General features: G+C 45.1%; 2 protein-coding genes and 2 pseudogenes across 3 annotated transcripts; 2 read left to right on the top strand and 2 right to left on the bottom strand.

Moving 5' to 3' along the window:
- Positions 1-34,612: 34,612 nt before the first annotated feature.
- On the bottom strand, positions 34,613-40,110 carry LOC123139585 (uncharacterized; annotated as a pseudogene).
- A 1,929-nt stretch (positions 40,111-42,039) lies between these two features.
- LOC123134804 (uncharacterized) lies at positions 42,040-43,601 on the top strand. Its single transcript, XM_044553974.1, has 2 exons — positions 42,040-42,957; positions 43,054-43,601. The coding sequence occupies exons 1-2, from the start codon at positions 42,040-42,042 to the stop codon at positions 43,579-43,581; spliced, it is 1,446 nt and encodes a 481-aa protein (XP_044409909.1). The 3' UTR covers positions 43,582-43,601.
- Positions 43,602-48,604: 5,003 nt separating this feature from the next.
- On the top strand, positions 48,605-51,294 carry LOC123139117 (uncharacterized). Of its 2 annotated transcripts, XM_044558918.1 has the most exons (4): positions 48,609-49,322; positions 49,425-49,481; positions 49,551-50,486; positions 50,581-51,294. In XM_044558918.1, the coding sequence occupies exons 1-4, from the start codon at positions 49,296-49,298 to the stop codon at positions 51,082-51,084; spliced, it is 1,524 nt and encodes a 507-aa protein (XP_044414853.1). In that variant the 5' UTR covers positions 48,609-49,295; the 3' UTR covers positions 51,085-51,294. The 2 variants fall into 2 exon arrangements, with proteins under 2 accessions (XP_044414852.1, XP_044414853.1); XM_044558917.1 differs by having other exon boundaries at positions 48,605-49,322; positions 49,425-50,486.
- Positions 51,295-51,648: 354 nt separating this feature from the next.
- On the bottom strand, positions 51,649-55,979 carry LOC123139118 (elongation factor 1-alpha-like; annotated as a pseudogene).
- Positions 55,980-72,089: the final 16,110 nt, after the last annotated feature.

Below are 72,089 nucleotides of genomic sequence, written 5' to 3'. Positions count from 1 at the left end.
TGTTCTATTATGGGCTAGATTTTCATGATCTGGCTCCCGATGTCATCCTCCATATCTTGTCGTTCATTATCGTGTGCGATGCTTTTCTCCATGTCACGCCACACTTCGACTTATGGCTCAAGACCTTCAATGTGAAGCCGAAGATGATCGAGGGGCGACACGTGGAGTGTGGAGGTGCCGTAATAAGTAGAAACGTCGATGCCCCATGGCCGGAGGGTTCTTTCCTGGAAGTATCTGACGTATGGCAGCGGAGGTGGTTTTATGCCAAGGCCCCAAGGGGCACAAACTGGGTAGCCGCCCCTGAGTTCCGCTCAGGCCCTCCGTTGCAGTTGGCATCCTGGACAGACGTAGGATGTCATTGGGGGCCCGCAGGATTTGTGCCAATACTGCAGAACCGCATCCGGGAGCTTCTCGAGAGGGATATCAACCTTGTTAGCGTAAGGCAAGTGATGTTAATCCGGTGGACATTGCCATGCCAACGCCGGCCTCTTCGGATGTGGGAGTTCAATCCGGAGGGTCCGCGGACTGTGAAGCACTTCTTCGGCTTAAAGCTCGAAGAGATGTGCAAATTATTCTTTTAACGTGTCCGGACACTACCGAGGATGCGGGCCTAAGCTGCAACCGCCTAGATACTCAAGTAAGTGGCCTTGATGCTGGATACCCTGTTTTGTATTGTCATACTTGTTTATTCTGAACATATCTGCGTCCAGGAATGGCTCAGCAAGGCGGAGAGAATCAGGTGTCCGGCACCACTTCCCGAAGGCTCGCCCGCCCCTACTGTGGCCAAGATGCTCGACCGGGTACTCAGACGAATGCCCTCGGGGAATGACAAGGGGAAGGATGAGAAATCCGAACCCCACACACTATGCATCCGAACCGGGGATAGTCGGAGAGGAGAGGTTGAGGCCGCCTCCCCACGCGAGAAGAAGAGGGCCGCCTCTGAAGATTTGGAGGCAGAGATGCCCAAATTGGGGAAAAAGGGATCCCCAGGGGTCCTTGCCCCAACAGGCACCCTCACCGCATCATGCCATCGTGCGGGCCAACCCTCCAACGAGTCGTAAGTCAATCATTAACTTAAAGGTACCGTATTTCTCCTGGATCAATGACCAGGAATCAACCTTTTGCAGTCCGGCTGGTAGCTCTTCTCAACAGGGATCGTCTTCGGGTGACCTTCCTCCAAAGATGATGGAGAGCGAGACCCCACCTGCCTCTCCGATTCTTGATGCGGGCGACACCGAGGTGTCGTCACGGAGGAGCCCGGATCCGCCAAGGCCGGAAGCCAATGCGTCATCTGCCCTAAGTCCGGACGTACTGACGGGCTTACTGGAGTGAGCTGCGCTCTCGGAGGAGCACCGCTCATTAATGAGCGCGGTGTTCAAGAAGATTTCATCCGCTACAAGTAGTTTGAATGAAGCATTCACAAGCCTGCTCAGAGGCTTTGAGGTATGTAATGGAAAACTCATTATTTCTTTGGTTGTAAGGCACGCGCTAGGTGTGCTCCATATAGATAGCAGCCCCTGAGACTCTGGTTGCCCGCCCTAGGCGGCAAACGGGGGATCATAAACCAATGATAGTTCTGTAAACGTGTGCAGGTACCTGTGGGTCCGGCTGCCGACCCGTCCGTTGAAGTTGCCGAACTATATATCGAGGCAAATTGGGTCGATTGATGCCGATATTACTCTGATGAATGAGCGGCTGGATACATCACAAGGTATGTGCCCTGTCTCCCATTGCATAGGAAAACATTAAGGTGGCATGTATTAATATAATTTGTTCAGACTGTAGATGGTGTTGTAGCCATGGAGGCCCTGAGGGCTGAACTTGCTCTAGCCAAGGAACAAGCTCGGGTGAGCCATGCGGCTGCCCTAAAGGCGGCCGAGGAATTGAGAGCCGAACAGGCTGCTCATCGCCGAAGTGAGGAAAAGATAGCCGAAATGGCTATCGAGTTAAAACATGCCACTGACCGGTATGAGCTCCTGAAGAAGGAGCATGAAGATAAATCGGCTGACCTGAGCAAGGCGCTGAATGCCACCAAGGAAATGCGGACCGGGCTCAGGGGTGCGTGGGAGGAGCTTCAACAGGCCGGAAAAATCACGGCTGGAGGCTCCTATTTGCTGCGGATGAAGTTCTTTGATCTGAAGTATGCTCCCCTTGATGGACATTGGAGCTCGTCGGACGCATATGCGGACCTGGCAAAGAGTACGGCTCATGCTATGGAGTTCTTCAAAGATCAGGGTGAAAAGGAGGTGGAGAAGCTTTTTTTGTCGTAGTTCCATGCTCCCACTCGCCCGCTGCCGTTAAGTGATAAGATGGCTGCTGTGGCGGAGCTTCACCGGCTATCCGGGCTTGCGATGCAGTATGTAATAGATCATCTTTGGCCGAAGGAGCCTAAGCCGGACATCTACTTTGGTTTAGTGCAACAGTTCCTTGGGGCTGTGCCCCGGATCGATGCCATGAGGAGGTCAGCATGCATAGAGGGTGCGTGGATGGCCCTTGCACGCGTTAAAGCATATTGGACGGATATGGATGCCAGTATGATAGCGTCTCAGGATCCGGTAGGGGGTCAATATCCGGCCGGGCACTACTTGGCGCAGGTCACGGAGGGTGCCCGCTTGATAGAGGCGCAGTGCCCGAAGGATCTCCTCTTCGAGTGATGATTCAAATTATTGTAAAAACATTTTTAATAGAAGGTTATATTTATAATTTGTGTTTGAAAATATGATTGTGTCCCCTGTGCTACCGTTTATATATATATATATATATATATATATATATATATATATGTGTGTGTGTGTGTGTGTGTGTGTGTGTGTGTGTGTGCGTGTGTGTAATCCGAAAGATAGCAGTCGTTGGCTTCAGCCCCCACGCATACAATGCGGGGGTCTTCGCGAAAAAATGTGCCTGATCACCCTTTATCCAACGTCTTGGTCCGGCAAGGAGGTGATCGCACGTCGAACTAGGCAACCGGACTATATAGTTGTAACACTTTCGCTTGGCTGCGGGATTCTAATATTGGGGCTACTATGTAGCCCCTGGTACCATCGCGTGCATCCGAATACGGGCGCGTATGTACCTGGCCGGGAAATGGCCCTTCGTTAAGGCGAAGGAATCCTAGAGTTTCCGGTGAGTCGTCGAGTGGTTGATCAGTCTCTCGCTGTATCATGATGGTCAGTTTTCGGCTTTCTCTATGGAGGTGCTCATCCGGAATAACCAGGGCACAATCGCAGTAGTTCTCCTTTGGCCATCTTAGCCGATTATAACGAAACGTAAGGCGGCAAACCCAGGAGCTGGGCAATCCCAACATTTGACCAAAGACATGATTCGAAGCTGATGCATATAAGGCCAAACTCGTGATGCCGAACACTCCCGAAGGTATTCGGACTTTCTAACAGATGATGGGCTAATGAATGCACATTCATTATAAACCATGTATGTCCAGGTGCGTGCATTAATCTGTCGTGGCGTAATGCCAAAAACGGCAGTATCCTCTGTGGGTATGGAACCCGTGGGATGATGAAACAACAAGAGGCAATAGAAAAGGTTTACACAGCGGCTTAATCTAAAAAGAAACATGTTTGGACGGGGCCCTGTTGCACGTCTGCGCCTTTATCTCCGTTGTGCCGCATCCTGGAAGGGTATCGCGCGAACGTTGTCTGCGGAAAAGGGGATCTCATAGAAGAGTGCAACATAAGTGTGCGATGGATAGTAGAAAATGTAAAATACTGGCCTGCCAATAAGGTTGAGCCGAGAGTGTGGGGCTTTATTATTGGCCCATGGTGTCCGCTATAGGATTGCATACACAATTGCCCTGGTTTAATGTGGGCTGCCGGACTCGTCTAACCGTGTCCGTGGTCTTAACGACCTGGTATAATTTTGTTTTAGAGGCCGCTTATAGTCCGGCCGCTAGGGCCATCGTGTATTCCTCTGCGCGCGGAAGGCATTCCGTTGTTCCACTAACGGTGATGATGCCGCATAGACCGGGCATCTTGAGTGTAAGGTAGCTATAATGCGGCAATGCGTTGAAGCGGGCAAAGGCTATTCTTCCAAGCAATGCTTGATAGATGCTTTGGAAGGGTGCAATGATGAAGACTAGGTCTTCGCTTCTGGAGTTGCCTAGAGAGCCGAATGTTACCTCCAGTGTGACGGAGCCCTTGCTATAGGCTTCAACGCCTGGTATCACCCCTTCAAAGGTGGTGTGAATCTTGCTGATTCTGGATGAGTCTATCCCCATCCTGTGGACAGTGTTCTCATATATAAAATTGAGACTGCTGCCACCGTCCATGAGGACATGAGTGAGATGGTATCCGTCGATTATTGGGTCAAGCACCAAGGCATTTGATCCTACGCGTCGAATGCTAGTTCGGCCGTCTGGGTGATCGAAGGTGATCGAACAAGACATCCAACAGTTAGGTGTGGGTACGATGGGCTCTATATCGCGTGCGTCTTTATGGGCACGTTCGTGCCTTCCCAAGGATGTACGAGTCGCGTGGATCATGTTCACTGTTTTAACCTCTAGCGGGAATGTTTTTTGTCCCCCAGTGTTCGGTTGGCGAGGTTCATCCTCGTCTTCACTTGGTGTTTCCCTTCCCTTGTGTTTGGCGTTTAGTTTGCCGGCCTGATTGAAGACCCAGCACTCTCTGTTCATGTGGTTCGCAGGTTTGTCGGGGGTGCCATGAATTTGGCATAGTCTGTCTAGAACTCTGTTCAGACCGGACGGTCCCTCTTTACTGCCTTTAGGTTTCTTATTTTGCTGATTAGGCCGACAACCCCTGAATCCGGCATTAACCATTATGTTATCCGAGCTCTCTTCCTTGTTTTGGCGTTTATTTTTATTACGCCGTGGCTTCCCGTTGCCGTCCCTTATTTCAGATGTGCTGGGGCCGCTGGTGCCTTTGCGGGCGAGCCAACTATCTTCTCCCGCGCAAAAGCGGGTCATAAGGCTTGTTAGGGCTGCCATTGTCCTTGGCTTTTCTTGGCCGAGGTGTCTGGCGAGCCACTCGTCATGGATGCTGTGTTTGAATGCCGCTAAGGCTTCGGCATCCGGACAGTCAATGATTTGATTCTTCTTAGTGAGGAATCTGTTCCAAAGCTTGCGGGCAGACTCTCCGGGTTGTTGGATTATGTGACTTAAATCGTCAGCATCCGGAGGCCGGACATAAGTCCCTTGAAATTAGCCCTGAAAGCGTCCTCTAGTTCTTCCCAGCTCCCGATTGAATTTTCGGGGAGGCTTTTCAACTAGTGTCGAGCTGGTCCCTTTAATTTGAGGGGAAGGTATTTGATGGCATGGAGGTCATCCCCATGAGCCATGTGTATGTGCAGGATAAAGTCCTCGATCCAGACCCCTGGGTCTGTCGTCCCGTCGTATGCCTCTATGTTCATAGGTTTAAAGCCCTCTGGGAATTCATGGTCCAGTACTTCATCCGTAAAGCACAGGGGGTGAGCAGCCCCTCTGTATCTGGACGCGCTGTGGCATGCCGTCGGCTGCTGTTGTGTTCGGTGTTTACTCCGAACTGGTGTTTGGTGGTCATAATTGTTTTGACAACCACAGTCCCTCGTTGGGGTCTCTCCTTTAGATCCGTAGATGGACCTAGCTGCGCCAGCTTTCTTCTCCAGGTGCTCAAGTAGATCGTGGGCATCTTCGGCAGCTGATTTATTGCGGCTATGAGGTGGTACTCCTGGTCTCCTGTTCGTGTTGTTCTTCGGTGGAACGGCCTCGTCGTCGAATTCTGGCTGTAGCTTGCGTTTTGGGTAGCTCTTTGTATGGCGATCGTCGCCATATCTTTCTTTAGTGTCTAGCACTTTATTCCATCTGCGATTGAGCATTTCCTGTGCGGCTTTAAGCCGTTGCTTCTGCTTCTTCAGACTTCCCGCTGTGGCCATAAGCTTTCTATGGAGGTTCTCTCGTTCCACGCGTTCTTCCGGGACGATGAATGCATTGTCGTCCGGACTGTCTTCTTGTCCTGAGCCAGATTGGTGAACTCGTCCCTCTGGATCATTTTCTTCGGGCATATGACCCGGACTATGTTCGGCGTGACCTGGTTCGTCCTGCTCCATCGCTGGTTCTGTTTGGTTGTTATTGCCATCAGGGTTGACCGGAGTATCCATGCTTCTGGCGCTCTTGCTGATATTGTTACTGTTGCCGGATTTTGAACTGCGTCTGCGCCGTCTCTTTGGTTTTTGCCCAGGGGTGTTATCTTCTGGATTGCCACCATTGCCTTCCTTGGTATCCACCATGAATATGTCGTGTGGCGAGGCGCGAATCCGGCACCTCGTAGATTCTGAGTCTCCTCCTGCATCGTCATCCATACCGTCGATGCCTTCGGAGTCGAAGTCCAGCACGCCGGTTAAATCATCAATCGTGGCTATGAAGTGGGTGGTGGGTGGGCAACGAATGTCTTTGTCGCTTGCTTCCCACTCGAGTCGGACATAGTTCGGCCCGAGATTCTATGTCAAAGAGAGAGTTTTGAATGAGTTTAGTATGTCGCCGAAGGGTGAGTGCTGAAAGATGTTCGCCGTGGTGAACTCCGTCACCGGAGCCCAACCGGGATCGGCGGGCCCGGGGACGTACGAACTGGAGCCTACAACCGGACACGGGTCTAGGGGCCCGGTGTCACTGGTTTCCTCAAAAGTGAGGCCTGTGTTCGGCTCCATCGCCGATGGGGGTACGGCCTGCGGGAAGGGGTCCAGCCCTCCGTCTTTAGGCAACGCAACCTGTCCCGGGTTTAGGTCCGGGGCTTCTGTTGGGATGATATCCCAAGCAACGTCTGACAGCAGGTCTAAGCCGTGCTCATCGTGACTGTTCGGCGCTTCTGGCGCTGGCTCGAATCTGTGATTCAGGTTTCTGAACCCGATTTGAGGGCCAGGGGCATAGCTATCGATCTTCTCCAAGTGGCCAAGTGAATTGGCCCGCAGCGCAAAGCCGCCGAACACGAATATCTGTCCGGGGAGGAAAGTCTCACCCTGGGTGGCGTCGTTAATGACGATTGAAGGAGCCATCGAGCCTGACGGCGATGTCATAGAGGAACTCTCAATGAAAGCACCAATGTCGGTGTCAAAACCGACAGATCTCGGGTAGGGGGTCCCGATCTGTGCGTCAAGGCTGATGGTAACAAGAAGTAAGGGACACAGATGTTTACCCAGGTTCGGTCCCTCTCGATGGAGGTAAAACCCTACTTCCTGCTTGATTAATATTGATGATATGGGTAGTACAAGAGTAGATCTACCACGAGATCGTAGAGGCTAAACCCTAGGAGCTAGCCTATGATGGTATGAATATAATTGTGATCGGCCTTCTAAGGACCAACCTCTCCAGTTTATATAGACACCGGAGAGGGCTAGGGTTTACATGGAGACGGTTAAAAGGAAGGAAACATAATATCCGGATCGCCAAGCTTGCCTTCCACACCAAGGAAAGTCCCATCCGGACACGGTCCGAAGTCTTGAGTCTTGTATCTTCGCGCTTCAATAGTCCGGACGTTGTGCACAGTCCGGCAGTCCGGATACCCCCTAATCCAGGGCTTCCTCACCCAATGAGGAGCAGAAGGAAATGATAAGCGGTTTTCAGTAAGGTTTTCTCTGCAAGCACTGAAATAGTAGGTGATAGATAGTTTTGTGATAAGATAAATAGTAACGAGCAAAAGTAAATAAAATAAATAAAGTGCAGCAAGGTGGCCCAATCCTTTATGTAGCAAAGGATAAGCCTGGACAAAATCTAATAATGAAGAAGGAGCTCCCGAGGACACATTGGGAATTATTGTCAAGCTAGTTTTCATCACGTTCGGTACTTTGATAATTTGATATGTGGGTGAACCGGCACTTGGGTACTACCCTAACATGGACAAGCATCCCACTTATGATTAACCCCTATTGCAAGCATCCGCGACTACAAAAAGGAGAAGGTAAACCTAACCACAACATTAAACATATGGGTCCATATCAACCCCTAACGAAGCAACGCATAAACTAGGGTTTAAGCTTCTGTCACTCTAGCAACCCATCATCTGCTTATTACTTCCCTATGCCTTCCTCTAGGCCCAAATAATGGTGAAGTGTCATGTAGTCGACGTTCACATAACACCACTAGAGGAGAGACAACATACATCTCATCAAAATATCGAACGAATACCAAATTCACATGACTACTAATAGCAAGACTTCACCCATGTCCTCAGGAACAAACGTAACTACTCACAAAGCATATTCATGTTCATAATCAGAGGAGTAATAATATGCATAAAGGATCTGAACATATGATCTTCCACCAAGTAAACCAAATAGCATCAACTACAAGGAGTAATCAACACTACTAGCAACCCACAGGTACCAATTTGTGGTTTTGATACAAGATTGGATACAAGAGATGAACTAGGGTTTTGAGAGGAGATGGTGCTGGTGAAGATGTTGATGGAGATTGACCCCCTCCCGATGAGAGGATCGCTGGTGATGACGTTGGTGATGATTTCCCCCTCCCGGAGGGAAGTGTCCCCGGCAGAACAGCTCTGCCAGAGCCCTAGATTGATTCCGCCAAGGTTCCGCCTCGTGGCGGCGGAGTTTCGTCCCGTAAGCTTGCCCACGATTTTTTTCAGGGGAAAAGTGATTATATAGTAGAAGATGGACGCTGGAGGCCCTGGACAGGGTGTGGGCCCCCTGGCCTATTTCTTTTGCCCATAAATTCTTATTAATTCCAAAAGGTTGTTTCATGGAGTCTCAGGTCTTTTGGAGTTGTGTAGAATAGGTTTCCAATGTTTGCTCCTTTTCCAGCTAGAATTCCAGCTGCCGGCATTCCCCCTCTTCATGGTAAACCTTGTAAAATAAGAGAGAATAGCCATAAGTATTGAGATATAATGTGTAATAACAGCCCATAATGCAATAAATATTGATATAAAAGCATGATGCAAAATGGACGTATCAAAGCCTACGATGGAATTACTCACGCACGGCAGTGAGCATCATGAAATTGGTGATGGAGGATGGTTGATGATGACGAAGGCAACGAATCCCCCTCTTCGGAGCCTCAAACAAACTCCAGATCAGCCCTCTCGAGAGAGATTAGGGCTTGGCGGCGGCTCCGTATCGTAAAACACGATGAAACTTTCTCTCTGATTTTTTTCTCCGTGAAACGGAATATATGGAGTTGGAGTTGAGGTCGGTGGAGCGTCAGGGTTCCCACGAGACAGGGGGCGTGCCCAGGGGGGAGGGCGCGCCCCCACCCTCGTGGACAGGGTGTGGCCCCCCTGGTCTTGATTATTTTGCCAGTATTTTTATATTTTCCAAAACTTATCTCCGTGAATTTTCAGGTCATTCCGAGAACTTTTGTTTTCTACACATAAAACAACATCATGGCAGTTCTACTTAAAACAGCGTCAGTCCGGGTTAGTTTCATTCAAATCATGCAAGTTAGAGTCCAAAACAAGGGCAAAAGTTTTTGGAAAAGTAGATACGTTGGAGACGTATCAATACTACTTGTGCTTCCAAATATCCTTAAACCCAGTTTTGCCATGAGAGTCCACCATATCTACCTATGGATTGAGTAAGATCCTTCAAGTAAGTAGTCATGTTGCATGCAATAAAAATTGCTCTCTAAATATGTATGACTTATTAGTGTGGAGAAAATAAGATTTATACGATCTTGTGATATGGAAGCAATAAAAGCGACGGACTGCATAATAAAGGTCCGTATCACAAGTGGCAATATAAAGTGACATTCATTTGCATTAAGATTTCGTGCATCCAATCAAAAAGCACACGACGACCTCTGCTTCCCTCTTCGAAGGTCCTATCTTTTACTTCTTGTCTTACATTAAGTATCATGGTGACCTTCACCTTTCCTTTTTACATTTTATCCTTTGGCAAGCACCTCGTGTTGGAAATATCCTGATATATATATCCAATTGGATGTAAGTTAGCATGAACTATTATTGTTGACAGTACCCTTGAGGTAAAAGGTTGGGAGGCAACACTATAAGCCCCTATCTTTCTCTGTGTCCGATTAAAACTCCATACCCACAAGTATTGAGTGAGTGTTAGAAATTGTGAAAGATTAAATCATAGTTGAGTATGTGGACTTGCTGAAAAGCTCTTATATTGACTCTTTCCGATGTTATGATAAATTGCAATTGCCTCAATGACTGAGATTATAGTTTGTTGGTTTTCAATGAAGTTTCTGATTCATACTTGATATTGTGAATAGATTGTTACTTTAGCATAAGAGATCATACGACAAAATTTATGTATGTTGCTGTTATAAGAATGATCATGATGCCCTCATGTCCATATTTTATTTTATCGACACCTCTATCTCTAAACATGTGGACATATTTTTTGATATCGGCTTCCACTCTGAGGACAAGCGAGGTCTAAGTTTGGGGGAGTTGATACCTCCATTTTGCATCATGCTTTTATATCGATATTTATTGCATTATGGGCTGTTATATCACAATACTTATGCCTATTCTCTCTTATTTTACAAGGTTTACATAAAGAGGGAGAATGCCGGGAGCTGGAATTCTGGGCTGGAAAAGAAGCAAATATTAGAGACCTATTCTGCACAACTCCAAAAGTCCTGAAACTCCACGAAAGTCATTTTTGGAATTAATAAAAATACTGAGCGGAAGAAATACAAGAGAGGGGCCACCCACCGTCGAGGGTGGGGGGGCGCCCTACCCCCCTGGGCGTGCCCCTGCCTCGTGGGCCACCTGGCAGCCTTCCGGTGACCATCTTGTGCTACATGAAGTCTTTTACCCTGGAAAAAAAATCATAAGCAAGCTTTCGGGACGCAACTCCGCCGCCACGAGGCGGAACCTTGGCGGAACCAATCTAGGGCTCCAGAGGAGCTGTTCTGCCGGGGAAACTTCCCTCCAGGAGGGGGAAATCATCACCATCGATCCTCTCATTGGGAGGGGGTCAATCTCCATCAACATCTTCACCAGCACCATCTCCTCTCAAACCCTAGTTCATCTCTTGTATTCAATCTTTGTCCCAAAACCTCAGATTGGTACCTGTGGGTTGCTAGTAGTGTTGATTACTCCTTGTAGTTGATGCTAGTTGGTTTATTCGGTGGAAGATCATTTGTTCAGATCTTAATGCATATTAATACCCCTCTGATCATGAACATGAATATGCTTTGTGAGTAGTTACATTTATTCCTGAGGACATGGGTGAAGTCTTGCTATAAGTAGTCATGTGAATTTGGTATTCGTTCGATATTTGATGAGATGTATGTTGTCTCTCCTCTAGTGGTGTTATGTGAATGTCGACTACATGACACTTCACCATTATTTGGGACTAGAGGAAGGCATTAGGAAGTAATAAGTAGATGATGGGTTCCTAGAGTGACAGAAGCTTAAACCCTAGTTTATGCATTGCTTCGTAAGGGGCTGATTTGGATCCACATGTTTCATGCTATGGTTAGGTTTACCTTAATACTTCTTTTATAGTTGTGAATGCTTGCAATAGGGGTTAATCATAAGTGGGATGCTTGTCCAAGAAAGGGCAGTACGTGATAACCCACAAGTATAGGGGATCGCAACAGCTTTCGAGGGTAGAGTATTCAACCCAAATTTATTGATTCGACACAAGGGGAGCCAAAGAATATTCTCAAGTATTAGCAGCTGAGTTGTCAATTCAACCACACCTGGAAACTTAGTATCTGCAACAAAGTGTTTAGTAGCAAAGTAATATGATAGTGGTGGTAACGGTAACAAAAGTAAAGACAGCAAATAAAAGTAATGTTTTTTGGTATTTTGTAGTGATTGTAACAGTAGCAACGGAAAAGTAAATAAGCGAGAACCAGTATATGGAAAACTCGTAGGCACCGGATTAGTGATGGATAATTATGCCTGATGCGGTTCGTCATGTAACGGTCATAACATAGGGTGACACAGAACTAGCTCCAATTCATCAATGTAATGTAGGCATGTATTCTGTATATAGTCATACGTGCTTATGGAAAAGAACTTGTATGGCATCTTTTGTCCTACCCTCCCGTGGCGGCGGGGTCCTATTGGAAACTAAGGGATATTAAGGCCTCCTTTTAATAGAGAACCGGAACAAAGCATTAGCACATAGTGAATACATGAACTCCTCAAACTATGGTCATCACCGGGAGTGGTCCCGATTATTGTCACTTCGGGGTTGCCGGATCATAACACATATTAGGTGACTATAGACTTGCAAGATAGGATCAAGAACACACATATATTCATGAAAACATAATAGGTTCAGATCTGAAATCATGGCACTCGGGACCTAGTGACAAGCATTAAGCATAGCAAAGTCATAGCAACATCAATCTCAGAACATAGTGGATACTAGGGATCAAACCCTAACAAAACTAACTCGATTACATGATAAATCTCATCCAACCCATCATCATCCAGCAAGCGTATGATGAAATTACTCACGCACGGCGGTGAGCATCATGAAATTAGTGATGGAGGATGGTTGATGATGACGACGCCGACGAATCCCCCTCTCCGGAGCCCCGAACGGACTCCAGATCAGCCCTCCCGAGAGAGATTAGGGCTTGGCGGCGGCTCCGTATCATAAAACGCGATGATTTCTTCTCTCTGATTTTTTTCTCCCCGAAAGCCAATATATGGAGTTGGAGTTGGCGTCGGAGGGTCTCTAGGGGGCCCACGAGGTAGGGGGGCGCGCCCAGGAGGGGGGCACACCCCCCACCCTCGTGGATAGGGTGTGGGCCCCCTGGTCTTCATCTTTGGCGAGGATTTTTTTTATTTTTTATAAGACGTCCCGTGGAGTTTTAGGTCATTCCGAGAACTTTTGTTTTCTGCACATAAAACAACATCATGGCAATTCTGCTGAAAACAGCGTCAATCCGGGTTAGTTCCATTCAAATCATACAAGTTAGAGTCCAAAACAAGGGCAAAAGTGTTTGGAAAAGTAGATACGACGGAGACGTATCAACTCCCCCAAGCTTAAACCCTTGCTTGTCCTCAAGCAATTCAGTTGACAAACTGAAAGAGAAAAAGAAAAACTTTTACAAACTCGGCTTGCTCTTGTTGTTGTAACATGAAAAGCCAGCATTCAAGTTTCAGCAAATATTATGAACTAACCATACTAAGAATAACACATAGGTCTCACAATTACTCATATCAATAGCATAATCAGCTAGCGAGCTATAATAACAAAACTTGAATGACAACACTTTCTCAAAATAATCATAACATGATATAACAAAATGATATCTCGCTAGCCCTTTCTGAGACCGCAAAACATAAATGCAGAGCACCTTTAAAGATCAAGGACTGACTAAACATTGTAATTCATGGTAAAAGAGATCCAGTCAAGTCATACCCAATATAAACCAATTATAATGAATGCAAACAACAGTGTGCTCTCCAGCGGGTGCTTTTTAATAAGAAGGGTGATGACTCAACATGAAAGTAAATAGATAGGACCTTCGCAGAGGGAAGCAGGGATTTGTAGAGGTGCCAGAGCTCGGTTTTGAAATAGAGATAAATTATATTTTGAGCGGCACACTTTCATTGTCAACATAACAACTAAGAGATGACGATATCTTCCACGCTAAACAAATTATAGGCGGTTCCCAACCAGAATGGTAAAGTTTATACTCCCCCTCCTCCACAAGCATCAATCCATGGCTTGCTCGAAATAACGAGTGCCTCCAACATTCAACGGGTCCCAGGGGGAGTTTTGTTTGCAATTATTTTGATTTAGTTTGCATAAAGCATGGGACTGGGCATCCCGGTGACCAGCCATTTTCTTGTGAATGAGGAGAGGAGTCCACTCCTCTTGAGAATAACCCGCCTAACACGGAAGATAAGGGCAGCTCTAGTTGACATATGAGCTATTCAAGCATGCAAAACAGAATGTTTATTTGAAGGTTTAGAGTTTGGCACATACAAATTTACTTGGAACGGCAGGTAAATACCGCATATAGGTAGGTATAGTGGACTCATATGGAACAACTTTGGGGTTTAAGGAGTTTGGATGCACAAGCAGTATTCCCGCTTAGTATAGGTGAAGGCTAGCAAAAGACTGGGAAGCGACCAACTGAGAGAGCGACAACAGTCGTAAACATGCATTAAAATTAATTTACACCGAATACAAGCATGAGTCGGATATAATCAACCATGAACATAAATATCATGAAGGCTATGTTGATTTGATTCAACTACATGCGTGAACATGTGCCAAGTATAGTCACTCAATTCATTTAAAGGAGGATACCATCCCATCATACCACATCATAATCATTCCAATAGCATGTTGGCACGCAAGGTGAACCATTATAACTCATAGCTAATCAAGCATGGCACAAGCAACTATAATCTCTAAATGTCATTGCAAATATGTTTACTTCATAATAGCTGACTCAGGAACGATGAATCATCATATTTACAAAAACAAGAGAGGTCGAGTTCATACCAGCTTTTCTCATCCCAATAAGTCCATCATATATCATCATTATTGCCTTTCACTTGCACGACCGAACGATGTGTATAATAATAAGAGTGCACGTGCATTGGACTAAGTTGGAATCTACAAGCATTCAACTCAAGAGAGAAGACAAGTAAATATGGGCTCTTGGTTAAATAAACAATCATGAATATAAGAGCCACTTCAACAATTTAAACATGGTCTTCTCCTACTGATCCCCAAAGAAAAGAAAAGAAAAGAAAAACTATTTACACGGGAAAGCTCCCAACAAGCAAAAGAAGAACGGGAAATATTTTTGGGTTTTCCTTTCAATTACTACAGCAAAGAAATAAACTACTACTATTTTTTTCTTAAGGTTTATTAAACACATAAGAAGAAAGCAGGAAAAAGAAAATAAACTAGCATGGATATTACAGTGAAAGAGTATGAGCACCGACATCCAGCAATGAGTGTGTGTGAACATGAATGTAATGTCGGTGGGAAATACGTACTCCCCCAAGCTTAGGCTTTTGGCCTAAGTTGGTCCATTGCCAGGGATAGCTTGGCGGATACCCGTAGGTGAAGCTGGGATCATACTGTGATGAAGAAGACTCTGACTGCCACTGGCTGGCAACCACCTCTGGATCCCAAGAATAAACAGATTGTCGTGGAGGTTCATCTTGTGGTTCCGGTTCCGGGGCTGGTATAGGATTCCGATAGGCTTGAATGGCCGCCCAGGGAACAATGTGAGGACCTACAGACAAGTTAAACAAAGAGGGAGCAGGCAAAGTAATAGTCTCGGGTGATGTTTATCAAAGTATAATTTATATTTGAGCTCCCCTTCATGACTCTTAACAAGAAAGTCATGCGCTAGCATACTCTTATAATCTAAATAAGCACGGGGCAACGATGTTTCTTCTTTCTCCTCATGCCTAATAGGTATTTCAAAATTTCAGCTAGGCGTGAAGCATAAATGCCTCCAAAGATAGGGCCCTTAGTACGGTTCAGACTTAACCGTCTAGCAACAATTCCACCCATACTAACAGAGTTACTGCAGTGTAAACCATGGAGCAAAATCATAATATCCAGAACACTAAGGTTTCCACAGTTCCTGCGTCCAATCAAGCAACGACTAGCAAATAAGGCAAAGTAGCGTAAAACAGGAAAATGTATGCTAGTAATCCTTGTGTCAGAAACCTTCCTGGTTTCTCCCACAGTGATAGTGTTAATAAAAGCTTCTACTTCGTTACGGTGTGGTTCATCCGAGGTGCCCTCAAAGGGTATTTTGCAAACCTCGCAAAATTCAACTAATGGCATCTCCTTAACAACGTCATATAAATGAAACTCTACTGATGGAGGTAATTTCTTAGGGAAAAAATAGAAGTTTTGCACAAAAGTATTTGTGAGTAAGAGATACTGATGACGTTGGTCGCGGAGGAAGTCGGTGAGGCCAGCATTCTCAATCAATAAATAGAAATCCTCATAAATCCCGGCTCTCCTCAAGAAGTCATCAGAAGGCCATTCACACAGCCGGACCTCCGCAGTGCGAGGCAAATTAAATTTGGGCTTCTGCTCTTCTTCCTTTTGCTTTTCCTTAGAGCTTCGGCTTGACGAGCCACTCAAAAGTCTCTTCATTATTTCTGAAATAATCTGAAATTTTTAGTAACTTCAAATAAAAGTGAACCAACTTCAATAAAATTGATAGCAACAACTCCCATAAGTGCCTAGAGCCTATATCAAGCATTAGAACTACTTGGAACCATATAAATTTGACATGCAAGCTCAAGAACATGGTCACCTATGCAGCATAAATTTGCAATGAATAAAGCACTAGAACAAAAACTAATTGGACCAATGGAGGAGTTACATACCAAGGAACAATCTCCCCACGCAGTTTTGCGAGAGGTGCTTTGAGCAAGGAGATCAAAAATCACAGCAACAGGGGTTGGAACTCGTGCTTGAGTTGGTTTCTCGTGTTTGTGTGAGGCAGAGGAAGAAGATGGGTGCAGGGATAAATGGAGGAGGGCCATCATGGGCCCACGAGGCAGGGGGGCGCGTCCAGGGGGTAGGGTGCACCCTCCACCCTCGTGGCCAGGTGGCAGCTCCCCCCGCGGTAATTTTTGCACAGTAAATCCTCAAATATTCCCAAAAAAATCGTATTAAAATGGCATGGCATTCTGAGGACTTTTATTTTCGGGATATTTTTGTATTGCACGGATAAGTCAGGAGACAGACAGAAAAATACTATTTTACTTTATTTCTACTAAATAACAGAAAAAATATAAAGAGCGTACAGAAGGTTGTGCTTCTAGTTTCATCCATCTCGTGATCATCAAAATGAACCCACTAACAAGGTTGATCAAGCCTTGTTAACAAACTCATTCCGAATAACACGGAACCGGAGAAATTTCGAATGACACTAGGTTACCTCAACGGGGATATGAAAATCACCAACAATAAGAATATCATACTTTTTCTTGACAGTAGGGAGTGGAAATTCAAAACCTCCAAATATAATCGATGGAATTTTTCCAATAGAGTTGATACTATAAACTTGAGGTTGTTTCCTCGGAAAGTGTACCGTGTGCTCATTGCCATTAACATTAAAAGTAACATTGCCTTTGTTGCAATCAATAACAGCCCCTGCAGTATTAAGGAAAGGTCTTCCAAGAATAATAGACATACTATCGTCCTCGGGAATATCAAGAATAACAAAGTCCGTTAAAATAGTAACGTTCGCAACTACGACAGGCACATCCTCACAAATATCGACAGGTATAGCAGTTGATTTATCAGCCATTTGCAAAGATATTTCAGTGGGTGTCAACTTATTCAAGTCAAGTCTACGATATAAAGAGAGAGGCATAACACTAACACCGGCTCCAAGATCACATAAAGCAGTTTTAACATAATTTCTCTTAATGGAGCATGGTATAGTAGGCACTCCTGGATCTCCAAGTTTCTTTGGTATTCCACCCTTAAAAGTATAATTGGCAAGCATGGTGGAAATTTCAGCTTCCGGTATCTTTCTTTTATTAGTAATGATATCCTTCATATACTAGCATGGTGGAAATATCACGTATTTCAGGTTTCTTAAGAGGATGATCAGGCAAAGCATTAAGTAACTTGAGAAGCCTCCCCCAAGCTTGTGGGAGACTCTCTTCTTCAATTTGCACGAAGTTGTATATTTCCCTCAAAGAAGCTTGTTTCTTATGAGCAGGGAAATATTTAGCAGAGAAGTAATAAATCATATCCTAGGGACTACGCACACAACCAGGATCAAGAGAATTAAACCATATCTTAGCATCACCCTTTAATGAGAACGGAAATATTTTGAGTAAATAAAGGTAGCGCGATCTCTCATCTTTAGTAAACAGGGCGGCTATATCATTTAACTTAGTAAGATGTGCCATAACAGTTTCAGATTCATAGCCATAGAAAGGATCAGATTCAACCAAAGTAATTATATTTGGATCAACAGAAAATTCATAATAATCCTTATCGGGAACACAGATAGGTGAAGTAGAAAAAGCAGGATCGGGTCTCATTCTATCTCTAAGAGATTCTTTAATCCATTTAACTAGCAACCTCTTAAGTTCGTATCTATCCTGGCAAGCAAAAATAGCTGCAGAAGATTCCGCATCAAAAAGATAACCCTCAGGAATAGCAGGCATATTTTCATCATCACTCTCATCATCGTATTCAGAGTCAACAATTTCTCTTTCTCTAGACCTAGAAATATGTTCATCAAGAAATTTACCAAGGGGCACAGTATTATCAACCATAGAAGTAGTTTCATCATAAGTGTCATGCATAGCAGAAGTGGCATCATCAATAACATGCGACATATCAGAATTCATAGCAGTAGCAGGTTTAGGTGTCGCAAACTTACTTATAACGGAAGGAGAATCTAGTGCAGAGCTAGATTGAAGTTCCTTACCTCCCCTCATAGTCGAGGGCAAAATAGTAGTTCGATCGTATTTCAAGTTCTTCATAGTGTCCAGCAGATATAAATCCCAAATGACTCAAAGAATAGAGCTATGCTCCCCGGCAACGGCGCCAGAAAAAGGTCTTGATAACCCACAAGTATATGGGATCGCAACAGCTTTCGAGGGTAGAGTATTCAACCCAAATTTATTGATTCGACACTAGGGGAGCCAAAGAATATTCTCAAGTATTAGCAGCTGAGTTGTCAATTCAACCACACCTGGAAACTTAGTATCTGCAGCAAAGCGTTTAGTAGCAAAGTAATATGATAGTGGTGGTAACGGTAACAAAAGTAAAGACAACAAAAGTAATGTTTTTTGGTATTTTGTAGTGATTGTAACAGTAGCAACGGAAAAGTAAATAAGCGAGAACCAGTATATGGAAAACTCGTAGGCACCGGATTAGTGATGGATAATTATGCCGGATGCGGTTCGTCATGTAACGATCATAACATAGGGTGACACAGAACTAGCTCCAATTCATTAATGTAATGTAGGCATGTATTCCGTATATAGTCATACGTGCTTATGGAAAAGAACTTGCATGACATCTTTTGTCCTACCCTCCCGTGGCGGCGGGGTCCTATTGGAAACTAAGGGATATTAAGGCCTTCTTTTAATAGAGAACCGAAACAAAGCATTAGCACATAGTGAATACATGAACTCCTCAAACTATGGTCATCACCTGGAGTGGTCCCGATTATTGTCACTTCGGGGTTGCCGGATCATAACACATAGTAGGTGACTATAGGCTTGCAAGATAGGATCAAGAACACACATATATTCATGAAAACATAATAGGTTCAGATCTGAAATCATGGCACTCGGGCCCTAGTGACAAGCATTAAGCATAGCAAAGTCATAGCAACATCAATCTCAGAACATAGTGGATACTAGGGATCAAACCCTAACAAAACTAACTCGATTACATGATAAATCTCATCCAACCCATCACCGTCCAGCAAGCCTACGATGAAATTACTCACGCACGATGGTGAGCATCATGAAATTGGTGATGGAGGATGGTTGATGATGATGATGGCGACGAATCCCCCTCTCCGGAGCCCCGAACGGACTCCAGATCAGCCCCCCTGAGAGAGATTAGAGCTTGGCGGCGGCTTCGTATCGTAAAACGCGATGATTTCTTCTCTCTCATTTTTTTCTCCCCGAAAGCCAATATAGTGAGTTGGAGTTGGCGTCGGAGGGTCTCCAGGGGGCCCACGAGGTAGGGGGCTCGCCCAGGAGGGGGGGCGCGCCCCCCACCCTCGTGGATAGGGTGTGGGCCCCCTGGTCTTCATCTTTGGCGAGGATTTTTTATTATTTTTTATAAGACGTCCCGTGGAGTTTCAGGTCATTCCGAGAACTTTTGCTTTCTGCACAAAAAAACAACATCATGGCAATTCTGCTGAAAATAGCGTCAGTCCGGGTTAGTTCCATTCAAATCATACAAGTTAGAGTCCAAAACAAGGGCAAAAGTGTTTGGATAGGTAGATACGACAGAGACGTATCAGTACACAAGCACCGGTCCACCCACATATCAAATTATCAAAGTAACGAACGTGAATCATATGAGCGTGATGAAAACTAGCTTGACGACAATTCCCATGTGTCCCTGGGAGCACTTTTATCATTATAAGAATTTGTCCAGGCTTGTTCTTTGCTACAAAAAGGATTGGGCCACCTTGCTGCACCTTATTTACTTTCATTGCTTGTTACCCGTTACAAATTACCTTATCACAAAACTATCTGTTACCGATAATTTCAGTGCTTGCAGAGAACACCTTACTGAAAACCACTTGTCATTTCCTTCTGCTCCTTGTTGGGTTCAACACTCTAAGGACTACGATAGACCCCCTACACTTGTGTGTCATCAATTACTCCTGTGTAAAGTTTCGCGACACAATGACTTTTGTAGTATTCGGAATGAATAAAATAAAACCGGTACTATATTAAGCATTTTGAATATTTGAGGAATTTTCCATTAAGTTTAATTTAGAAAAATGGTGAATAAAACAAGAATAACATAATAACAATGATAACTGAAACAAGAAACCGGTTATTGGAGCTAGTCATGCAATCGAGATCATAAGAAACAAGCATCATATTCATAAACTAGCAGTGAACCAAATGCTAACCCTACCAGAGAGGATAGGTACAAAGCAACGGAAGAGGATGCTGATGCATCGTTCATCATGTCACCGAGGAGGTGGTCAGCTTCGGGGAATTATTCATTGTTGTGGAACTCATCATCGGGGATGTTCCCGTTCACAGCCACGATGAACAAGGATCCAACAGTCGCACAAGCGTGCTCCCCAAAAATCTGATCGCCCCTCTCCCGTGTCGGATCACAAGAGGCAAAGTTTCAGAGGCATGTTGTCTCACCCCTCGGTGCACATCGAGAAGTGAGATGGAAAAGTGGTATGAGATGCAATGCTCTAGAACAAAGGAATGGAAGTGCATCTCGTCCAGGAAGAGGAGCGAGCTCTTTATAGGCCCCTCGGTAGTGGGGAATAGAAACAGGCGCCAACTAGGGAGATGAAGAGAAACAATCCGCGCGATTGTTCGGTTCGTTTCCCACTTAAGAGGCAAAACATTTCAACTTTATTTTATTGTGTGACAAAAATTAAGGCAACGCTCACACGTTGCATAAGTCCTAACGCGACTCGTCTCCATCACGAAACATGACACGCGTGCGAGGCGAGGCGGGCGACAGAGGAGGAGCGCACGTGTATGTGATCTCTTATCAAGCTCTTAGTGGTATGTGGAACAACTCTCCTTAGAGGGGGCACATCACCTGAGCTTGTGGCCCCCTCAATCATCATCTGGTGCCTCCCCAAAGTTTTGTCCAGAAAAAATCACCATAAATTTTCATTGTGTTTGGAATTTGTTTGATATGGTTTTTCTATGAAACAAAGAAATAGGTAAAAAAAAATAGAAACTGACACTAGGCACTGAGTTAACATGTTAGTTCATAAAAATAATATAAAATAGCATATAAAACATACAAAAGTGATAACATAATAGCATGAAACAATAAAAAATTATAGATACGTTTATCAGGCTACAGGCTTGCTTAGCATAGAGGTCCGCGGAGTTATTAGCAGCCCGGGAGACATGCATACTTAACCGAGAAAGAAATAAAACTTAACGATTTCTCCTTTGTCTAAGATAGGCACCACACCATAGAACCTCTAATCAATCCCCTTCCATCACCACATATGAGAATCTTGAGAGCTGCGAAAAAATTACGCCTTCTCAATGGGTCATGGCTCCGGCAATGAGCGGATCAGTCACCCCAATAAAGGGTTTACTCCATGCTCCGGGTACACCACCACCTCCTCCATTCTGAGCATATGTGTTAATTGCGCCAGCGGTGTTCATCTTCACCCATTCTATATTTGGCGGTCGTCAACAATTGATCTTGAAAATTTAAGCATGTTTACGTAGTTGACTAAGCTGACAAACCGGAAAATCACATACTAATCACCGAAGAGGTTGGATGCAGAATAGAAACTCCAGCTATTGCCACGACGCAATTGCAGCGACCCATTTACAAACATTCTTCGCACTAGTAGCCTGTAGTAGGAGTATGAGATTGTAGCTATATTGTTTCAGATGTTATTTTTTTCTGTAGCTGGGCCGAAGATGAATGGCTGTAACGCGTGGCAACTGGGCCAAATGTTTAGGGCATCTACAATGGGGATGCTTATCCAGACGCTTAAACAGAACAAAAAACAAATATGAGAATAAAAAGCGCTAAGCGCATCCATTTCAATGCAAGGCGCTAACTAGCGATGCTATATGTGCGGTTGAAAACAGCGTCTCGTCCCAGCTCGTGAAGGAAAAGGGCCTAGCACCTGGCTCCTTAATTGGCATCTCCAACACAGGCGCTAGTAGCCCGGCGCCAGGATTTATTCCCCTAGCAATGAGTGGTTACGTCGATCAATCCTGGCATTGGCCGCTCCCTTGGCGCAAAATAAGGAGCCGGGGGCTAGGCCCTTTTCCTTCACGAGCTGGGACAAGACGCTGTTTTGAATCTGGATATATAGTGTCGCTAGTTAGTGCCTTGCATTGGAATGGACGCGCTTAGTGCTTTTTGCTTTTTTCTCGTAGATGCCTTACTTTGCGTCAAGGAAGCGGCTGATGCCAGGATTGATCAACGTAACTGCTTATTGCTTGGGGAATAAATCGTGGCGCCTGGCTGCTAGTGCCCGTGTTGGAGATGCCCTTAGGATATGCGCTAGCATAACACGAACTCTCTCTCCTTCTTCGGCCATCATACATGAAATATTATAATGTAAAGCTAGTTTTCAATTATGTATTTTATTCATGAGCGTATAAAACACATCCTTGAGGTTCATAATCTCGCTAAGTTTGCTTTAATCTAAGGATAGGTAGACATGTTTGGTTGGACAATACTCATAACCCAAGTCTTGTATCTATGATGACGCAGCTGCATCCTTTCCAAAAAAGTGTTAGGGTTTCTCCGCCTACGCCGTCGGTCTGCCTCGTCTCTGGTGGCCTTAGGTCCATGGGGGCGGGTGGTGTTGGAAATATGCCCTAGAGGCAATAATAAAAGGATTATTATTATATTTCCTTGTTCATGATAATTGTCTTTTATTCATGCTATAATTGTATTATCCGGAAATCGTAATACACGTGTGAATACATAGACCACAATACGTTCCTAGTAAGCCTCTAGTTGACTAGCTCGTTGGTCAACAGATAGTCATGGTTTCCTGACTATGGACATTAGATGTCATTGACAACGGGATCACGTCATTAGGAGAATGACGTGATGGACAAGACCCAATCCTAAGCATAGCACAAGATCGTGTAGTTCGTTTTGCTAGAGCTTTTCCAATGTCAAGAATCTTTTCCTTAGACCATGAGATCGTGTAACTCCCGGATACCGTAGGAGTGCTTTGGGTGTACCAAACGTCACAACGTAACTGGGTGACTGTAAAGGTGCACTACAGGTATCTCCGAAAGTGTCTGTTAGGTTGACACGGATCGAGACTGGGATTTGTCACTCCGTATGACGGAGAGGTATCACTGGGCCCACTCGATAGTGCATCATCATTATGAGCTCAAAGTGACCAAGTGTCTGGTCACGGGATCATGCATTATGGTACGAGTAAAGTGACTTGCCGGTAACGAGACTGAACGAGGTATTGGGATACCGACGATCGAGTCTCGGGCAAGTAACGTACCGATTGACAAAGGGAATAGTATACGGGGTTGATTGAATCCTCGACATCGTGGTTCATCCGATGACATCATCGATGAGCATGTGGGGCCAACATGGGTATCCAGATCCCGCTGTTGGTTATTGACCGGAGAGCCGTCTCGGTCATGTCTCATGTCTCCCGAACCCGTAGGGTCTACACACTTAAGGTTCGGTGACGCTAGGGTTATTAGGAAGACTTGTATGTGATTACCGAATGTTGTTCGGAGTCCCGGATGAGATCCCGGACATCACGAGGAGTCCCGGAATGGTCCGGAGGTGAAGATTTATATATGGGAAGTTGTCATATGGACACCGGAAAGTTTTGGGGGCATATCGGTATTGTACCGGGGCCACCGGAGGGGTTCCGGGGGTCCATCGGGAGGGGCCACCCCTCTCGGAGGGCCACATGAGCCGCAAGGGGCAGGGAACCAGCCCCTGGTGGGCTGGGCGCCCCCCCCCCCTTGGTCCCATGCGCCTAGGGTTGGGGGGAACCCTAGTGGGGGCACCCCCCCTTGCTTGGGGGGCAAGCCCCCCTCCCTGGCCGCCCCCCCCTCTAGATCTCATCTAGAGGGGGCCGGCCCCCTTTCCCCTTCCCCTATAAATAGAGGGGCGAGGGGAGGGCTGAACACCTGATCCAAGGCGCAGCCCCTCCCCTCCCCAACATCTCTCCTCCTCCGTTGAGTGCTTGGCGAAGCCCTGTCGGAGTACTGCCTCTCCACCATCATCACGCCGTCGTGCTGCTGCTGGAGCCTTCTTCCTCAACCTCTCCTTTCCCCTTGATGGATCAAGAAGGAGGAGACGTCGTCCGTTCCGTACGTGTGTTGAACGCGGAGGTGTTGTCCGTTCAGCACTTGGTCATCGGTGATTTGGATCACGGCGAGTACGACTCCATCATCCCCGTTCCCTTGAACGCTTCCGCACGCGATCTACAAGTGATATGTAGATGCAATCTATCTCCCATGACTCGTTGCTTAGATGAACTCATAGATGGATCTTGGTGAAACCGTAGGAAAATTTTTAATTTTCTGCAACGTTCCCCAACAGGTGGATCCCGACACATGCCGGTGGAAGGGCTCCCTTTTTAGACATTTCTTCATGTTTTTATTAGGTTTTGTGTCCTGCTCGGGAAGATGAAACGGTATTCTCCCCGCCTAGCTCTTGCCCTATGGTGCATTTAGGATCGTCGGTGGAGGTGTGGGAGTGTGTCTCCAGCAGATCTGTCTTTGCTAGATTTGCTTTGATTTGTTCGTCGTTCGTCTATCTGAGTGTGCCTTTAGATTGGATCGATCTACTAATCTTCATCGGCGGCGGTTATTGTTCCGGTGCGCTGGTTCTATGGGGCCTTAAAACGACATCTCTCCGTTTACTATAACAAGTTTTGTCCGACTTTAACGAGGGAGGGACAATGACGGTGTCACGCCTTCGACTCAGTTTAGTGCTTATAGTAGTTGTCAGCTGGTCTATGGATCTGGATGTATTTTTTATTATTTATGGTGTTCTTGGAACTCAAAGAAGAAGAAAAATCTTGTAACTATAAACATTGAAGATTGCTATTGCTGTTAATCAATAAATAAAATGGGCGAGATTTCTAAAAAACGAACTCTCTCTCTCTCTCTCTCTCTCTCTCTCTCTCTCTCTCTCTCAATTCTCAAAGAAAAAAATGCTACTCCTGCATAATCCTTTAAAAAATCTTCCTAAAACCTAAAAAGTGCATGCGCACTATCTAGAGAGAACGAGCGGCCGAACAAGAGCCGCTCGATCGACTGCGTGCGATGTCCAGGTGTTCCCTGGTCGGGTGGTGGAGCCGCGCCGCTCGGACCGCGCGTGGACCGGTTGCCTGGTCCGATCGAGCCACGCGAGATTAACTTCCCGACGGACCCACACGTCATAGAGAGGATTGGGAGTTCCCAGCGTGATAGACGTCGTGGGGAGTGGGCGGCGGTTTCGAATTTCATGCCATTACCCCGTCCACCCCGCACCTGTCGCCACCCATTCCTCCTCTTTCCCCCTGCTCTCGCCGCTGGTTGGTGCTCGGAGGCGGCTCCAAATCCGCCGCTGGTTGTGGTCGACGGCGGGGCGCGCCGTGAGGGTCGTCGTCTGTGGTGGCACAGGTACTGCTCCTACCACGCTTTCCCCGGTACTCGTCCCCGCCCCCTCCTTTTTTCTGGTGAGGTTGCACGTTTTCCGGTGAGGTCGAAGTAGAGGTCGAACTCGATGTCGCGGTCGAGGGTAGGGAGGTCGAACTCGTTTTCCGGCGAGGTTGAGGTCACCCCCGCGGACCACTTCGTTTGGGAAACCGCTGGATTGGCAGGGACGGACTAGGGTCGTGCTCATCCCGTCGTTTTTGCGTTGCAATAAGGGCAGAGTTCGTGTATATACGTACGGGATGAGTGGTTCAGGGAGGATGATTGGTTAGTGGCCATAGAGGTTCGTCTGTGGATTGTAGCCTCGCGGTGGATCTGGTGTTTTTGATGAGTGTTTTTCCCCCGCGGTGTGCAACTGTGTTGCCCCTTGCGTGCAAATTAGGAGCAGTAGTAGACAATTTTTGAGACAATATAGCCATATCAGCCTTGTGGTGGTTCTTCTGGGTCATGTGTTTTTCCCTACTGTGTGCAATTAGGGACCATTTTTTGTGCAAATCAGCACCTATGCTTGCCAATTTCCCAACATTAACTAGCCAAACTGCCATCCTTTGTGATTGATCTGGTGGTTCGTGTGTTTTCCCGCTGCTGTGTGCAACTAGGAACCCTTGTTTGCAATTTAGCACCAAGGCTTGCCATTTTTTGCAATATAGTGGACCCAATCTGCCAGCCTTGTGGTCCATGTGGTGGTCCACGTGGTTTTTTATTCTGCTGTGTGCAAATATATATCATCACTTGTGCAAATTAGTACTCCCTTGACGGCACGGGGTGGCTGGCCAGGGTCAACGTGTAGTTGGCCAGGGTACTCGGTAGTCGTTAGGTAGAAGGGATGCATGTCCACGGTGCCCGTTGCGATTTTAGGTCGATTTGGCTGTTTAGTTCATGTTCCGTTCAATTTTGCAGAGGTTTGAGATCTGTTCATGATTCTTAGTCATTCTGCAAGTTGTATTAGATGCGCGCAATGTAGTGTGCAATGCATTGGCTGATTTTCCCTGATCCTGCAAGTTCATGATTCAGTAATTTAAGTGGTTAGTTGCACAAAATTCTGCTCAGTTGGCTGCGTCCATATAGTACCTGGTTGTCCATATGCTCTGCAGTTGCAGCAGTTGTTTTGGTCAGTTGGCTCACTGTTTGTACTAGTTGGTTGTCTATACGGTGTTCAGTTGCTCAAGTTGCCTGTTCAGTTGGCTGCATCATTTTTACTAGTTGGCTGTTCATATGTTATACACTTTGTGATAGTTGCTCTACTTAGTTGGCTTTACTGTTTTCCCCTCTGCTGTGTGCAACTAGGGACTCTTGTTTGTGCAATTTAGCACCAATGCTTGCCAGTTTTCCAATATAGTCTACCCTATCCACCAGCATTGTGGTGGCTGTGGTGGTTCATGTGCTTTCTCCTACTAGGGGCCCCTTGATTGTCCAAATTAGTACCAATGCTTGCCAATTTTCCAATTTATTTTTTCTCAATGTGCAAGTCTTTTTTTGTGGATGTGGTTGTTTTCATGTGTTCCCCCTCATGTGCAACTAGGGACGCTTATTTTTCACAAATTAGCACTGAATGGTTGCTAATTTTTCAATATAGTATGCCCAATTGTTTTGCTGGATTTTTTGCTTTGCTTTTTTTTGCTTGTTCCAGTTTGCACAAGTTATCTTTACTGAGCTTGTTGCCTTTAGTTAACTATTTTCTGCCTAGTTATTACTTGTCATAGTTGGCAAGTAATACCTAGGCAGAAAATAGTTAGTTGGCTTATATGCTGTCCAGTTTGCATAAGGTTTACTGCCCAGTTGGCTGCATCATTGTAGTAGTTGGTTGTCCACATGTTTTTTTGGTTTTTTGCATTTTGTGTGACCTGCTTATGTGTAGATGTCTGCAGATCAAAGCAACCTTCTATGATTTCCCTAGTTTGTTTCAGCATCTTCTAACTATGTTTTCTTTTGTTGTATTTCCTCCCGCAGGGCAAAAATGGTTATGATAGGAGGAGATGCGGATGGCAATGAAGAAGATGTATTTTTTTCACTTTTTCTGTGTTTTTGAGTTGTTTTAAACTTATGCGCGTATGCTAATGTCCTTTTTTCATGTTTTCTTTTTGGGTTGCTTAATCAGCATTCTGGAAGTCAGTCGCTTCGCCGGAGGTCGAAGCGTCCTGCTAATCGCCAACCACGACCTGCGCGTAGTGTTGAGCAGGGAGAGGATGTTGAGTTAAGTGGCATGCTGATGACACAAGCCCATTTTTCGGTTTTGTTTGGGTCATATAACATTTTTTTAGTTTTTCCCATGCTCATGTTTTTTATTTTTCTTAGGATGCTGAGCAGTTCCGTGTTGTAAAGCGGCCTAGACGTGGAGCAGTTGGAAAGGGAGTTGAGTCATCTTCTAGGGTAAGTAAATTATGTAGCAGTTCTCACCAACATTTTTGTTTTTAGTTTGTCAATAACAACCTTGTAGTTGACATCTCTAGTCATCTTGATCTAAATACAGTTGACATTAGTTGGCATCTTGTAGTTGACAAGTTGGCTTGTTTATAGTTGACATCACTGGCCATTTTTTTGCGCAGGTAGCAGTTGCTGGAGGAGTTGTCGCATCTTCCGCAACAGTTGCTGAGGTATGTGTTTTTGTGTGTGTTTATGAGCTATTTAACAGTTCCTTGCAAACCTTTTTTTAGTTGCTGTTATGTTGTTGCAATATCATTTCTTATTGTTGCACATCCGTTAGAACTTTTTGTAGTTGCCAGGTATCGTATATTTTCTTAGTTTTTTTTGAAGGTTGCACACTGGCAGTTTTTCAGTTGTCCTTATGATCTTTATTAGTTGCACAAATATATCATATTAGTTGGCATGATCCATTTTAGTAATATATAGCTTTTTCCAATATTGATCAAAATGATGATTGTAAGATTTTTTTTCATTCTTATTTTTCTCTTGTTTTTAATGTTTCCTTAATGTTTTTATATTCTCATCAATAGGCTAGCGGTGAAGGAGTTGAGGTGGCTGCAGGGGAAGATGTGGAGCGACCATCACAAGCGTGCAGGATAAGGGCATCACCAGCGCGGTTTGCAAATTTCAACGCCTCTCTAAGCCCACCACAGAAGTCAGAGCTAGTTTCGAGGTTGTTCGGGGGGCTATTGAATTTGTCAGACACACTTCCAGCGGACCTCTCTAAGTTCCTGGTGTAGTCCTACCAGCCACAGACGTCTGAAATGGTTTTCCCAGGAAGGGGAAGGATCCGTGTCGATGCTGACAGTGTTCAAAGGGTATTTGATCTTCCTAACAGGGGTCTAAAAGTCTGTTACAAAGTTGACAAGGATACAACTAGGAGATTCAGAGAGACGTTCAACATAACTGGAACTTCTCATCCCCAGATCAGTACATGGACCATGATGATTACGGATATGGGGGGAAGAACAGATGACACATTCTTTATGGCCTGGCTTGCGGTTGCCTTCAGCACTTTCTTAGCACCAACCACGGCCTTGAAGCTCAGCCCAAAGTGCTACGGACTCATGCTAGATCATGAAAACCTCAAGAACACAAACATCTGCCTTTTTGTAGCAGAACACATTAACGAAGCTTTCCGGAACATGGACCAGGGTAAGCAAACTGTCGGCTGCAGTTCCATCTGTTCTTGTTCTTTTTGTGCAGTTATAGTTTGCTGAAATACTCATAATAATAACTGAACTTGTCTTTTCTTTTTGTTGGGTCTGGTGAAGATACTATACCTTGATGCGTTTGTCCATGACATCCCAGTAAGCAACTGCGTGATACGATCGAATGCATGGGATAGTACTCTAATTGCCAAGGTGATCAAGAAGGATACCATCTCTCCTGGTGTGTTCGGCAAATTACAAGTGAGTTCTCTTTGTTTTTTTCCAACAGTTTCTTCTTTTTATGTTCTTTTGATGTCTGGTCACTTTTTTTGGAAATTGCACAAAAACTGCCATCAGTTGGCACAACAATGCATGTAGTTGCACAACTTGTAGCTTTAAGTTTGGCATCTGCACACATGTTCATTTTAAATTGGCACACCATCTTTTTTAAGTTGCACAGTCTTACTAATCTTGTTGCACAGATGTGTGGCATCAGTTGGTAGAAATTTTTCTAGGTGCCATGTGGGTTGCACAATTTTTGTGTCTATGTTCAGTTGCATATATGTATAGTCGAATTGTCTACCCCAGTATCTTGTTGTAGTTGCACAGTTTATAATGTTTGGTTTCGTTCGACACACAAATCTATTATGATAACCTTGTTCTTTTCTTTTTCTCTTTTTTTACACCAGCTTAAAGAGGAGTATAGAGGCACGGAGCAGACACCACTGTTTGGTGGAATTTTGCAAGCTGAAGCATTCATGGCATCCAAGTTACCAATAACCTACAATCCGCAGGTTAGTGTTTTGCATACAGAAATTTGTACCACTTACCAACATTTTCTTTTGGCTGGGATGTATGTTCAGTTGGACATGTATAACTTTTGTAGTTGCGAGAATACAGGATTCAGTTGGCTGTGATGTATGTTCAGTTGCACATATAAGCATCTGTAGTTGCACATGTTCTTTTGGACAGTCAAAGTGTTCGTTTACAACCATTGATATTAACTTGGCAGAATGCATGTTTTTAGTTTGTGCCACAGTGCATCTGTAGTTGGCTAGAATCATGTTTTTAGTTGGCCAAAAAGTGTGTATTAGTCGGTTTTTGCTTATCACATCATGGTCAGTTACAGACATTTTACTTTTTAATTTTTTTCTAACTGAATCAGTACTGAATCTTTTTTTTGTTGATGCAGAAAAAGGCAAAGATTGCGAAAGTGGTCAATGACCTGTGCAAGGCTGTAACTGAACATGTTGGCACCTTCATTGAAGCAGTTGCCAAGATCGATGACGAGGAACCAGATATTGATCCTTACGTATAGCAGCCATCAATGCAAACCGGGGCGTCATGCCGTGCTCCAAAAAGAAAGAGATGGGGGTCAACTATACAAGAAGAAGACGAGTTTGTTGAGGATGAGTCAGAAGAAGATGAGGAAATGGAAGCAGCGATAGATGTTGATGATGATAGGGACATAGACGCGGATGAATCAGAGGAGGACAAGGATGAGGATGACAATGAAGAAGATGCAGAGGAGGAGGAGGAGGAAGAGGAGGAGGAGGAGGAGGAGGAGGACAAACAAGAAGAGGACAAAGGAGAGGAGGAGGAGGAGGAAGAAGATAGTGAGGCAGAGGAGGGGGAAGAAGAAGGTGAGGCCGAAGAGGGGGACGGGGACAAAGGTGCAACAGTTGATGGCAGTGAGAGGGGAGAAGACAAAGGCGCAACAGTTGATGGCAGTGAGAGGGAAAAAGACGACGATGAAGAAGACGAGGACGGTTATGGTGATGATGTTGGGGGATCCAATGGAGACAGTGACAACAGCGATGATGATGATGATGGCAATGCCCCTGGTTCTGGTGGTACAGGCGGCAACACATCCAGGGGGACTAGCACTTCTGCCACTCCTGCCAGTAGCAGCAATTCATTAAGTAGCAGAACTTGCTGGAAAGACAAGGATTTTTCGAAGTCAAAGAAAAATGATGAAGCAGAGTCTCAGGGCAGCATTGATATGTTCAAGCTCTGCAACTTGAAGCCAGCTTTGGCAACCACCTTTCCTGTGCCAGATTTTAGCGACCAAGATATGTGTGAGAAGATCAACTTTGCCATAGACAATAGCATGTTCTTATCAAGTGTTGCTGAAAAGAATCAAGTTGACATGGAGGAAGCAGGAAAGGGTCTTGACTGGGTTCATTCAAAGGAAAAATCCAAGGAATATTTGAAGCAGCTTCCAGACCTAAGCTCCGGCAAGAGTAAGGCAGCATCCATGGCAAACTCTCACGTGGTCCAGAAGCGTAAAGCAGTTTCAATGAAGAAGAATCTGCAGTTGCCTCAAACCAAGGAGAAGATGGTGAGTGCAGATGCTGAAGTAAATATGGTCAAGGAAGCTGTGCTTCAAACTGATACGCCAACTGTAGTGAGCAGAGAGCCAACCACTATACAAAGAGTTCAACAGATCAAGGGGAAGACTCCCCTTTCAATAGTCCCACCAAAACCACCTAAGCAGCAAAGGATTGTCAAGTTTGCTAGGGGCACAAAGGGGGAACATGCCACAAAAGGTTTGGGGTTCAGAGACGAGAGAGAACTGCGACCCAGGGCCATTGATGCAGGGGTGCCAAGTTCTGCTAGGTTGCTGCCAACTCAGACTGGAAAGATGCCAACTACAGATACCAATGTGCCAACTGATGTGTCAGCTAGCAGCATGGTCATAGTCAAAACCACCACAGCTGCTCAGGAAGGCACCACTACAACTGCAATCCCCAAGGTGCCTACTCATAGAGATGCTTCAATGCAAAACACAAAAGGAGGTGATCCTACTACCAAATTGTCGTCCCCAAGAGCCAGCACACAGGAGCCAAGCAAGCCTACATCACCAAGAGCTGACTTTCAGCAAGCACTAACACAAGAGGAGGTGTTCAACATTATAATTAGGTGCAAGCCTCCAAGGCCGCCAACTACAACACTATCGTGAACCAAGTCAGTGAACGATGCACCCGTGTTTGTGCCGCAAGGAGATGCCCTGGTCCTTGAACCCATACGAATATCAAACTCTTATCATGGTGACGGGTTCTGCGATGCACCATCTTTTGGCCTCGTCATAGATGGTCATGCTCCAGCACCTGCTCCAGCAGCAGAAACAGTGGAAGACGGTGTGATTAGTATTGATGAGTGTGAGTTGGACCCAGCAGCTGTGAATGAAGGATGCGCTGGTGCTGATGCTGTCAGATCACCAGAGAATTGCCACACCCCGATATGTGCAAAACCAGAAGCTGGCACAAGCAGTTCTTCGGGACCACCTATTGCACGAAGACAGAGGAGGGTAATAAGGCCCGCAGCATCTCAAAGGTCTCCATTCATTGACTACAAGAAGAAGAAGTCATTCAGCTCCAATGAGGCAGTGAACAAGCTTTAGGCTGCCCTCTTGTATCCTGTGGTCAGGCATCACGAAGGAGCAAATGATGAAGCTACCAGGTAAACTAACTCCCCATAGCCTACATACATATATTTTTCAGTTGCACAGGACCAGCCACTTAGCTGCACAGAAAGCATAGCATGTTGAACAGAACAGGGCTTTTAGTTGCACACTGTTTTGTTTTTCAATTTCATGCACATTTTTTTTGCTGATGTGACCCTTCGAGCTAACTTGTCTTTTTATTGCTTTCAAAAAAAATTCAGCCCTGAGATAATCAGGTATGGTAATTTCTTCATTTCTTTAAAGGAATTAGTTGATTCGATGAAGCCGGTTCAATGGCTATCAAAAATTGTTATTGAGACTGGAATCTTACACATCATGGAGAACTTACCAGAAGGGTCAAAGAAGGTTGTTATGCCACTGAGGTTTTCGGTAAGTTTTTCCAAAACCTTCTCCACGCTCATCTTTGATCTGTAGCACTTTTTTGTTGACCAATTGAGCCATGCTTTTGTAATCTCTGCAGATGAATTTACAGCAAGGTATCCACAACGTGAATGAGATAAACAAGAAGTTTGATTACAAGAACCGTCTCGACAAGAAGGACTTGGTGAGTGTTGTGCCCACATGATCCATATCTTTTTTTTGACACCCACAGCATGTTCAGTTGCACATGGCACATATGTTTAGTTGGCACATACTTGTTGGAAACCTGTTTTTAACTTGACCAAGTCTTTTACTGTTTTTTCTTAGCTACAGCTTGTATATGTGTCTGAAATCGTTCACGCTTGCAGGTCATGCTTCTAGTGCTCGAGTGCGCTGATGTAACTGATAAGGAGGGAGGGAGGGAGGCATTATTGGGTCTTCAATGTCAACTTGAGGGACGGACGCTTCGAAGTTCTTGATTCAAGCAGGACGCTAGATGACATTGAGCTGATGACCACCGCCTCTACCATCGCGGGGGCAGTACGCCAGCTATGGAGGAAGCATTACCCAAAGTTCAGCATTGAGCACTTCCAGATTATTGACATTGACGTACCGAAGCAGCTCGACAAGTAATATAATAAGTATGGCTCTCTTCTCAATTTCTTACCATCATTTTGTAGTTTTTAAATTTTTCTACATGTGCAATCTTTAGTTTTTTAAGACACAGTACTAGTCTGCAATCTGTTTATCATTTTTATGAATTTCTAATGGATTATCTAGTCAGTTGCAGAGTGGCACATAAGCAGTTGCACAGTGGCACATAAGCAGTTGCATAGTGGCACATAAGTAGTTGCACAAAGTGCATTATCTTTATTTGGTTTTAATTTTATGTTACATTTTTTCTTTTTTCTTGACCATCGCAGTAATGAGTGTGGGCTGTTTGACTGCTTAATGCCACCGAGTGGAACAGTAGCCAACTGCCCAACTATGACCCCAAGGAAGTACTCAACATCAGGAAGAAGCTGGCATATGACTGGGTCACCAGCGTGCATAACACCGCCCCATGGAGGAAGTTGCTGAGATACGACAAGGACTAGGTCAGTACTCTTTTTCTTTCTCTGCTCCATGGAGGTAGTTGGTGGTTTGCATAATTTTTTAGCAGATTTTGTAGTTGCACACTAGTAGCAATTCCGTTTGCAAGTCAATATCTTCACTTTTTTTGATACATTAGGAGCACTGGACATACAATTGTTCAACAACTAAATATTTAACCAGTTGCCAACAAAGGCACAAATAGAAACCTTTTTTACACAGTGCATGAACTAATTCAAGGAGCATAAATTAGATAAAGAGAAATCATAGCTGCTGAATGTGTCCACTTGGTCCCAATATTGCTAAAAAAACATCATTTTTTTCTTTTTTGTCTCAAAGTTACAAATGATGAAATAGAATCACAGTAGCCTGAGTGGACACACACCAGCAGTGTGGTCTGTAGATTGGCACTGGCTGCATTTGTTTTTCTTATTTGGGTGTAGCTCCAGCGCCGATTTGTACCGTCGACTTTTTGCCCTACCCTTTGTAGTAGACCTTGGAGGTCCCTAGGCACAAAATCATCAGAAACTTGTGCAGGGGATGCAACCTCCAATGGGGCAGTAGGACCATCACGATCACCTATGTGATAATCATATAAAAAATTTAGTACTTTTTTTGTTGTGCAACCAGCATTGATGTTCTCTGCAACCACACAACCCATGTTGTCCAACTAACTAGTTGCTCTGTGCAAGTTAAGTTAAAAAAACACCTGTAGTAGCACAGCCCGTCATGGTACTTGAATTGTAATCGCTTATGGGCAGAACAGGACTAACAAGTTAGATTTTTAGCTTGATCCTCAAACTAACACAGCGCACGCAACTAGGCAGCATGTTCTGTGCAACTGGGCAGGATGATATGTGCAACTGAAGTCACACACCCTAATTTTGTTGGGAGTTGGGGAAGGTATTTTTACCTGGGCGATGAGCCCCCTGAGTCCTGCATGTAGGTCCATTGGGAGTAGCATGCATGTCACTGCTAGTTGGGCCAGACGGGGGAGGAGGTCTTTGAGGGTTGGCATCACCTATAGCCAGAACAGGACAAACAAGTTAGTTGTGTTATCTTTGATGCTCGAATTAACACAGCGTGCGCAAGTAGGTAGCCTGTTTTTCTGTGCAACTGAGCCCCATGATGTGTGCAACTGGAGTCACAGACCTAGTTTGATGGGTAGTTGGGACGGGTAATTAACTGGATGACGAGGCCCCTGAGTGCTGCCTATGAGGCTAGGAGGTGGAGGATGTCCTTGAGGGTTGACATCATCTATATCCAAAACAGGAAAAACAAGTTAGTTGTGTTATCTCGATGCTTGAACTAACACAGCATGCGCAACTAGGCAGCTTGTTTCTGTGCAACTGGCCACCATGATATGTGCAACTGGGCACAATGATGTGTGCAACTGAAGTTACACAGCTAGTTAGATCAGGAGTTGGGGCAGGTAATTACCTGGATAATGAGCCCCCTGATTGCTACCTGGAGGTGGAGGAGGTCCTCGAGGGTTGCCATCATCTGATGGCCCCGTGGCAGTAGTCGGTTTTTTCTTTTTCTTGGACTTGTTCAGGTGGCCGATCTCGGTACGTGCTGCGCGCATATGCTTGTATACAATAGCTTGTGCTGGATCAGAACCACTCGCAAACTTTGCTAGTTTCCGAAAATCGTATATCATGTTCCTCTCCCTTATCTGCTTCTTTGACTGAGGAGGCATTTCATCCGGTTGCTCATAACCAGTCCCTGGCGCACTAGGTACAGCAGTAGGTGTCCACCGTCTTAGCAGGTACCTTTCCGGTATGACATCAACTCCAATATGGGTGAACACCTTGAGGATGTGGCAACAGAGGATGCCGTCCTTGTCCATTTTACAGCACTCACACAAATAGGAACCCTCCTCCACCCTTGCCTGCACCAAGTAGTTTCGAGAACCATATTTGGCAACAAATTCCTGGTTCGGCCTGAGCTCAAATATATCAGCACCAACTTGGAATGCATTATAACGTCCAATCAGCTCAAACTCTTCTCTGAACTTACGGTAAAGGTCCCTAGTATAGGTTTTGTAAGCTTGCTTCTCTATTGGGAAGTTGGACCACAACTCAATCTCAAGGTGTTCTGTCCTGTAATCGTTGCAGCCTTCCTTGGCAAGGATGTGGTTCTGTATTTTTTCGTATTGCTTGACGAAGTTCAGCATTGAGTTGTGTGGGTTCACATATCTTTTCAGGACGGTGTTAAACCCCTCACTACGCTGTGTAGACTGTAGGAACAGGAAGAACCTGTGCTTGAAGTAGCACGGCACCCAAGTTGACCTGTATTCATACAACTTCTCAAAGTGCGTGTGTGTCATAGCCTCGTACTTCACCATTAACCCAGCCCAATTCTGCTCAAACTCGTCTATAGTGAAGCTGAAGTCAACACACTTGTTGAAATCATCAGAGAGTCCTAGATTCCGGCACAGCAGCCAGCCAACTTTTTCCTGAGCCTTTTTCATGATGTGCCATCTACAACAGCGGTGCACGGTGGTTGGAAAGATGCTTTGTATTGACGGCCTCATTGCACCATCCTGATCGGTGATGAAGTTGTCAGGAGGTTTGCAATCCATAGCCTCTAGGAATGCTCCAAAGACCCAATCAAAACTCGATGCCAACTCCTGCCTCACAAATGCGCAACCCAGCATAAAAGATTGGCCATGTCAGTCTATTCCTATGAAGCGCGCGAACGGCATATTGTACATGTTGGTCATGTAGGTGGTGTCAAACGATATGCAATCATGGTACGCCTCTGCATAAGATTTTCGAGCTAAGCCATCCACCCAAAATATGTTGACAACTCTGTCCTCTTCATCATATTTCACCTTATAGAAGAAGTCTCGATCGGTTTTTTGTATATCCTTGAAGTGCGCAATTGTCTCAATCAGATCACCCTTCTTTGTGTCATCTCTACGAAAACTTGTACAAAGATTAGTTATTGCCTTTGGTCCGAATGGCACCATCATCTCAGATCCATAGAACTCTGCCATTACATGCATCATACGTCCTGCATAATACAAAAACAAACAGTGTATCGTTTATTTAGTTGCACGAATGCGCACATCCAGCTGCTCGGTAATAGGACATTTGTTGGCACAGAAGATAATCGCAGGAAATGGATACCTAGCTGCATCATTTTAAAAACACTTTTGCACTTTTTGCATACAGGACACTGTCTAGGTGCATAGTAAAGACAATCTAGTTGCACAATAAACACCAGCTAGACACCAGTTACACAGTTAAGTTATTTCAGTTGCACAGTAGTACCATAACAGTTGCACACTGGACTGCCTACAGGAAAACTTAATTCTTTAAGGGATATAGAAAAACACCACACCTATAGTCAAGTTGCAATTATAAAAGATGCGCAGAAACTCCTTTTCATCAGGTGAGATGCCTTGGTGGGATCTCAAGTATTTGGACAATGAAGGTTTGTTCACGAGCGGATGATTGTGGTCACGAACAAAGTGCGTCACCTCCCATCGCCCATCTATCAGCTTCACCAACATTTTCGCTTTGCACTGAGTCTGCTTTATTGTCTCACGTTTGCGCTTCTTCTTCTTCTTACTAGTACCAGCCTCCTCTTCAGCAAATATTGGAGGTTCTTCTTCCATCTCCTCATCACTGTCAACAAATTTTGGATCTGGAATAGGGTGCAGGACAGGAGGAGCCTCAGCTCCTCCATTATCAGCTTTGGGCTTCTTGAACTTGTTGCAGCAAAACTGTTGTTTTATCAATTCATTGGTGCGGGGTGCCCGTCTAGATGTGTTCATCTTGATAGAGAAACCCATCCGTAGTGCATAGCTGTTGTAGTGATCCTTAGAAATTTGAAGGCTGTCAAACCTCATGCCAACATAGGGTTCCATAGGTTGAGAACCAGCCTCATCCTCTCCTTCTTCTTCTTGCACAGCTCCGTCAACAGCCCCAGCTCCTAGCTCAGTCCTGGTTGGACCAGGAACATTTGCCTCGGTTCCTGTGTCATCTAGAGTATGGCTCTCTGACTGCAAAGACACCACTACAGGGGCACCACGGGTTGATGGCTAGCCTGCCACATTGTCATGGCCCATAGGGTTTCCACCATGACTTGCCAGCGTGTAGTAAACAGACCGAACATTTTCTGTCCAGCTTCCTTATGGTATGCTGGCTTGCTGCTGATCCGTATCATGAGGAAGCTCATTGAGATCAGGAGGCAACTCATTGAGATCAAGCATTTTTTCCTTCTTTTTTGATGCTGCCACACACTCACTGCACATATAAAAAAGAACAAAGTAATGTAATCAGTTGTTAATCATAGAAAAGAGTGTTTCAAACAACCTAAAAACATAGTAAATAGGCAGTTGCACACCATTTTATGTCAATCTTAGTTCCAAAAGCAACATGTCTGTAGCAGAACCTTTTTTATAACATGCATGCATTTTTTTGTTTTTGCACAGAGTTGTTATGTTAGTTGCACAGTTTGCAGTAAATAGTTGGCAAGAACTTGACTTCTTTTTACCACAGAGTTTTCTGACTTTTTCCTCAGCTTTTGTTGCAATGATCCGCAGGGTTTCCATTGGCAAGGAGCTTATTCTTATCACCATGCACATAATTGGGACACAATTTGATGCTACTTTTTTCAGATGCAAAATCCAGGTGAAAGAAGAAAGAAGAAATTGATGACAGACTATAAATATGTGTTTTTCGTCGCCGTTTCTGTTTCTACTTCCAGTATATTTGAACATATTTTTACACTATAGCTTTGCAATAGGTGTGCTACCAGAATATATGTGTGGGACAAGCAATATATGTGTGACTACTTTAATGTGGTTTTATGCCTTTAATAACCTTGTTTATTTATCTGTCGCACAAATTGCTACAGAAGTTACCGTACTGCAGTTTTTTGCTTTTGGCTAGAATAGAACTTTGAGTTGGCAGTCAATGTGTTCAGTTTTTGCTAGAATAGATGTTTCAATTTCCGAGGATGCATACATCAGTTGCCAGCATGCATGTTTAGTTGCACAGTCCATGTTTTCAGTTGGATAGAATAGATGTTTCAATTTTCCTAGGATGCATATATCAGTTGGCCAGCGTGCATGTTCAGTTGCACAACCAATGTGTTCAATTGGCTAAAATAGATGTTTCAATTTTCATGGATCCATATATCATTTTGGCCAGGATGCATGTTCTGTTGCACAGCCAATGTATTTAGCTGGCTAGAATAGACATTTCAGTTGACCAGGATGCATATATCAGCATGCCCTGGATGCATGTTCTGTTGTACAGTCAATGTGTTTAGCTGGTTATAATAGAAGTTTCAGTTAGCCAGGATGCATATATTAGTTGGCCAGCATGCATGTTCCGTTGCACAGTCAATGTTTTCAGCTGGCTAGAATAGACGTTTCAGTTGGCCAGGATGCATATATCCAGTTGGCAAGCATGCATGTTTACTTGACTAGAATCACGTATTAATTGGCCAGAAAATATGTCTTAGTTGACTTGTTGAACACATAAAAGGGGCAGGGAAAACACTTTTGAAGCAGCTTATTTAACACATCCAGGTGGGAGAAACTTGTTTGTCATGCATCAAGTAGTTTTTGGCTTGTTTAACACATCCAGCAGTAACATCAAGTAGGCTGGTGTGATGTGCCAGATTCACCTTTTTTTGAAGCAGCTTCTCCATGGATTTTGTCCTAGATCCATGGAGAAGGGGGTTTACATATGCATACATGTATGTAGTAGAAGAGGGAAGTGAAGAGGAGCAGAGGGGGCTTACCTACTTGATGTTAGTGCCTGATATGGGCTCTGACCATCCTGCCCTTAGATCTTCTTTTTTGAAGCAGCTCCTCCTTCTACTTTGGGGCTCCCATGGCGGCTGTGTAGGAGGAGGAAGGAAGGCCTTGGATCCCTTTCGTGGAGAAGAAGAAGGGACTGTGGGGCGTGGAAGGCGCTGGGTAGGTACGTGGGCGTGGGGACGCTGCGTACGTATGCTGGGGCGTGGGGGCGAGTAGGCGTAGAAGGCGCTGGAAGCGTGGGGTGCGGGACGCTCGATAGGGTTTGGTGGCAGCCTGTCCCTGCGGGCCGCTCGATCGGGTTTTGGTGGCAGCCTGTCCCCTTCCTTTTCTGTACCGCGGGGGGACAGGGCTTACCTTTTTAGGCTGGCCGCTCGATCATGCTAGTGGGCAGCCGGCCGCCCACTAGATGCGTCCAAAAATCTTTGCTAGCATAAGGGGAACCATAGCCGATCCTGTAGATCCATCCCCTACCCCACCTGTCGTCTTCCGCCGACCATCACCACTCTCCTCCGCCGCCGGCCAACACCACTTGCTGCCTGGGTTGTTATGCCTAGCTGCGTTTTGGATGAAATAATCTCGCGGGAGAGGGAGGCGGTAGAAGAGGAGATTTTCTTGTGCAATCGAGGAAGAGAGTAGCTCGATTTCGGATTGGGCGGCGAGGGCAGCCACAAAGCAAAAGGAGTGTTTTTTTCGGAAATGTTAACGCCCACACGTGTGGGCATTTGCACATCGCCCACACGCCTCCATCACCACTCATTTTGCCACGTATGAATAGATGACATCAGCAGATTTTTTTTGGTTTTCGGCTTAAAAATGTTGTATCTCCTAAATAAAAAAGCGAACTAAAAATCCGTTTTCACCATTAAATCCATCTCGACGAGATCTTCAAAACTAGACCCCATGTTGATATGTTTCGACGAATTATTTTTTTTGCCAGAAGTTGCCACGATGTTTACACTGCAGTTGCCATAGGGCTTAAACTAAAGTTGCCATGTGGCAATTTTAGTTTGTAGATCATGGCAATTTTAGTTTGTAGATCATGGCAATTTTAGTATTTTGATGATGGCAACTCCAGTACTTTGACCATGAAAATTATTTTTTGTATGAACCATGGCAATTTTACGTGCATGTATCATGGCAATTTTAGTTTATGGTTCATGGCAAGTTTAGTTTCTTAATTCCCCGTTTTATAAATGTCAAAATTTACTTTTAAATGTAGAAGAAAATAGCTGAAATATATCATGACAACTTCACTGTAAACATCATGGCAATTCATATGCAATAGACATGGCAACTTTTAATCCAAAAAAAATTTCATCAAAACATATCAACATGGGATCTAGTTTCGAAGATCTCATCGCGAGGGATTTAATGATGAAAACGGATTTTCAATCGGATTTTTCATTTAAGAGATAAAACATTTTAAAAACTGAAAATCCAAAAAGATTCCTGCATGCATGCATGCGATGACGTGGCAATCTATTTATATTAGAGACTTGTGGTGCGTCTCCCTTCTTGCCACACGTGTGGTAGTTAGCGTGACCCTTTTTTCTTGGAATCTGTCCGTTGAGAAGTTGTAATCCGGATCCTCCTCCCTCTCCTTCTCCTCCCTCTTGGAGGAGAGCCGGCCTCAGTAAATAGAGGAGTACGAGGGGCCGCTCATCGATAGAACAAGTGGGCATCCCAGATTTGTTTTTCGCCGGCGAGTAGGCTGCTTTGTTTATCTGAACAGCCATGAAGAACAAAGGCGGTGGTGGCAGACGCAATGTAAGTGCTGCTTCTTTTCTGCCTGATGTCTTTCCTTCCGTTCGATTCATACCCTTGGCTAGGCTGCTGGATTTTTTTTCCTGTTAAATTCAATGCAGAAATCAGCTCGCAACGAAGCCGCTGCTGGCAACAAGAATGGCCGTTGCAGGCGTAATGTAAGTGTGCCTGGTGATTGTACACAACCTATATATGGTTCATCCTCAAATGGCTGATTATTTGTTGTTCCAACTAAATGCAATGCAGAAATCAGCTCACAAGGGAGCAACTGCTGGCGATGGAGACAGGCTTAGCAAGCTCCCCAATGACATTCTGCTCAATATTCTGGAGAGGGTGGACACACTTGATGCTATAAGGACCTGCATCCTCTCCAAGCAAATGTTGAATCTCCCCACCATGCTCTCGCAGTTCTTCTTAAGTGCTGGTTCCGTTCCAGGTCACCATGATAAAGCTCGTGTTTTAAACCGCGGTGAAGTTTTCCGAACCAACAATGCTGTGGCTCGTGTAACGGATAGCATCTTGTGCACAAGGAATCCGAAGATCGCCATTACTAAACTCAAAATCAAATTCGTCTTGATGCCACATGTCTCTCTCACCATTGGAAGATCTGTTGCCCGCGCCATGGCAACCCAGAAGGTTGGTGCAGCTGAGTTTGAGATCATAACGGAGAAGGCTTATACGGACTGCTCTCCTGCCGATCTTGTCCAATTTGCGAATCAGTTAAATAATTTCGTTGGTGCTTTCCCTGATGTATTTGCTGGACTCAGGCGCCTGTGGCTGCGCAATATGAGGTTTGCTGAACTGGATATCGCCAACATTCTCAGCACTTGCAAACTCTTGGCGTCTTTGCGTTTAACCGAGTGCGACTCAGGGATCGATTCTGTGCTGCAAGTAGAACATGCTCAGCTTGTTGAGCTTGAGGTAGACTATGGGGAATTTGCAAGAGTTGAGCTGACATGTCTACCGAAACTCCAACGAGTGAGATATAATAATTGGTACTCTTATGAAGATCCCCTGTATTTTGGTTTTGTACCACAGCTTTCAAAGCTGAGCCTCACTAAAACTGGTGTTCGTTGGGAGAAGACTCTGGAGTTAAGTCAGCTTCTTGCTAATGTTCCTAACATAAGCAATCTGCATCTTGATTTTGAAAGTGAAAAGGTACACTCATTAGTAATGTGAATCATATCTGTCCATTCTTATATGATGGTTATATGTGACAATAGTAAAAATTGAAATTGTTTGTTTCTATTACAGATCTGGGTTCTACTAGAATGCCCGAAACTGCTCACGCCTGTGCTCGGCAAACTACAGCATGTGAATCTAGACAATCTTCCTGAAGGATGTGATTTAGCTTGGACGATGTTTATTCTTGAAGCTGCACCCACCCTAGAAGAGCTGTGTGTCGCGGTAAGGGAGCATTGGTGCATAATGCTGACAGACGAAGAAGCTCGGAAGAAAAATGGTTACTGCGAAAAGGCAGACGTGAATTGGAAGCCATGCGCACCTGATTTCAAGCACAAGAATCTAGTTGAGCTCACCATCTATGGCTTCCAACCCGATGACAGTTTTATGCGATACATCAGGTGTGTTGTGGATCATACAGTTAATGTAACAGAGATATCTCCGTACGACAGGAAAGTGTGCGGGAGCTGTGGTAACTTGGATCCTGAGATCAAGGTCAAGGTTTGTCCATCAAGATATCCACAGACAGCCGAAGAGATGAAGCAGATAACTGAGGGGTTGGATTTGGCTTCGCGTTCTGTGATTCACTTCCGGTCCTAAGTGATTTGTATAGGCAGTTTGTTCCATAACCACCTTTCCTGTCATGTTTTACTTGGATTGAAAATTCCCGAACTCAATAATTACTTGCCCCCTCCCCCCCCCCCCCCCCCCCCCCAATGAATAAGTGTACATCTACATTTTACCCCAAGTCAAAGTTTTAAAATTTTGACCAACTATATAGAAAAGAGTAGGCATCAAATTGTTGTATTACGAAAGTGATTTCAAAACAGATGTACTGATACTAATTCAGTGTCATAAACGTTGCTACTTTTTTCTATAAAATTGGTTAAAAGTTGACTTAGGACAAAATCTAAATGTACACTAGGGAGTATGTAATTAGAGCATTTACAGCCGGGCGCCTCAAACCCGCCGCATATGCCTGGACGCTGTCCGGTCCCGATTTTTCGACCCAGACAGGCTCCTTAAACGGGCCTCAAACGCCAGGCTTGACTGGCACCCTCCATATCCAGCCTAAATATGGGGTGCCCGGGCACGCCCGCCACATAAGACTGACGAAGGGATCCCACGTGGACTCACCCAGAAACCCGGCGGTCCAACGGACGCCTTCTGCATCGCTGCGGTGTGAACGCCTGGTGGCGCCACTCCGGCTCACCGCCCGAAGAAGCATCAGAAAGAAGTGAAGAAGCATTAGTAGAAGCATCAGAAGGAAAAAAAGCAACAACAATAACAAAAGGGAAGAATCATCAGAAAGAAGTCAAGAAGCATTAGAAGAAGAGAAGAAGCAACAACAAAAGAAGAAGAGGGCGAGGATGGACTTCCAACTAGTTCAACATGGATAAACTTTCCTCATTTTGAGCCATTTGTGTGTTATATTTGTACTGAGATTTGTTAGTGGTTAGGATAAACTGTGAATTATTTTTTACTTAGGACTGAAACTGTGTTCAGATCGTGTGTGTTAAGATCACCACTAGTGAGAAGTGATGATAGCACCTTATATAATTTGCAACTAAACACTGTGTAGTTTGTGCACCCACTACAACGCAAGCAACCAAATGGCAGGTCAATATTGGTTCCCTCATGAGCCAACCTAGATACACACAACCAAATTATGTGTAGATGATGATTTTTAGTCTGCTTTATCTCAGCCAAGCCCATCTTAAACACACATGCAAAGAGGAAACAAACTCAACCAAACATGTCCTTGGACATTGGCTGCGCCCATCTTAGACACACATGCAAAGAGGAAACAAACTCAACCAAACACGTCCTTAGACATTGACCGCGGCAACTCACAACAAAATTTATTTGTTATTATAGGGCATTATTCATACTATTTGGCTGAAAAATTGTTTTTTATGAGAAGAAGTCAAAGGGGATTTTTGTTTTTGTGAAAAAATTTCACAAGTACTCCCTCCGTCCCATATCATCTTGAGATTGATGAAGTTGTCGTAGACAAAGGCGGGAGAAGATTTGATTTCTTGTGCAATCGGACGGATTGCACGGCGAGGGCAGCCCAAAGGGAGTGATTTTCATTCGGAGTCTGTCTGTTGAGAAGTTGTAATCCGGATTCTCCTCCCTCTCCTCTGAATAATTTCTGAGAAAAGATTAAAATCAACCGACTGATTTCTTGCATGGCATCAGCCGCCCCCTCCGTCGTTCGATTCCACCCGCGCGTGTTCCGTGATGAGAGCGCCGCATGCAGGTCCCCACTACTACTACGCCTGTACTAGTACATCTCATTTTTAAATTCTACGCCTAGTACCTTTTTGCTGCTATGCATGACGTGGTGATGTTTGCATTAGCATGTACTAGTTACTTTGCTGTAAACCTGGGCAAACGTCGGGCCGGGCCGGGTTTCGGGCCGGGCTTATAAAAGCCCGACCTTCATTTCCTAAGCCCGAGCCCGGCCCGAAGCCCGAAATACTCCCTGTTTTCAAGCCCGAGCCCGGCCCGAAGTCAAGCCCGAAGCCCGAAAGTCCGGCTCGAACGCTGTTTTTTAGTGTACACACGTGCAAGCCCGGCCCGAAAGCCCGAAAGCCCGAAAGCCCGGCCCGAAATACATAAAAATGAAGCCCGAGCCCGGCCCGAACTATCTTCCGGGCTGCAAAACTAGGCCCGAGCCCGACCCGAACGTCAAGCCCGGCCCGGGTTTTTCGGGCCGGGTCGTCGGGTCGGGCTGCCCATGCCCGGGTTTACTTTGCTACTACTCCCTTGATGGAGTGTTAGGGCATGGCCAACGGGCTGCCCCATGGTGTTGCCCCGCAGGTCCAGCTCGGCTCGGTGCCTGCAAATCAGGTTCGGATAGTCCTCTGCACAAGAACCGGTCTCTTGTAGAGAAAGTAGCTTCTTTGTGAGAAAAGTAGGATAAAAGGTGAAGAACGAAGGAGGTAGAGACGTAGACAGGAGAGAAGGACTGAGATGGGGACCACTAATGCGGGGTCTACCGATGGTTGCCTCCGTTGGGTGAGGAAAAATGTAAACGGTAGCTTTAATATTTTAAGTCTAAATGAAGGCATGGGGCAGCATGAAGGTGATGCCTCCATTGTACATGCCCTTACCATTCTTCTAAAAATAGAGTGGGTGTATCCTCTACTAGCAAAAATAATTATTGTGGGCATTTGTAATGGCCACGCTTCGCTGCTGCGAATGGGTCGCGCAATGCTGTCGTCCTTGTCGTGATCGGGATGTGCGATGCTGCAATAGCCAGTCGCAGTTGCTGCGTATGAACACGCGGCACTGCAATGGTCAGTCGTCGTTGATGCGATCAATACACGCGACGCTGCAATGGTTGGTCGTAGTTGCTGAGAGTGGGACACACGGCGTTGCAAGGACCGGTCATCGTGGTTGCGATCAGAACGTAGGATGCTGCAAGGACCGGTCGTTGTCGCTACTATCGGACGCACGATGCTGCAACAGTCGGTTGTCATTGCTGCGGGTGTGCGGTGCTCAAAGGACCGGTCGTCGTTGTTGCGATCGAAACACACAATGTTGCAAGGACCGGCCATTGTCATTGCGATTGGGTGCACGACGTTGCAATGGCTGGTTGTCACTGTTGCAGACGCGTGGTGCTGCGATGGCCGGTAGTCGTTGTTTGCGATCGAAACGCATGACGCTGCAAGGACCGGATATGCATGACGCTGCAATGGCCGGTTGTCATTGCGGTGGACGTATGACGTTGCAATGGCTAGTAGTCATTGTTGCAGACGCACAACGCTACAATGGTCGGTCATCGTTGTTGTGGTTGAGACATGTGACACTGCAACGGTTAATTGCCGGTGCTGCGAGCAAGGTGTGAAATGCTGCAAGAGAGGACCTCCACTGCCTCAAGGGACAGTTACTATTGTTGCAAGAGGGGCGTGACATGCTGCCGAGGTCGGCAGCCAAAACCGAAAAGCCCCGCCACCGAAGCTCCACGCAAGTCGACGTTAGCTTTAGCAGTGCAACTAAGCCGGACGGCCCAACCATAACAAACTTCTTCCTGCGTGTGAGTCACTACTCGTTTATCACGACCTTTGTAAATACTTGCTACATCCTTTGCATTTTTTATGCTTTTTCCTAGAGTTCTGCGGTGTATACCTCATTGCAATTTTGTAAAGAAATTGCGTTGCATAAGATTGTTTATTTTAACACTTCGTCGGGGAGTTGTTTGTACGCTATGGGGCCCAGCAACGTGACACTCGCATGTTGCTTTTGAATCACATGCAAGCTTCGTACAGTGTGTGTGTGTGTGAGCACCTATTTGAGTGGTCCCAAACGCCCCAAGGTCGTGAAAAGATGCCAATCATCACATCCGACTGCTCTGCGCTCTGTCACCGAAACTGCTAGGAGACGTCAGATCTGGGCAGATCAAACGGTGGTCGAGGCGGCTTAATTTTGGCTGTTATCAGCCGATTGATCGGTAGCAGCCGCCATAATCTCCCCCCTTTTGAGGAGACCCGGCCGAGTGGGAGGAGGAGGGGCCGGCTATCGATCTACTCCCTCCGTCTCAAATTATTTGTCGCTAAAATGAATGTATCTAGAATTAAAATATATCTAGATACATTCATACGTGCGACAAGTAATTCGGAATCTACGGGTCCGACCCTAGCTACCAAAATAGATGAGCTCGCGGCGGCGACGACGTGGCAGAGGAGCTCAATCCTCATTGGAGGAGTCGTGGTCGATGAAGAACTTGGTTTGCTCCGCCTTCATGACGCAGAGGTCCGCCTCCTTGGACGCGTGCGCCTGCAACGCCTGTTTGGAGGAACATCTGCTCGTACTTGAGCTCGCGGTGACGGCCCGCTTCGGCCTCCTCCTGCTCCCTCGCCGACCGCTCCATGACGACGCGATCTAGGTGCTCCACCTTCCCCGGGGGGGGGGGGGGGGGGAGGTAGTCCTCGAGGCCGATCACTCCTCGACGCGGCGGCGCGGCGGCCTTGAACTTGAGGGCGAGCGGCCCGAACTCCTTCGACTATCTCTTCACCGGAGTAAGCTGCGAGCTCGAGGCGCTCGCGGACGAGCTCCCCGCAGCAGAGGAGCCGGAGGAGGCGTAGCGGCGGTGGGCGAGCTCGCGCTCGTACTCGACCAGCTCGCGGCGTTTGAACGCCGGCGGCGGCCGGCTCCCGTGGTTGAGCCACCTTCGCGTGCCCTCGCTTGTGTGCGGCGTCGGATCTGGCGCGGCGGGGGCGCTCCACGTCATCCCCAGAGCTCCCGTAGCCATCCATGGCTTTTTCAGGCTCGCCGGTGGCGAGAAATTGGGCGGAGGAGGGGAATCGCGGTGGAGGCGCATAGGGTTTGACCCGTATCCGAGTGGTTAGGGATGTAAACCTGATCCCATTTAATCCCGTTTAAAGTCCACTTATGATACGATAGTTAAAAAAGTTTTTTTGTTTGTCTGAGAAAATGAACTATCAGGCTAGCAAAAACCTAACAAAACGGGATTACGGACGTCATTTATTTGCCACTTATAACCCTACAAATGGTGAAACCGCATATATAGGTGGGGAGAGAGTTTTTGCGGGCCATGATAAAAAATTCACAGACCGGGCCACGGATACGATATCTATTATGTCTAGAAAAACGGGCCAAACCCGTATACTCCTCGGAATTATACGCGTTCGGCCCTTTCAGGGGCTCTGCTAGAGCATCTGGAACCATAGCCGATCCTGCGGATCCATCCTCTCGGCCGCAGGCGCCGCCAATCCCCACCGCCGTCCACCACCACTCTGCCCCGACACCATCCCTTGCGACAACCCCCTAGCCCACCTGCCATCTGCCGCCGGCCACCACCAGTGTCCTCCGCCGCCATCCCCTGTGACACCCCCGACCCCGTCCCTGCCGTCCGCCGCCGGCCACCACCACCTCTGCTGCTTGGGTAATTATGCCTGGCTGCGTTCCGGGGGAAATAATCTCGCGGGAGACAGGGGCGGGAGAAGATTTGATTTCCTTGTGTAATCGAGGAAGAGAGGAGGTCGATTTCGGATTGTGCGGCAACAAAGGAGTGATTTTTATTCCGAGTCTGTCTGTTGAGAAGTTGTAATCCGGATCCTCCTCCCTCTCCTCTGAATAATCTCCTCCCTTTTGGATGAGAGCCGGCCGAGTCGGAGGAGGAGGGGCCGCCTATCGATCTAATAAATTGGCGTCCCCAATTTGTTCTTCGCCGGCGATTAGTCTGCTTTGTTGCGGCGGTCTAAATAAACAGAGGAGGGGAAGGGGGGATTCGAATAAGGCCAGCTCAGGCGTCCTCCGTTGTCACAGATCCAATAAGATCAGCCATGAAGAACAAAAACGGTCGTCCCAGGGTAAGTGCTGCTTCTTTTGTGCCTGATGTTTGTCCTTCCCTTCGATTCGTCGTCATGGCTAGGTTGCTGATTTGTTGTTTTTTCCTGCTAAATGCAATGCAGAAATCAGCTCTCAACGAAGCCGCTGCTGGCAACAAGAATGGTCGTCGCAGGCGGAATGTAAGTGTGCCTGGTGTTTGTACACAACATAAGGTTCATCCTCAAAAGGCTGATTATCTGTTGTTCCAGCTAAATGCAACGCAAAAGGCAACTCGCAACGAAGCCGCTGCTAGCAACGCAAATGATGACAGGCTTAGCAAGCTGCCCAATGACCTTCTTCTCAACATTCTGGAGAGGGTGGACACACTCGACGCTATAAGGGCCTGCATCCTCTCCAGGCAAATGCTGAAGCTCCCCACCATGCTCTCGCGCTTTTACCTAAGTGTTAGTTCCATTCCAGGTCTCCAGGCTAAACCACCTCGCGCTGTCACCCTCAAGGAAGTGCTCGGAATCAACAGTGCTTTGTCTCATGTAACGGATAACATCTTGAGCACAAGGAGCCCGGAGGTTACCATCAGCAAACTCAAAATCAGATTTGTCTTGTTGCCTGATGACTCCCTTGCCATTGGAAGATCTGTCGCCCGCGCCATGGCAACCCAGAAGCTTGGTGCAGCTGAGTTTGAGATCGTAACGAAGAAGCGTTATAACCTCTGCTCTTCTATTGATTTCCTCAACTTTGCCAAGCAGTTCAATGATTTAGTTGGTGCTTGTCCGCATGCATTTGCTGGCCTTACGAGCCTGTGGCTGGAAAATATGAGGTTTGGTGAACTGGACATTCCCAACATCCTCAGCACTTGCAAGCTCTTGGAGTATTTGCGTTTAACCCATTGCGACTCAGGGATCCATTCTGTGCTGCAAGTAGAACACACTCAACTTGTTGAGCTCGAGATCGACCAGGGGAAATTTCAGAGAGTTGAGCTGATATGTCTACCAAAACTCCAACGGTTGACCTATAATAATTGGTTCTCTTGTGAGGATCCGATGTATTTTGGTTTTGTACCACAGCTTTCAAAGCTGAGCCTTATTAAAACTGCCACCCGTTCGGACAAGTCTCTCAAGTTAAGTCAACTCCTTGCTAATGTTCCTTCCGTAGGCGATCTGCGTCTGGATTTTGGAAGTGAAAAGGTACTCATTGGTCATTTGGATTATATCTGTCCATTCTCTATGACGGTTATATGTAACGTACTAATTCTGTTAATTGTTTTTTTTTCTATTCCAGATCTGGGTTCTACCAGAATGCCCAAAACTGCTCAGGCCTGTGCTCAGCAAACTACAGCATGTGAATCTGGACCATCTTCCTGAAGGGTGTGATTTAGCTTGGACAATGTTTATTCTTGAAGCTGCACCCTCCTTAAAAGAGCTATGCATCACAGTATGGGATCATTGGTGCATAATGGTGAAAGACAAAGAGTTTCGGGAGAAATATGGTTACTGCGAGAAGGCAGACGTGAAGTGGAAGCCATATGCCCCTGATTTCAAGCACAAGAATCTGGCTAAGCTCACCATTTATGGCTTCCAACCTGACGACAATTTTATGCGATACGTCAGGTGTGTCGTGGAACATGCCATTAATATAACAGAGATATCCCTGTCCGACAGGAAGGGGTGTAGGCGGTGTGGTGACTTGGATCCATCAAGATATCCACGGACTGCCGGGGAGAGGAAACAGACAGCTGACGAGTTGGGTTTGGCTTCGGGTGTTGTGGTTCATTTCCGGTCGTGATTGAAAAAATTATGAGTAGTTTGTAAGTCATCTGTTCTATCATCTTTGTAGCTGGAAGGAGTTTGTAAGTCATATGTCATATCATGTTTGTAGCTGGAAGTAGTTATTGTACCTTTTGCTTTGCTTTCAGTTGAAGCTTGTTGTGAAGTATTCTGAGATTTGACATCTTTGGAAATAATAATTGTGAACTATTGACTATTGTGGAGTTTATAGCAAACAAGCATTAATTCATACTCCCTCCGTCCCAAAATAAGTGTCTCAATTTTGGGACGGAGGGAGTACAAGTTTGTGCTATGAGATAATTGTGAACTCAGTATACTTTCCGAGGAAAATTGTGCAGACATTTGCATTTACACACAACCACTGTATACCTTTGTTTCGGAAGAATGGTCACGGTTTCTGATTACTATGCTTTTCTGAACCGGCACCCAGCGTTTGGTACAACAAACAATGTATTCTGTAGCAGTGTCTTCCGATACGGAGGTTCACAAACTCGAAAACACCCAGATCAAGGCTGATTAGAAAAGCGGGGAGTGGGGCGGCCAAACCAAACTTCCCGATACCTTAACCAAAGACGAACTTTCATATGTAAATTTGCATTTACACACAACCACTGTATACCTGAATGATCTATGTAATCTCCACGTTAACTATCCCAACATTGTCAAAACCTTTTTGGCACACACAAGCAGCATATGCTGAAACCAATAGTTGAATATTTTCTAACAAAAAACTAGAGAATTCTTGCTGAAGCACTTTTTACAACGGATGATAGAGCATACTAAAAGTTCTCGGAAAACTCCTACACTACAACTTCTAGGCACAGACGTATGGGCTCAACGGAAGACAGAATCACTCATTTCTTTTTGATGGCAGCCTTGGTAACCTTGGCACCGGTGGGGTCCTTCTTCTCCACGCCCTTTACGACACCCACAGCTACGGTCTGCCTCATGTCACGCACAGCAAAACGACCAAGCGGAGGGTAGGTGGCGAAGGTCTCCACAACCATGGCTTGGTGGGAATCATCTTCACAATACCGGCATCCCCCTTCTGCAGAAACTTGGGCAGCGCCTCCAGCTCCTTACCAGATCGCCTGTCGATCTTGGTCACCAGCTCAGCAAACTTGACAGCAATGTGGGAGGTGTGGCAATCCAGCACTGGGGCGTAGCCGTTGCAAATCTGACCAGGGTGGTTCATGATGATTACCTGGGAGGTGAAGTTGGCTGCCTCCATGGCAGGGTCATCCTTGGAGTTGGATGCAACAAACCCACGCCTCAGGTCCTTCACAGCAACATTCTTGATATTGAAGCCGACATTGTCACCAGGAAGCGCCTCCAGGAGAGACTCGTGGTGCATCTCAACAGACTTGACCTCAGTTGTCAGACCAGTGGGACCAAAGGTAACAACCATACCAGGCTTGATGACACCAGTCTCAACACGGCCAACGGGCACAGTTCCAATGCCACCAATCTTGTAAACATCCTGAAGGGGAAGACGCAATGGCTTGTCTGAGGGCCTCTTGGGCTCATTGATCTGATCAAGTGCCTCAAGCAGGGTAGGGCCCTGGTACCAGTCAAGGTTGGTGGACCTCTCAATCATGTTGTCACCCTCAAACCCAGAGATGGGGACGAAGCGAACCTTGTCAGGATTGTAGCCGACCTTCTTCAGGTATGAAGAGACTTCCTTAACAACTTCCTCATAACGGGCCTTCGAGTACTTGGGAGTGGTGGCGTCCATCTGTAACAGATGAGACACAACTGTTGAGAAGTACTAGTATGTAATGATACAAACAAATATTAGAAATAGCATACATTTCTAGCCAAGTACTCATGCGATGAAGGTGCATGGAACAAGAGATACCGAGCAAACAAGAAATTGCGATTGTAAATTAAGATAAGTAACAGTCACTAACATATATGATGGAACTAATCAGTGAAGAAATGCTATATAATCACCCCAAGATTCGCAACATGGAGTAACATAGATTACAGTGGTACTAAATAACCTGTATATTTACAAAGTCATTCTGAAAATTCACATCAACTAAGAAAGTGAGCAGCATATATATTTTAAAAAATTACTAGGTAAACAAATACCAATCAAGGCCAATAATGAAATAAATACCAATCATTTCATGGTGAGCAAGGCTAATAATGAGATAAATGCCAATCAGTTCACAGGGGCACTAATGAGCGTGGACAACCTAGTAATTTTTAAATCAGATCAGTAGCAAACTAGTACACAAGTCATATGGTCACTCATAAGAATCAGCATTAAAAGTTGAATAGCCAGTATTACCTTGTTGCAGCAGCAGATCATCTGCTTCACCCCAAGAACATACGCAAGGAGCGCATGCTCACGGGTCTGGCCATCATCAGAGATACCAGCCTCAAAACCACCAGTGGTGGAGTCAATGATGAGCACAGCGCAGTCAGCCTGGGAGGTACCAGCCAGTAATCATGTTCTTGATGAAGTCACGATGACCAGGCGCATCGATGACTGTGCAGTAGTACTTGGTGATCTCAAACTTCCACAGGGCAATATCAATGGTGATACCCCTCTCACGCTCAGCTTTCAGCTTGTCGAGCACCCACGCGTACTTGAAAGACCTCTTGTTCATCTCAGCAGCCTTCTTCTCGAGCACCTCGATCGTATGCTTGTCAATAGCTCCAAGCTTGTAGATCAAATGTCCTGTTGTGGTTGACTTGCCAGAGTCAAAATGGCCAATGACCACGATGTTGATGTGAGTCTTTCTCTGTTAGAACAAACAATCGACATAGATCCAATCAGATTTGTTGAGAACTAAACATGATAGGCCTAAATAAATATACCCAAAACTACAGGTGCAATGCTGAATATTTCTACTCACAACCCATAGATCCTGTGGAACAAAAAAGACAAAAGGTAGAGCCTCATACATGAGTTACCAGAAAGCAATACCAACAGACCTTAGGTTCACTGAGCGCATAATGAGTGATCTCAGGCTCAAAATCTGGAATAGGTACAAGGCCCATTTCCTGAGCCTCAACCTCATGGGGATGGTCCTCTTCCAGTACTGGCCCGATGCCTCCTGCATTCCGCTTTCGGCGCTTGCGGTTTCTCAGCTTGGTTTTGGTATCCCGACAAACACGCACCTTGGAAGCTGAGAACAGAAAAAAGGCATATTTCTTAACAAAAGTACACGAAGTAAATCTACATCAATAAACCCCAATAGGCACAATGCAGAGAAGATAAATGCAAAAATTATACCCTTGCCAGGCTGAGGCTCTTCCTTGGTCATGTCAACACCTTGAACTGCAAACATAGTCTGAAATTCAAAAGCATTGATCAACCAAAATGTGGTATTGGATATTCTGTGAATACTTTGCAAACAACTGTAGATGCAAAGGTATATACAGTAGGAAGTTGCATCAACTCAAAATGGAACTACATACCGTCGGCACTATTAAGAATTACGTACTACAACAGTCTAACAGAATATTTCTGCACCAAGCCAACAGTATATTTCTCAAGAAACATAAGAGGATAGATTCACATTTCAGGCTGCCTACTGCCTACGTGCCATGGACAGAAGCTTGTTTGAATGTGACTAACAAGCACACACAAGCACAATTAAAACGAAATAATTGGGATATCTGAAGTAAAATTCATACAGCAGTAAAGCTTGAGCAGTAACCTGGGGGGGGGGGGGGGGGGGGGGGGGGGGTCTAAGAAGTCAGATATCTGAAGTCAAAACAAGTGCACTTTCCAGACCAGAGTTTCAATCACCCGAATCACACATCAAAGAATACAAAAAAAAAAAAGTCAATGAACCAACATTCACCGGACACATAGCATTCCAAAATCTGCTGAGGTATGCAGGTAAACTAAGTGAAACAAGGCACTTGTCCAGCCCTAGGGTTTCAATCAACCGAACTCCACATCCCCAATTAATACGATTCACCAACATGCACGCGAACTACGAACTGGCGGCAACTGTAACTTCGACCCATCCACATCCCGACATCTAATCCAAGCAGTTAACAAAAAATCGAACGGGATATTGCAAAGCGATTCGCTACACCATCACATATCGAAAGTTAGGGATCCAGAGTGGTTACTCGATAACATATCAGATATCAGGGATCGTGAGGGGCTACGCGTCACAGATTAGAAAAAACGATGGGGATCTGAGGTGGATCGGGATGGGGAAGCTCACCTAGCGCGGTGGATTCGCGAGGTCGGCGCGGTTGCGGAGCGGAGGAGGCCGCGAGCTGGGGCGGCGCGGTTGCGGAGCGGAGGAGGCGGCGAGCTGGGGCGGCGCGGAGCGGAGGAGGCGGCGGGTTGGGGATGGGGCGCGGAGGGGGAGGCGGGCGCGAGGATCAGGCGCGGACGGGGAGGCAGGTGTGGGGATCGGGCGCAGAGAGGGAGGCGGGTTTCTTATAGGACCTGATTAAAGGGGGGATTTGGGATGTGGTTGATGCGCGAAGGAATTGTTGCGAAGGATTGCGCTCTTCTCTGAGAAGAGAAAGGGGATAAGACCAAAGAAAACAGCAGCAGCAGCAGCAAAAAATCTTGGGTGCTGCTTCTCCCAAGCTTCCTTCTTCATCGAAAGAAGCTGCAGATGTTGCTGAACCCATTACTTCAACTTGGGTGGTGCTGCTCCTCCCAAGTTCTTCGTTTTCTCTGTGTCCAACAATACTCTTTCTCTACTCGAGCAAAGGAGAAATCAGCCACCTCTGGATTGGATAACAAGGCTGATTCATCCGTTGCTCGCAAGAGAAAGAGCACCACTGGTTGTGCTGCATAAAACACAAGGAAAGAGGAATTGCTGTGGCTTGGAAACTGGGGAGAAGAGGGCCGCGGAGGCATGAAGAACAGAGCAGTAGTACAAAGGAACAAGAAGAGAGAGAGAGGGGGGGTCAAAGGGAGGAGAGCTGCCTCGCGAGAGCAGAGCACTGCTTATATAGCCCAACGGACGGTCGGCACGCATCCATCCATCCAAGGCGCGGAGCTCCACCAACCAACTTTGCCCTACAATCACGCCCTGATCTGTCATCCCTTCGATTTCGGCCAAATATTTTTAGTTTAATAAACAGCAACGCCACCGATTTTTGGCAGGTGATCAAATGTTTTAAATTGCGCCGATTTGGACCTTTCCTGGCGCATGGCCCACGCACCACGCAGTGTCTCGTGCCGGACCGTGCCTGCTTTCCATTTTCGCGTGAATAAATTAACGTCAAATTGAAAAACTTTCCAGCTATACTGCGTACAAAAACTGAAAAACAATCGTGACAAGCATCGTTTGCTGGTGGGCAGCAAAGAGTTTTGTGATAATACATGGTAGGGCTACCCACAGGCCAATTACATGTGGGACCGGAATGTTCCTCGAGGCGGGTTAGCACGCAGAGTCAAGCACGTGACACCATCTATCCCTGAGAAAGGCTCTGATTGGGGGATGAGAGAGTTAAGTGATTTTGTATGTGTTTTTCTCTTTTGGATGGAGTGTGATTTTTTTTGGCTCAAAATAGAGCACTAAGAGGATACATAACACAATAAGCACGAATCTCTCGTTCAAAGGTCACGAGGTGGTTATTTGTTTTAAAATCGGAGACCACGCTTGTTCGCGATGGACATATGACAAAACAAGCGATGAACCCATTGTGATGCTGCGACAATCTTGTCACATTTCAATTCATGGTGAATTAACGCTTCGTCGATTTTATTTAAAAAAATGATATATTATGTTACAAAGTGGCATCAGCAGGTACTTGCGAAAAACCAAGGAAAAGTACCGCTTCCAATCGGAGTAGGAGGCGGTCGATTGATCAAGAACCATGGGGACACGCTCATGGATGTTCATATCGCGAACGAGGGTGACGTTCGAACCAACGAAGGGATTGGTGGCGGTGGAGGATCCCGAGACACTCATGGTGGTGGCGGGGAACGGGAGAGGTGGCGGTGGCCGGTTAGGGTTTAGGGGGCGGCGCAGCTGGGGGTGGGGAGGCGGGTGTGGAAGCGGGAAGGGGGGAGCGGCGCTAAAGAGGAGCCAGCAGCGTCGGCAGGTGAGGAGGGCGGTGGCAACCTGCGGCGGCAGCTGGAGGGAACCAGCGGCAGCGGGTGGCGGCGATGGGTGGGGGTAGTGTCGGCGGCGGCGCAAGGAGGGCGCGGCGGCGGCTAGGGTAGGGCTAGGGTCGACCTGCGATAGATACCATGTGGAAGACAATATTTAGGCCATGCAACACAAATGCATTGATTGGTGCATTGGGCACGTATATATGATGTACAAGCTGGGGGCCACAACCTCAACTATACAGGGAAACTAGGAGGTGGGCCTACGATACAATATACATGCACAATATATTCAACAAAGCAGAACCTGTCGCTGTTCGTCTCGGTCCTCGTGGACCGCGTGCAGCCGGTGGTCGTGCGGGAGATGATGAAGGCCTCCTTCGAGGCCTTCCAAATGGTGCTGCTCACCGGCGGCAACCACAGGAGCTTCACAAGGGATGACCATGCCATGGTCGAGGAGGACCTGTGGAGCCTGAAGCGCGCCTTCTGCATGCGCGGAGAGGGCCTGGTGGCGGAGGACGTGGTCGAGAGCGAGGCCGAGATCACCGAGGGCGTGGTCGCGCTCATGGGGCAGACGACGGAGCGGCTCGTGGGGGAGCTGAGCATCTTCACGACGACGATGAACACGGCGTGCGGCGAGTTGCCCCAGGAAGAGGTCACCCGCCGGGATGCGCTTGTACACAATGTAGAGTCCGGCCGGGCGTTCCACGAAGGCGACGAAGGAGGCGAGGACCTTGGCCGCACTGAGGAACGCCGCAGCAAAGCAGGCTCGGAGAAACCAGGAGGTGATGATGACCCACAAGTGTAGGGGATCTATCGTAGTCCTTTCGATAAGTAAGAGTGTTGAACCCAACGAGGAACAGAAGGAAATGACAAGAGGTTTTTAGTAAGGTATTCTTCGCAAGCACTGAAATTATCGGTAACAGATAGTTTTGTGATAAGGTAATTTGTAACGGGTAACAATCAATGAAAGTAAATAAGGTGCAGCAAGGTAGCCCAATCCTTTTTGTAGCAAAGGACAAGCATGGACAAGTTCTTATATAGAGAAAAGCGCTCCCGAGGACACATGGGAATTATCGTCAAGCTAGTTTTCATCACGCTCATATGATTCACGTTCGTTACTTTGATAATTTGATATGTGGGTGGACCGATGCTTGGGTACTGCCCTTTCTTGGACAAGCATGCCACTTATGATTAACCCCTATTGCAAGCATCCGCAACTACAAAAGAAGTATTAAGGTAAACCTAACCATAGCATGAAACATGTGGATCCAAATCAGCCCCTTATGAAGCAACGCATAAACTAGGGTTTAAGCTTATGTCACTCTAGCAACCCATCATATACTTATTACTTACCAATGCCTTCCTCTAGGCCCAAATAATGGTGAAGTGTCATGTAGTCGACATTCACATAACACCACTACAGGAGAGACAACATACATCTCATCAAAATATCGAACGAATACCAAATTCACATGACTACTTACAGCAAGACTTCTCCCATCTCCTGAGGAACAAACGTAACTACTCAAAAAGCATACTCATGTTCATAATCAGAGGGGTATTAATATGCATTAAGAATCTGAACAAATGATCTTCCACCGAATAAACCAACTAGCATCAACTACAAGGAGTAATCAACACTACTAGCAACCCACAGGTACCAATCTGAGGTTTTGAGACAAAGATTGGATACAAGAGATGAACTAGGGTTTGAGAGGAGATGGTGCTGGTGAAGATGTTGATGGAGATTGACCCCCTCCCGATGAGAGGATCGGTGGTGATGACGATGGTGATGATTTCCCCGTCCGGGAGGGAAGTTTCCCCGGTAGAACAGCTCCGCTGGAGCCCTAGATTGGTTCCGCCAAGGTTCCGCCTCATGGCGGCGGAGTTTCGTCCTGAAAGCTTGCTTATGATTTTTTTCAGGGTAAAAGACTTCATATAGCAGAAGATGGTCACCGGAAGCCTGCCAGGGGGCCCACAAGGCAGGGGGGCGCCCAGGGGGGTAGGGCGCCCCCCCACCCTCGTGGACAGTGGGTGGCCCCCCTCTGTATTTCTTCCGTTCAGTATTTTTATAATTCCAAAAATGACTTTCTTGGAGTTTCAAGACTTTTGGAGTTGTGCAGAATAGGTCTCTAATATTTGCTTCTTTTCCAGCCCAGAATCCCAGCTGCCGGCATTCTCCCTCTTCATGTAAACCTTGTAAAATAAGAGAGAATAGGCATAAGTATTGTGACATAATGTGTAATAACAGCCCATAATGCAATAAATATCGATATAAAAGCATGATGCAAAATGGACGTATCAACTCCCCCAAGCTTAGACCTCGCTTGTCCTCAAGCGGAAGCCGATATCGAAAAATATGTCAACATGTTTAGAGATAGAGGTGTCGATAAAATAAAATACGGACATGAGGGCATCATGATCATTCTTATAACAGCAACATATATAAATTTTGTCATATGATTTCTTATGCTCAAGTAATAATCTATCCAGAATGTCAAGTATGAATCAAAAACTTTATTGAGAACCAACAAACTATAATCTCGGTCATTGAAGCAATTGAAATTTATCATAACATCGGAAAGAGTCAATATAAGAGCTTTTCAGCAAGTCCACATACTCAACTATCATTTAATCTTTCACAATTGCTAATACTCACACAATACTTATGGGTATGGAGTTCTAATCGTACACAGAGAAAGATAGGGGCTTATAGTGTTGCCTCCCAACCTTTTACCTCAAGGGTAATGTCAACAATAATAGTTCATGCTAACTTACATCAAATTGGATATATATATCATGATCTTTCCAACACAAGGTGCTTGCCAAAGGATAAAATGTAAAAAGGAAAGGTGAAGATCACCATGACTCTTGCATAATGTATAAGACAAAAGTAAAATATAGGCCCTTCGCAGAGGGAAGCAGAGGTTGTCATGTGCTTTTATGGTTGGATGCACGAAATCTTAATGCAAAAGAACGTCACTTTATATTGCCACTTGTGATATGGACCTTTATTATGCAGTCCGTCGCTTTTATTACTTCCATATCACAAGATTGTATAAAGCTTATTTGCTCCACACTAATAAGTCATACATATTTAGAGAGCAACTTTTATTGCATGCAACATGACAACTTACTTGAAGGATCTTACTCAATCCATAGGTAGATATGGTTGACTCTCATGGCAAAACTGGGTTTAAGGATATTTGGAAGCACAAGTAGTATCTCTACTTGGTGCAAGGAATTTGGCTAGCATGAGGGGGAAAAGGCAAGCTCAACATGTTGGATGATCCATGACAATATACTTTATTTCGAATATAAGAAAACATAACCCATTACGTCGTCTTCCTTGTCCAACGTCAACTCTTTAGCATGTCATATTTTAATGAGTGCTTACAATCATAAAAGATGTCCAAGATAGTATATTTATATGTGAAAACCTCTCTTTCTTTATTACTTCCTATTAATTGCAACGATGACCAAAACTATGTTTGCCAACTCTCAACAACTTTTATTCATCATACTCTTTATATGTGAAGTCATTACTCTCCATAAGATCAATATGATCTCTTTATTTCTTTTTATACTTCTTTTATTCCCTCATGATCATAGAAAGATAGCAAAGCCCTTGACTCAACACTAATCTTTATTATATATAGCTCACGGACTCGATTACATAGAAGGATCATAAGGCAAAACTCAAAACTAAATCATACCAAAAGTTTATTCTACTAGATCAAGATATTACTAAAAGGATCAAACTAAGTAAAACGGTAAAGATAGGAGTGTGATGGTGATACGATACCGGGGCACCTCCCCCAAGCCTGGCAGTTGCCAAGGGGAGTGCCCATACCCAAGTGTTTAGGTCTCCCTCTTCGGAGGTGATGATGATGGAGTTGTTGATGATGTAGGCTTCTTCCTCAATTTGCGCTTGAGGATGGAATTTTGCTCCCTTAGATCATCGATCTCCTGCTCAAGGCTTAATATCCTTTTGCATAGTTCCTGTTTATTTTCCTGCAAGAGACGAAAAGGGATAAACTCGATCTTTGGTTTCTTTGCTCTATCAGGGAGGCTTGACTTTTTAAATTCCACATGCATGTCCCTGAGATGAGGTAATGGGACTTCATCTTCATCTGAGCTCGTCTCCTCCTTTCCCTTAGGCTCACAGTATTCTTCTTCCTCAGTCGTCCAGCCATAATGCTCCAAGTCCCCGCAGACCTTAGGATCTGCAAGGTAATCAGCCACATAGCTTTCTTCCTCTGAAACCTAGGACGACATATTGCTCTGATCTGCGGCAGGAATGGCTCAAGACAAAAGTAGAGGATTTTTGCGTGATACGGTGGTCAAAACCTTTGGGAGATTATATAATGAATTTTTCCGACTAAAAGATGTATCGTGCAAGAAAACGGAGTCCAGAGAGCACACGAGGTGCCCACGAGGCAGGGGGCGCGCCCAGGGGGTAGGGCGCGCCCTCCACCCTCGTGGACCGCTCGTGTCCTTCCCGGACTACTACTTATTTTCCTATTTTCTTAAATATTCCAAAACGGGAAAAATTGCTATTAGAACAGTTTTGGAGTCGGTTTACTTACCATACCACATACTTATTCCTTTTCGGAGTCTGAAACGTTCTGGAAAGTGTCCCTTATGTATTCCTCCGAGGTTACGGTTTCAATAACATTAGTTTCAACATTTATGGGATTATCTAAGATATAATGTTTGATTCTTTGACCGTTTACCACCTTCGAATTCGTGCCTTCGAAGTTGTTGATCTTTATGGCACCGGAACGATAGACCTCCTCGATAACATAAGGACCTTCCCATTTAGATAGAATTTTTTCGGCAAAAAATCTTAAATGAGAGTTGTATAGCAAAACATAATCACCTACATTAAACTCATGCTTTTGTATCCTTTTGTCATGCCATCTTTTAACCTTTTTTAAATAGTTTGGCATTCTCATAGGCTTGGGTTCTCCATTCATCAAGTGAGCTAATGTCAAATAACCTCTTCTCACCAGCAAGTTTGAAATCATAATGGAGCTCTTTAATAGCCCAATATGCCTTATGTTCTAGTTCGAGAGGTAAGTGACATGCTTTTCCATAAACCATTTTATATGGAGACATACCCATAGGATTTTTATATGCAGTTCTATAAGCCCATAATGCATCATCAAGTTTCTTGGACCAATTCTTTCTAGATATATTAACAGTCTTTTGCAAATTTAACTTGAGCTCTCTGTTACTCAATTGTACTTGACCACTAGACTGTGGGTGATATGGAGATGCAATTCTATGATTAACATCATACTTAGCAAGCATCTTACGAAAAGCACCATGAATAAAATGTGAACCACCATTAGTCATTAGGTATCTAGGGACTCCAAACCTCGGAAAAATAACTTCTTTAAGCATCTTAATAGAGGTGTTATGATCAACACTACTAGTTGGAATAGCTTCTACCCACTTAGTAACGTAATCAACAACAACTAAAATATGTGTATACCCATTAGAGGAAGGAAACGGTCCCATATAATCAAAGCCCCAAACATCAAATGGTTCAATAACAAGAGAATAATTCATAGGCATTTCTTGACGTCTACTAATATTACCAATTCTTTGACATTCATCACAAGACAAGACAAACTTACGGGCATCTTTGAAGAGAGTAGGCCAATAAAAACCGGATTGCAATACCTTATGTGCAGTTCTATCTCCAGCGTGGTGTCCTCCATATGCCTCGGAGTGACACTTGCGTAGGATCTGTTCCTGTTCATGCTCAGGTACACAACGTCTAATAACACCATCTACTCCTTTTATAAAGGTGTGGGTCATCCCAGAAGTAATGTCTTAAATCATAGAAAAACTTTTTCTTTTGCTGGTATGTGAAACTAGGTGGTATAAATTTAGCAACAATGTAATTAGCATAATCAGCATACCATGGAGCAGTACGAGAAGCATTTATGACAGCTAATTGTTCATCAGGAAAGCTATCATCAATAGGTAGTGGGTCATCAAGAACATTCTCTAACCTAGACAAGTTGTCTGCAACGGGGTTCTCAGCTCCCTTTCTATCAATAATATGCAAATCAAATTCTTGTAGTAGGAGAACCCATCTAATAAGTCTAGGTTTAGCATCTTTCTTTTCCATAAGATATTTAATAGCAGCATGATCTGTGTGAACAGTTACTTTAGAATCAACAATATAAGGTCTGAACTTATCACAAGCAGATACAACTGCTAAAAATTCTTTTTCAGTAGTAGCATAATTTCTCTGGGCACTGTCTAGAGTTTTACTAGCATATTGAATAACATTTAGTTTCTTATCAACTCTTTGTCCTAGAACAACACCTACAACATAATCACTAGCATCACACATAATTTCAAAGGGTAAATTCCAATCAGGTGGCTGAACAATTGGTGCAGAAATCAAAGCTTTCTTAAGTATGTCAAATGCTTCTACACAATCATCATCGATGACAAAAGGAATATCTTTTTGTAATAGATTAGTCAGAGGCCTATAGATTTTAGAGAAGTCCTTAATGAACCTCCTATAAAAACCGGCATGACCAAGGAAACTTCCTATACCTTTGATGTCCTTGGGACACGACATCTTTTCAATAGCATCAACCTTAGCTTTATCAATTTCAATACCTCTTTTAGAAATTTTATGCCCCAAGACAATGCCTTCGTTAACCATAAAGTGGCACTTCTCCCGATTCAAGACAAGACTAGTATCTTCGCATCTCTGCAAAACTCGTTCAAGGTTGCTCAAGCAATCATCAAAAGAGGATCCATAAACGGAGAAATCATCCATGAAAACCTCAACAATCTTTTCACAAAAGTTAGAGAATATAGCCATCATGCATCTTTGAAAGGTAGCAAGTGCATTACATAAACCAAAAGGCATACGTCTATAAGCAAAAGTACCAAAAAGACAAGTAAAAGTGGTCTTTTTTTGATCCTCTGCTGACATAGGTATTTGAGAGAAACCAGAGTAACCATCTAGAAAGCAAAAATGTGTATCCTTAGCATTTGATCAATAAAAGGTAGAGGGTAATGATCCTTTTTAGTAGCTTTATTTAATTTGCGGAAATCAATTACTATCCTATAACATGTAACAATTCTTTATGGGATCAATTCATCTTTGTCATTAGGAACTACAGTAATACCTCCCTTCTTAGGGACACAATGACATGACTTACCCATTGACTATCAACAACGAGATAAATTATACCTGCCTCGAGGAGCTTTAGTATTTCCTTTCTTACCACTTCTTTCATCTTAGGATTCAACCGGCGTCGGTGATCAATAACTGGTTTGGCGTCTTTCTCCAACTTAATTTTGTGTTGGCATAGAGTGGGACTACTACCCTTAAGATCATCAAGAGTATACCCAATAGCAGCGCAGTGCTTCTTCAGAGTTTTCAATAATCTCTCCTCTTCCTGCTCTGAAAGGTTAGCACTAATAATAACAGGATATATCTTCTTTTCATCGGGATAAGCATATTTAAGAGTGTTAGGTAATGGTTTAAGCTCAAACACGGGATCACCCTTGGGTGGTGGAGGATCCCCTAGAATTTCAACAGGCAAGTTGTGTTTCAAAATAGGCCCTTGTCTAAAGAATACTTCATCTATGTCCCTTCTTTCATTCATAAACATATCATTTTCATGATCTAGAAAATATTGTTCTAAAGGATCATTAGGAGGCACGGCAATAGAAGCAAGACCAATAATTTCATCCTTACTAGGAAATTCTTTATCATGGGGTTGTCTACGAAATTTAGCAAAATTAAACTCATGAGACATATCCCCCAAACCAATAGTAACAACATCCTTTTCATAATCTATCCTAGCATTAATAGTATTCAAGAAGGGTCTACCAAATATAATGGGACAAAAGTCATCTTGTGGGGAACCAAGAACAAGAAAATCAGCAGGATATTTAACTTTCCCACACAAGACTTCAACATCTCTAACAATCCCGATTGGTGAAATAGTATCTCTATTGGCAAGCTTAATGGTAACATCAATTTCTTCTATCTCAGCAGGTGCAATGCCATGCATAATTTCTTTGTATAAGGAATGGGGTATTGCACTTGCACTAGCACCCATATTACATAAGCCATGATAGCAATGATCTCCTATTTTAACAGAAATAACAGGCATGCCTATAACAGGTCTATGTTTCTTAGCATCAGGTCTAGCAATTCTAGCAGCTTCATCACAGAAGTAAATAACATGCCCATCAATATCATCGGCCAAGAGATCTTTAACCATAGCAATACTAGGTTCAACTTTAATTTCCTCAGGTGGTGTAGGTGTTTTAGTATTACTCTTATGAACCACAATTGAAGCTTTAGCATGATCCTTTATCCTAACAGGGAAAGGTGGTTTCTCAATATAGGTAGTAGGAACAATATGATCCTTATAAGTGATAGTCTTTTCTTCAACATTAATAGGTGCAACTACTTTTACTTCAGTGGGAGGATTATATTTAAACCACTTCTCCTTAGGGAGGTCAACATGAGTAGCAAATGATTCACAGAAATAAGCTACTATCTCAGAGTCAAGTCCATATTTAGTGCTAAATCCACGAAAAGCATTGGTATCCATAAAAGATTTAACACAATCAAACTTAGGTGTTATACCTGACTCCTTACCTTCGTCGAGATCCCAATCTTCAGAGTTGCGTTTAATTCTTTCCAAGAAATCCCATTTGAATTCAATAGTCTTCATCATAAAAGAATCAGTACAAGAAGTATCGAGCATGGATCGATTGTTGAGAGAAAGACGAGCATAATTTTTTGAATAATCATTTCTCTTGAGAGCTCATGATTGGGGCATGAATATAACATTGACTTAAGCCTCCCCCAAGCTTGAGCGATGCTTTCTCCTTCGCGAGGCCAAAAATTATATATATAATTACGATCACGATGAACGAGATGCATAGGATAAAACTTCTGATGAAATTCCAATTTCAATCGTTTGTAGTTCCATGATCCCATATCATCACATAGCCTATACCATGTCAATGCCTCTCCCTTCAAAGATAAAGGGAAGACCTTCTTCTTGATAACATCATCGGGCATACCTGCAAGCTTAAATAATCCACAAACTTCATCCACATAGATTAGGTGTAAATCGGGATGCAATGTTCCATCTCTTGTAAAAGGATTAGCTAGCAGTTTCTCTACCATACTCGAAGGAATTTCAAAGTAAACATTTTCAGTAGGTTCAGTAGGTTGAGGATCAACTCTTTGCTCTACTAGTCGGGGTGAAGATACCCCGAACAAGCCCCTCAAAGGATTATGTTCCATAGTAATAAGTGATAGTAAATTTCAGCACACTATATAAATTTTTCCTTACCAAGTTCCACTTACCAAAGGTGCTTCACTCCCCGTCAACGGTGCCAGAAAAGAGTCTTGATGACCCACAAGTGTAGGGGATCTATTGTAGTCCTTTCGATAAGTAAGAGTGTCGAACCCAACGAGGAGCAGCAGGAAATGACAAGCGGTTTTTAGTAAGGTATTCTTCGCAAGCACTGAAATTATCGGTAACAGATAGTTTTGTGATAAGGTAATTTGTAACGGGTAACAATCAATGAAAGTAAATAAGGTGCAGCAAGGTAGCCCAATCCTTTTTGTAGCAAAGGACAAGCCTGGACAAGTTCTTATATAGAGAAAAGCGCTCCCGAGGACACATGGGAATTATCGTCAAGCTAGTTTTCATCACGCTCATATGATTCACGTTCGTTACTTTGATAATTTGATATGTGGGTGGACCGATGCTTGGGTACTGCCCTTTCTTGGACAAGCATGCCACTTATGATTAACCCCTATTGCAAGCATCCGCAACTACAAAAGAAGTATTAAGGTAAACCTAACCATAACATGAAACATGTGGATCCAAATCAGCCCCTTACGAAGCAACGCATAAACTAGGGTTTAAGCTTATGTCACTCTAGCAACCCATCATATACTTATTACTTCCCAATGCCTTCCTCTAGGCCCAAATAATGGTGAAGTGTCATGTAGTCGACGTTCACATAACACCACTAGAGGAGAGACAACATACATCTCATCAAAATATCGAACGAATACCAAATTCACATGACTACTTACAGCAAGACTTCTCCCATCTCCTGAGGAACAAACGTAACTACTCACAAAGCATACTCATGTTCATAATCAGAGGGGTATTAATATGCATTAAGAATCTGAACAAATGATCTTCCACCGAATAAACCAACTAGCATCAACTACAAGGAGTAATCAACACTACTAGTAACCCACAGGTACCAATCTGAGGTTTTGAGACAAAGATTGGATACAAGAGATGAACTAGGGTTTGAGAGGAGATGATGCTGGTGAAGATGTTGATGGAGATTGACCCCTCCAGATGAGAGGATCGGTGGTGATGACGATGGTGATGATTTCCCCATCCCGGAGGGATGTTTCCCCGGCAGAACAGCTCCGCCGGAGCCCTAGATTGGTTCCGCCAAGGTTCCGCCTCGTGGTGGCGGAGTTTCATCCCGAAAGCTTGCTTATGATTTTTTTTCAGGGTAAAAGACTTCATATAGCAGAAGATGGTCACCGGAAGCCTGCCAGGGGGCCCACGAGGTAGGGGGCCTGTCTAGGGGGTAGGGCACGCCCCCCACCCTTGTGGACAGTGGGTGGCCCTCCTCTGGTATTTCTTCTGCTCAGTATTTTTATAATTCCAAAAATTACTTTCTTGGAGTTTCAGGACTTTTGGAGTTGTGCAGAATAGGTCTCTAATATTTGCTCCTTTTCCAGCCCAGAATCCCAGCTGCCGGCATTCTCCCTCTTCATGTAAACCTTGTAAAATAAGAGAGAATAGGCATAAGTATTGTGACATAACATGTAATAACAGCCCATAATGCAATTAATATCGATATAAAAGCATGATGCAAAATGGACGTATCAGGTGACAATGGTCATGAAGGACGTGGTGAGCGCGATGCGACCGAGCTCAACGGGAAAGGAGGAGAGCGAGAGGCAAACGGCGAGCTCGGTGATGAGCGACGAGCCACGAAGGTCCGCGGGGAGGGTGGAATACCAACAGCATGATGGCGAGCGGGATGATTGAGCCAGCGAGGCCAACAACAATGGCACGACCTCTGGGTCGGCGGAGCAGGCTCATGTCTGGACGGGAGGGAGAGCAGAGGGAGAGCTGGTCTGTTGCAGGCTGGTCTGTTGACCAGGCGGAGGGAGCGAGGGGATTGGGTGGGCTGATCTACGGCGGTCGACTGAAGATTTTGCACAAGAAACCCTGGTTCCAATCGTATTCAGGTGGACTAGACGATGTGGCAGTTAAGCATCCAAGTGGATCGACCTGACATGTGCTAAATCAGCGAGTATGTAGAGCAAACCATATACTGTACCGTATATTAACCCCTAAAACAAGTTTAGGGATGGTATTTGTTGGAAATATGCCCTAGAGGCAATAATAAAATGGTTATTATTATTTTTCCTTGTTCATGATAATTGTCTGTTGTTCATGCTATAATTGTATTAACTGGAAACCGTAATACATGTGTGAATACATAGACCACAACATGTCCCTAGTGAGCCTCTAGTTGACTAGCTCGTTGATCAATAGATGGTTATGGTTTCCTGACCATGGACATTGGATGTCATTGATAACGGGATCACATCATTAGGAGAATGATGTGATGGACAAGACCCAATCCTAAGCATAGCACAAGATCGTGTAGTTCGTTTGCTAAAAGCTTTTTTGATGTCAAGTATCATTTCCTTAGACCACGAGATTGTGCAACTCCCGGATACCGTAGGAATGCTTTGGGTGTGCCAAACGTCACAACGTAACTGGGTGGCTATAAAGGTGCACTACGGGTATCTCCGAAAGTGTCTATTGGGTTGGCACGAATCAAGACTGGAATTTGTCACTCCATGTGACAGAGAGGTATCTCTGGGCCCACTCGGTAATGCATCATCATAATGAGCTCAATGTGACTAAGTAGTTAGTCACGGGATCATGCATTACGGAATGAGTAAAGTGACTTGCCGGTAACAAGATTGAACGAGGTATTGGGATACCGATGATCGAATCTCGGGCAAGTAACGTACCGATTGATAAAGGGAATTGTATACGGCATTGCTTGAATCCTTGATATCGTGGTTCATCTGATGAGATCATCGTGGAATATGTGGGAGCCAACATGGGTATCCAGATCCCGCTATTGGTTATTGGCCAGAGAGCTGCCTCGGTCATGTCTGCATGATTCCCGAACACGTAGGGTCTACACACTTAAGGTTCCGTGATGCTAGAGTTGTTATGGGAATTAGTGTGCAGTTACCGAATGTTGTTCGGAGTCCTAGGTGAGAGCCCGGACATCACGAGGAGTTCCGGAATGGTCCGGAGGTAAAGATTTATATATGGGAAGTCCTATTTTGGCCACCGGAAAATGTTCGGGATTTTTCGGTATTGTACCGGGAAGGTTCTAGAAGGTTCTGGAGTGGGGCCCACCTGCATGGGAGGACCCACATGAACGTGGGTAGTGGGGGCAAGGCCCCACACCCCTGGTCAAGGCGCACCAAGATCCCCCCTTAGAAGGAATAAGATCATATCCCGAAGGGATAAGATCAAGATCCCTTAAAAAGGGGATAACAATCTGTGGGGAAGGAAATGATGGGATTTCTTTCCTCCCACCTTTGCCAACGCCCCAATGGACTTGGAGGGAAAGAAACCATCCCCCTCCACCTCTATATATAGTGGGGAGGTGCATTGGAGCTTCACCCTTCCCCTGGCGCAGCCCTCTCCCTCCCCAACACCTCCTCCTCCTCCGTAGTGTTTGGCGAAGCTCTGCCGGAGAACTGCAAGCTCCACCACCACGCCGTCGTGCTTCCGGAGCTCTCCCTCAACTTCTCCTCTCCCCTTGCTGGATCAAGAAGGAGGAGACATCCCCGGGCTGTACGTGTGTTGAACACGGAGGCACCGTTGTTTGGTGCTTAGATCGGATTCGACCGCGATCTGAATCGCTTAGTGAACGACTCCACCGACCGCGTTCTTGTAACGCTTCCGCATCGCGATCTTCAAGGGTATGAAGATGCACTCCCCTCTCTCTCATTGCTAGTATCTCCATAGATTGATCTTGGTGATGCGTAGAAAATTTTGAATTTCTGCTACGTTCCCCAACAGTGGCATCATGAGCTAGGTCTATTGCGTAGATTCTATGCACGAGTAGAACACAAGTAGTTATGGGCGTTGATTTTGTTCAATATTCTTACCGTTACTAGTCCTATCTTGTTTCGATGGTATTGTGGGATGAAGCGGCCCGGACCAACCTTACACATACACTTATGCGAGACATGTTCCACCGACTGACATGCACTAGTTGCATAAGGTGGCTAGCGGGTGCCAGTCTCTTCCACTTTAGTCGGATCGGATTCGATGAAAAGGGTCCGTATGAAGGGTAAATAGCAATTGGCATATCACCGTTGTATCTATGCGTAGGTAAGAAATGTTCTTGCTAGAAACCCATAGCAGCCACGTAAAACATGCAACAACAATTAGAGGACATCTAACTTGTTTTTGCAGGGTATGCTATGTGATGTGATATGGCCAAAAGAATGTGATGAATGATATATGTGATGTATGAGATTGATCATGTTCTTGTAATAGGAATCACGACTTGCATGTCGATGAGTATGACAACCGGCAGGAGCCATAGGAGTTGTCTTAATTTATTGTATGACCTGCGTGTCATTGAAAACGCCATGTAATTACTTTACTTTATTGCTAAACCGTTAGCCATAGTAGTAGAAGTAATAGTTGGCGAGACAACTTCATGAAGACACGATGATGGAGATCATGGTGTCATGCCGGTGACGAAGGTGATCATGTCGTGCCTCAAGATGGAGATCAAAGGCGCAAGATGATATTGGCCATATCATGTCACTTTATGATTTGCATGTGATGTTTGTCATGTTTACATCTTATTTGCTTAGAACAACGGTAGCATAAATAAGATGATCCCTCATTAAAATTTCAAGAAAGTGTTCCCCCTAACTGTGCACTGTTGCGAAAGTTCGTTGTTTCGAAGCACCACGTGATGATCGGGTGTGATAGATTCTAACGTTCACATACAACGGGGGTAAGCCAAATTTACACACGCAAAACACTTAGGTTGACTTGACGAGCCTAGCATGTACAGACATGGCCTCGGAGCACAAGAGACCGAAAGGTCGAACATGAGTCGTATAGTAGATGCGATCAACATGGAGATGTTCACCGATGATGACTAGTCCGTCTCACGTGATGATCGGACACGGCCTAGTTGACTCGGATCATGTATCACTTAGATGACTAGAGGGATGTCTATCTAAGTGGGAGTTCATTAGATGAACTTAATTATCATGAACATAGTCAAAAGGACTTTGCAAATTATGTCGTAGCTTGCGCTTTAGTTCTACTGTTTAAGATATGTTCCTAGAGAAAATTTTAGTTGAAAGTTGATAGTAGCAATTATGCGGACTGGGTCCGTATACTGAGGATTGTCCTCATTGCTGCAGAGAAGGCTTATGTCCTTAATGCACTGCTCGGTGTGCTGAACCTCGAGTGTCATTTGTGGATGTTGGGAACATCTGACATACATGTTTTGATGACTATGTGATAGTTCAGTGCGTAATGTTAAACGGTTTAGAATTGAGGCAGCGAAGACATTTTTTGAAACATCGCAGAACATATGAGATGTTCCAAGAGCTGAAATTAGGATTTCAGGCTCGTGCCCACGTCAAGAGGTATGAGTCCTCCGGCAAGTTTTTTAACCTGCAAACTAAGGGAGAAAAGCTCAATCATTGAGCATGTGCTTAGATTGTCTGAGTACTACAATCACTTGAATCGAGTGGGAGTTAATCTTCCAGATGAGATAGTGATGGTTCTCCATAGTCAGTACCACCAAGCTATTAGAGCTTC

The sequence above is a fragment of the Triticum aestivum genome, chromosome 6B, assembly GCF_018294505.1.
Source record: "Triticum aestivum cultivar Chinese Spring chromosome 6B, IWGSC CS RefSeq v2.1, whole genome shotgun sequence".
Classification (NCBI taxonomy): domain Eukaryota; kingdom Viridiplantae; phylum Streptophyta; class Magnoliopsida; order Poales; family Poaceae; genus Triticum; species Triticum aestivum.
Note: the sequence above shows the minus strand (reverse complement) of the source record. Positions and strands in the feature narration are given on the sequence as shown.

Bases quoted from the DNA above. Each gene is read 5' to 3' on its own strand.
- LOC123139117 (XM_044558917.1), top strand. From the start codon at position 49,296: ATGAAGAACAAAAACGGTCGTCCCAGG. The intron at 49,323-49,424 runs GTAAGTGCTGCT...AATGCAATGCAG, and splicing joins ACAAAAACGGTCGTCCCAGG to AAATCAGCTCTCAACGAAGC. The intron at 50,487-50,580 runs GTACTCATTGGT...TTTCTATTCCAG, and splicing joins TGGATTTTGGAAGTGAAAAG to ATCTGGGTTCTACCAGAATG.
- LOC123134804 (XM_044553974.1), top strand. From the start codon at position 42,040: ATGCAGAAATCAGCTCACAAGGGAGCAACTGCTGGCGATGGAGACAGG. The intron at 42,958-43,053 runs GTACACTCATTA...TTTCTATTACAG, and splicing joins TTGATTTTGAAAGTGAAAAG to ATCTGGGTTCTACTAGAATG.